At 40.9% G+C, this 72089-nt stretch overlaps 2 protein-coding genes across 4 annotated transcripts; one reads left to right on the plus strand and one right to left on the minus strand.

Moving 5' to 3' along the window:
* Positions 1-24235: 24235 nt before the first annotated feature.
* On the plus strand, positions 24236-48061 carry EMP2 (epithelial membrane protein 2). 3 transcript variants are annotated; one of them, XM_065683901.1, is made up of 6 exons: positions 24236-25017; positions 36896-37060; positions 40120-40231; positions 43095-43188; positions 44614-44760; positions 45338-48061. In XM_065683901.1, the coding sequence occupies exons 3-6, from the start codon at positions 40154-40156 to the stop codon at positions 45520-45522; spliced, it is 504 nt and encodes a 167-aa protein (XP_065539973.1). In that variant the 5' UTR covers positions 24236-25017; positions 36896-37060; positions 40120-40153; the 3' UTR covers positions 45523-48061. The 3 variants fall into 3 exon arrangements, with proteins under 3 accessions (XP_065539973.1, XP_065539972.1, XP_065539971.1); XM_065683900.1 differs by lacking the exon at positions 36896-37060 and having other exon boundaries at positions 24236-24569; XM_065683899.1 differs by lacking the exon at positions 36896-37060 and having other exon boundaries at positions 24237-25017.
* Positions 48062-49253: 1192 nt separating this feature from the next.
* ATF7IP2 (activating transcription factor 7 interacting protein 2) lies at positions 49254-55974 on the minus strand. Its single transcript, XM_065685817.1, has 6 exons — positions 55968-55974; positions 54577-54710; positions 53213-53359; positions 52854-52937; positions 50966-51070; positions 49254-49631 (listed from the first exon to the last, which is right to left on the minus strand). Exons 1-6 carry the CDS (start codon positions 55972-55974, stop codon positions 49482-49484), a joined length of 627 nt encoding a protein of 208 aa, XP_065541889.1. The 3' UTR covers positions 49254-49481.
* Positions 55975-72089: the final 16115 nt, after the last annotated feature.

Consider the following 72089-nt stretch of genomic DNA (forward strand, 5'->3'; position numbering starts at 1 on the left):
GAGAGTTATAAATTACAACAATCTGCAAAGAGACACAGCAAGTTTAAACCCATTTCTTTTCAGAATTCTCACACAGGGTAAACCATTTACTGTTTGAAGTCTGTAGTCTAATCTATTTCTATTCCTCCAGTTCTCACATAGAACTTTATGTAGTTTGGCAGGCAAAAATTCTATAAATGTTGGTCATAATAAATGCTACTTTATTCCATGAATTTTTTTATAAATATATTATTAAGCCTCAATGAATATCCACACTATCAAAGTGGTATTTCTTAAGCAAGAGTAGTGTCCAGTCACTGCTCCATCCTACCTGACCATTTCATTTTAAAACTAAACATGGCAAAAAGGAAATCATCTGTTATGCATGGATTACTTCAAAATATTTTGCCATTAATTCTTCAAAGAGTGAAACAAACCATCAGGTAAAAGCTTGTTTGATGTAAGATGATATTCTGGCCCAGATTTCAAGAGATTTCTACGAAGAGGTAATGTTTATTTTCCCAAACCATCACAGACTCAAGATACGACGGGTAAAATTCTGTTAACCCTGAAAACCACAGACTCACAGACTACACTAGGTGGCACTGCTACACATGGCTTAAGTTTCTTCATCGTGGGCTCAAATTGAGCTTAATCTTTGCACGAATATCAGTATTAAATTTGAGGCAAGAGTTTTGAGAGAGATTTGGCAAGCAGCACGGAAGCACTCTTTGTTCTGTAATTACAGGCAACGTTTTGCTATGCAGTTATTATCTACAAACCAGTCAGTAGAAGTCTTGATGTTAATGCTGTTCCCTCCGTCTGGAATTGCATACCTGGTGTTTAAGCCAGTCCTTCAGTCACACACACAATCAAAACCAACAGTTCCCTTTGTAGCACAGATGGAGCCCAGTCACTGACTTTGGCAAGATGGAGAACTTGACCTGAAAGAGCCAAAGACTACAGAAGGATGACAGTATTTCAGAAGCCAACTGGGTTGAAGAGATAGGCAATAAAATAGTTGTCTTTATATGATACTGCGTAAATAATGAATGTAGATGTCTACTTTTAACATTATTCCATTGTTATTGCTGCATATTGGTGCTCCACAGTTTGTATTTAGATATGCATTACTCTCTTGTCTACTGTTATCACTTGGCAGGACACTTAATTTCCAACAAATAGGACAGAATAGCTGGTAAAATGGATGGTTGCAGGCATAGAATCATAGAATAGTTTGGGTTGGAAAAGACCTTGAGATCATCTAGTTCCAGCCCCTGTCATGGGCATGGATGCCTCATACTAGACCAGGTTGCTCAAAGCCCCGTCCAAACTGGCCTTGAACACTGCCAGGGATGGAGCATTTACCACTTCTTTGGCTAACCTGTTCCAGTGCCTCACCACCCTCACAGCAAAGAACTTCCTCCTTGTACCTAACCTGATCTTCCCTTGTTCAGTTTAAACCCATTACCTCTTGTCAAATGGCACAAAAAATACAGGCATCCAAACGTTGTTCACATTAATCCATAGCCCTGTGCATTGCACTGCAGGATACTTAAGTGTCTAATTTTGTTTGTCTTTTAAATCTAATTCCTTTATAGTAGCAGCTGGAATCAACTGAAAGCCTCTTGTCATTGTGACTCTGGGGTGGGTGTGGAGTACATGGCCAGTGGGCTACCCACTGAACTAAATAAAACTGAATAAAACCTTTAATTTTTGTCTTCACAGTACTTAAATATGAGCAGCAATTCTAACATCCTTTTGTTCTTAGAAAATCCAGGGGTAGAAGAGTCTACCTGAACCACCTGCCCGACAAAAAGACTTGGAACTCAAACACTATCCTTTATTATTTCATCCCCCCCCCCCAATTCTTCATAGGTAGAAGACAGTGATACTAAAATTATCATAGCTGGAACTGGCAGGGCTTTCTTCTCAAACACATCAATTATTGAAACTAGGTTTTGTTTAAATACGTGAAGCAGTTTCCTCAATAGAAAAAAGCAGTGAAGGGGGGGGAAGTTGTTATCATTATGTCTTTTAGACAATAGATCACTGTCTTCACACTGGACTGCAGGAACCACATTCACATATTCTGTTTTACAATACCAGAAAGAAGCAGTGACAAATCTACAACATACTTAAGCTAAAGCTGAGGTTCCGGAAATTATGAAGTCTTTGTTATTGCAAAGTAACTACCAAGACACATATGACATCACAGAAAATTCAGACAAATGTCTAGAACCACAAAACCCATACAGGTAAACAGGAGAAGCAGAAATCCTGCTCCAAATAATTTTATTTTTGTGCTGCATCTGGCAAGAGCAGCACTTACTCCTCTGCTTCCATACCTGAATACCTGACAATGCTCGCTCTTTAAAGTGTTATTAAATCTCAAGAAAAACAGGGTGAAAAAGCTCACACTGCTCAGAAAACAACCCGTGATGCTGTATTCTAACTGAGAAAGTGCCATCAGCTATGCTCAAGCCTCATTAAATAGTGTATTTGGAGATCACTGTGTGAAAAGAAAGACATCAGCACTTTGCCGACTGCACACACTTACGTTTCAGCCCAGCTATAAGATGTCCCCTCTAAGAAAGCCACTTGGAATTTAAGCAGAAATTTTGGCAATCCTGCAACCCATCTAATTGCCTAACGTTTGTGGATGTGCTTCAGGAGTCAGCAGGCTGTGGCATGAACCATTTTTAAACATGGATCCACTTAGGAAGATTTACTCTGTAGTGTCACACAATGAAAAGGACCTGACTTGTGTTCTCCCCTTACACTTAAAAAAAACCTATAAAGACTTGGTGTTTCACTGTATGCATAAAGGCTTGATAAAGTTGGTGTGTTACCACTACAAAACTTTTCATTTGTAGCCAGTAAGTGCTCAAACACAAAAATTCAAGAGTGTGAATTAAACTCCTCCTAGTCATAGTGATTGGAGAGGGGCAGAACTGCAAGGATTTGTCCCAAAGCAAACAGGGCAGAATGATTTTTAAATAGAAGCATGAGTTTACTCTGCAGAAGTACAAAGTTCCTGAAAGTAGGATTTATCTTTCATTAATCTTTCATTCTAAAGTTCAGGGGTTTAAAACCCATTGTCAAAGAAAATACAGAAACAGAAGAATTAGTGAGACAAGTGTCTTCCCACAAACCTAGAGAGGATTGTATGTTGGGTTTAATTCTACTTACATGGCTTTAGACAGTTACACTGTTACCTTCTGGGCATCACACAACTCCAGGATTTACAACAACAACAACAACAACAACAAAAGGTGACTTTAAAAAAAGGATTCCTATGACTTAGGGAGATAGAAAACCTCAAACCAAACCATTTTGTAGCATTCATGCTCTTTTATGATAAATATCAACATTTCTTTAAAATCTCCTCCCAAGCCTTCTCTGATTACAAACGTTTTACAGTGCAGTAGAAGAATCTTGCTAAGCAATTCAGCTTTTAATACCAAATGATCATAAAAATCAGTCTTTTTATTTAAGGCTGGCTTTTTCAATATAATAAAAGTCAGTCTCAGTATGGCAGAATAGAACTCTTTTCTTTCAGACTAATCTCTTCACCTTCGTTTCCTCAGAAAAAGAAAACACAGCCACCAAATTCTAGTAGAACTTTTTCATTCATTTCATTGATTCAAAATAGAAAAAAAAAAAAAGTAGAAAAAAAGCTATAATCTTGGCAACCAAAATGTTTTCACTGTACTAAAAAGTCCTAAAAGACAGATTTTACAGTGGCCTTTCTTCAAAAGAAGTGTTAGCAGACATAATTACACCAAACAGCAATTTGTGGGATTTCTGTTATCTTTAAACCAAGTCTGAATCATATTTCATGATCAGAACAGGAAGCAACAAACCAAAGGCAGACATTCCTGGTCCAGTCAGCTTTTAATATTCCTTAGCTTTGATTTCATTTCAAGTGTGTGTCTTACGTATTCAAGAAAGGGGGGAGAAAAAAAATCAGCATCTTCTGGAAAAACTGAAAATTGGAATTGCTGAAATGTACAAAGCAGCTTGTTGGCAGGTCCTCCTGACAGCAAGTCAAACACTTCCAGCAGATTGCATCTTTCTTGGAAGCATCAGGCGGTCCTAAATTATTGAGCATACGCTACCACATGATTTCAGTTCAGAGAAAAACAATAACAGCTATTATCTTTGTGAACTTGAAAACTATCTCTGTAAGAAGTTTGCATGTTCAGGTCTCCGATCCCGTGATGGAGTCCAAAAGCACAGAATCAAACTCTGACAGCATCCTATTGAATTCATTAAGACTTGGGAGACTCTGGGGTAGTCATGCTCATTTCAGAGGGAGGAAGTTTTGCGTCCAAAATACCACATGATCTGAACACCTGTTCTCTGTGTAGATGAAACTGGTGTCACTAAGCTTTTGTTTATTACTTTTTTAGTGGAGGACAGGAGAGAAAACCATGTGTGCCCAGCAGTATAAACAGCCTCAGAGACAGGCTGCTCAGAGGAAGACTAAAATGGGAATTGGATTGATCAGAACAGGAACCTGATTCTCAGCCTGTCCCTATTCAACCATTGGATGACTGGCAAACACTCCTGGGGCAGATACCTGGCATATGCTAGGAACAGCAGCACAGGAATTGAACCAGGGGAGTTGCCTAAACAGACTACATGCAGTCTCAGTTCCGTCCTCAAGGATATTTAACAGATAAAAAGTGGAACAAGTGCTATAGGAGAGAATAAAAACCTACTACAAGTTACCAGGCAAGCCTGCCAGGAGCACTGTGAGCAGAGACTTAGGGACAGCCAAATTCAGCGGAGAGGGGAACACGCAGTGGAAGATCTCTTGTTCAACTGAGAAGCAGCTTTCCCTGTCAAAACCCCAAGAAAACTATTTGTTCCCACAAAATTATTTGAATTTTGACAAGGCAGTATTTTCCCCTTATGTATTTTATGTAAAGCAGTCATTTTAGGTAAAGCCATTAGGAAAATCCTCCAGATGAGCTCATATTAGTATTCTCCTGCAAGTTCAAGATCTGAAAGGCAATGCTGCATTCTGCAAGATTTCAAAAGAAACAGGCTCCTGCAGTTCTTAACATTGCATAAAGCCATTTATTCATAAGTGTTTCTATGTCTTTACCTACTGGATGAACCTATAAGGCTGGTTTCTTCATGTTTCCAAACAGCAAGACAAAATTGCTTTTCTTTCTTTTCTTAAAGCTTTGATTCTAATGGTTACCTATATTTCCATGAGAGAAGAAAGAAGAGACTGGGTGGGAGATGGGACACAAATAACCCAGAGATGACAAAGAGAGAAATGGTTTGCTGTCCTCAACCCCATTAACACAACAAAACATGGAAATCCAAATAAATTCAGTTTATACGACTGAATTTATGAAGCGAGAGTTTGTATTCCAATATCTGACACATGCTAATATTCCATTCAACAGTAATACTCCTGCAATACTTCAGTAGTACAGGGTTTAATACATCAAACTTTTTTATGGAATTGCTTTTCAGCAGGCTGTAGTACTGGTCATGGGCCTGGGAAGTGAGGCCTTCGAGGCAGACTCTCACTGTGGGATTATTTTATTATTTCACTATTTTTGAACAGCAGTGCAGCACGAGTTACTCTGAATATGCAGAAAACAGTAAGAATACAGGAAGTTCACAAAGTAACAATTCTGCTTTTGGAAGGGTGGAGGGTGTCGTTCCCTCAGATTCTAATGAAGCCTATAGTCTTTACACTTTTCTATTAGGAGGAAATAAAAAAAAGCAATATTCCAAAGGGTTTTTTTTTTTTTTTATTATAGGTTTAGTTATCCAGTATTAACTGATATACTTCCACTGCAGCAGACAGAGCTCCTTTCACCACCTGTGGTGGTCTTTGAACACAATGTCTAAGCTTAAAGCTCCCTACCCTGGGTTGGTAAAGGCAGGTTTCTTGGCAAAACCAAACAGCTCAGCACAAGGCAGTTGAGCTCCCATGGAGCCACACCTCACACCTGGCAGAGCTGCAGGCACTATCAAACCACACCAGAAAGCCTGTTCTTCACCTGTCAGGCTGGTTTTGGGTGCATAGAGGGAGGATGGTGAGGGAACTGCTCTCCAGGCCTGGCTCTTTAACAAGTTCAATCAGTCCCCTGTGTTTTGAACACAAATGATTCAACATTTTAAGAGTTGTTTCATTATGCTATGACTTAATTTAGAGCATATATTTGTGAATTCCCTGTTTGGGCAGAGCTACAAAGAGTTTGGAGTGCTCCATCTATCACAAACATGAAGCAAAGGAAGGAGATTACAACTGCTAGTCACAGAAAATTTCAACAACAGGCTTTATCTGAAAGCTGATGCTGCTATCACTTAAAAGTACAAAGAAAAAACAAAAGCCTGAAAACCCTATGAGGTTTGGATAAAATGGATGAGAACTTTTCATAGTTCTGGGTTAAATGTCAGGAGAAGTGAGAAGATCCATATCCATGTGGCTCCCTCAATCCTCACCAGACACCAACTGGGTCTGGTTCCAATTCCACCCTCCTAAGGAATCCAGCAAGCACTGCCAATCAGGCACAGCAATCTATAAACTACCGTGATATTTTGGAACAGCTGCCAACAGGTTTATTGTTGGTTGATTACTTTAAACTTTTGTTTTGATGCAAGTGAAAGCTTTAATCCCATTTGCCAAACACTGAAATGATAAGGCAGACGAGAAGGTCTTACAGCACAGGAAGAAGCTTTCATCTTCTACAAATGTGACTATCAACATTTTTAGGGGATTGAGAAGCTCTAATATGATCTTGTTGTGACTAAAATAACAAAACAAAAAGCACAAAACTAGAAAAACAGAGTCTACAATCTCAGAAATGAACACAATTTTAGGATCTAAGGCTAAGCACTCTGAAGTCAAACTATCGAAGTTAACAGTGATTTTCTGTGCCCTCATGGTAGCTATTACAGTAAGGTTTAATATAATCATTAGATCCCATATTGGGATTACAAAATAAAAGTATCAAAAAAACTTGCCTTTTCTCTCCTGAGGGGAACAGTGTAGAAGTAAGGATATTACAGGAATGGTTGAAAGACTCAGTGCGGTTTATATACACAAGGGACTGAAACACAGTGCAGTACTGGCTGACAATATACAACAGATTCCGCATGTGCAACATTGAAGTGGCTGGAAAAAGTGAATCATCTTGTACAGAACGTGATGAGCAGTTTATGTCATCTAAAATGCACACGAAACTGGGTGCAGAACTTTACAAGAGCCCTCACTCATTGCTGGACTCTTGGGGGAAAAAATGTTTTCATTAAAAATTCCCCCCTCCCCCATCCTAGCAAGTATAGTGCTTTTGTCTTCCCGGGGTAACTGAAGCCATGCTTGTTCTCAGGTGTAAGTAACTATTTGCAAGTGCACCTTGCTAACATACAAGAGCATGCTTTGAGCTGCAGAAGTTAAATTGACACTGTACAGTGTCTTGTGGTTTGAAAAATAAAGAGATAAGAGCTCTTTGCTGTGCATGTTTTGATTAAGTTAGTGCCTGAAGCAAGCAGTAAGGGCAACTAACTCCAAAGATTGAGATGATTTTTAAAATGCTGATAGCACTCCTAGTAAGTAGAAGATCCTTGTTTACAGTGAAGCCTCACTGGAGAACATGAGTAGTGCCATGTACCTCAGTGGACTCGCTGTCTCTTGTTCTTTCCCATCTGCCTCAGGGCTGCAGGTTCCTTTTCACCCCTTGTTTACCCCAAGGCTGCTGCCAGGGCCAGCTCAGCACCTGGCTGAACAAGCAAGGCAGGAAGATACTTGAGCTGTCCCCAGAGCCAGTTTCCAGTGTTCACTCATCTGGGCTGTCTCAGCAGCTGTGATCAGTGCTTTGCTCCTGGGCTGTAACAACTGGGACAAGCAGTCAGCAAACATGAGAGGAAGGGGAGCTTGACAGATGCGCCAGGTTAAACAAAAGGGGAACTGAATATATATTCTTGCAATTTAATGAGTATAACTTTGTAATATGGGAATGCACTGATAAATTGGGGCAGTATGTCACTATGGTTGCAGCAAGTCTGAGCATAATTAATGAAGGAATAATGATAAAAGATGCAGAAACATTTTTTTTTCAATTATAATTTAAGAGGCTATGAAATAGGCACCCAATGAAAGGAGAATAAACTGCCTGATATTGTTCATTCAGAAGACCTCAGTAACATAAAAGGCTCAAAGATGCCAAATTCTCCAGATGTTTTTGAACTTCAGTACTGTCTTCCTAACATGTGGACTAGAATAAATACTGCTCTTCTCACATAAGGGAAACAATCAGTTTCAAAAGAGAGCTAGAACATGTAGGGAAAGAGGACATATGAAGAAGAGACTTCATGCTGCTCTAGGATCTTTCATATTTGTGCCCTTTTGGGTCTTAAATAGGAATCTGCTTTCACTGGGTGCAGTCAAGCCTGCCATAGTGAAGGTAGAATAACATTTGCATTTCATTCCAAAAAACAAAAATCAGCAGAGTTTCCTTATTGAATGGGCAGCATTAGCTTCCTCCTAAACCACATCAACAGCGCTTGAGTAGAAGCTGGTCATGTGGCTAAGGAAACAGGACACACAGGTGAAGAAGGAGAGGAACTGATGCCCTTCAGGATGATGACTGGAGGTCCCTCTCTGCAACAGCAACCTCACAGGCAGAACAGGTACCACAGCATCAGACATATATAACCAGGAACAGATGTAAGCAACTTTGACCAGCAGCCCACTGGGAGGAACTGACACACAAAACTCCATCCTCCATTCAACTCATACTTCGCTCAAACCAGGCAAAGCTCCTTAAAACAGAACAGAGAAATGCACCTGCAAACAGAACTATGGAAACCAACAGCCAATATGACATTTTCTTAAGATGTGGTGAAAAGTTCCCCAGGAGCTTCTGCAACATCATCCTGAACTGAATGAAGAAACCCAAGACAAATAACATCAGTGTATGAGACTGATGGGGAAAGACAGATGAGAGCATGCTGGATAAGTGACTCAACCCAACAGACTTCACATGTTCTTTCAGAAACAATTCAGAAATCCCATCTAGCTTTTGATCTCAAGCAATTTCAATGCTGATGACAGAATGTTGCTACAACCCACCAAACCCACAACCATCTACACCTACAAAGCCTTGTTAGGTTCATATTTTCACAACTGAAGTCTGTTTTGATCTGCTAACTACAATAGCTTCCGCATACATAAAAGGCTGCTAAGGACAAGACCTTTACCTTCCAACACCTTTGCAAAGCAGCACTGCACTGAGACTACAGCAGTCCTGCAAGGCTGTGGGACATTAAGGGAGAAAACTGATTTGTCCTGTTTGGGAGGATGCAAAAACCAGAGGGTTTGAGAAAAATACAGAATGAGCTACCTTGCAACTACAAAGAAGGATAAGAAGCAAAGAATATTCCCAACCTTTGTTCAGTCAGAGAATTAACCAAGAACCCAATCCTGGGAAAAGCAGAATTTCAGGGACCACAGCCTTACAGAAGTTACAGGTAGACAGGAAAGATTCTATTCTCCTTTAAAAATAGCCCCAAGTACAAAATTTTTGGGAACTGCCTGTCACCAGCCTTCTGAATATCTGATACTTCCTAATGAAGCTATGCACTCTGGGCACATTTAGACATTGTTCTCTACTGCCTCAAATCAAACAACAAAGTTCTCCAGAAATATACAGCATTTGTCCAAGGTGCAGCTTTCTCCACCCTCTCACTCCTGTACAAGTGTGACTCTATGCATGTCTGCAACTGGTCTAGGAATAGGAAGATTTTATTGTAAGTATCATAATTCTGGTGTAAAGTGGGCTCTTCCAGGGGGAAGCTGGGGTACTTCCCAAACAGGTAAAACATGCTGTTTTCTCATAGCATTCTGCATCACCAATGTTGATATGAGAGATGCCAAACTTCCAACTTAACTTAGCTGAGTCACCTGATGAGTAGAACATGAACACAACAAATGGCCGTGCTATCACTAAACTGAAGATGACTGGCTTCATGGATGAAAAATCTTCTTTCATCACTTGTTTGGAAAGTATCTATCATGTTTGGGATGATCTTTTTCCTAATCAGAGAAAAGGAAGTATCTACTCTTGAATTCCACAAGCATGCAGACTTCACAGAAACTTCACATCTAATAGAACACCACTCAGCTCATCCTTCTTTATGGTTATTGGGCTTTTTGAAACTGAAAGACTATGCACAATCATTTGACTCCCGATTTCGTTACCTAGAAAAAGCTCTTAGAAAGAAGAAAGGTAGAAACAGGTGAAAGGGTCCAGCTGGGGAAAACCCCAGTGCCGGACCCTGTTTCAGTTCATGATCACAAGAGTGAAATTAAGATGCAAATGAGATCAAGTACTGTAATCAGTCAGTTTGTTAGTTACAAATTACAAAAAACCAGTTATTATAAAAAAGGGAAAGTGTTGTAATAAACGGGATAGTGATAGGATAGACTGGAAAAAAGGTAGAAAAAGAAGCAAGGAGTCGGGGCGCAGAGAGACAGAGAGATAGTCACCACCGTGGATCCAGCGGTGTCCCAGGGATCCATTGTCGTCATCGTCGGTTGGTGGGAGTTCTTCAGGGTTTGTAGTCGGTTTTGGAGCAGTGTCCCCCAGGAGTCCGTCAGAGGTGGGTGCTGTCATGGAGGCATCCTTCCGGAGTCCCCTTGAAGATACCCTGTGGAGTGTGTCTTGTGGAGTTGCCCTCATGGCAACGTCTCATGGAGGGTGTCCCTCAGGGTCCGTAGTAGTCACTGGTAGAGAGTGTCCTCACAGAGGTGTCCTCACAGAGATATCCTTCTGGAGTCATCCTCACGGCAATGGCTCCCTGGCAATGTGCCTCTTGGTGGTTACCTTCTATCACATCAGTCCTCAAGGTAATGGACTGAAGAGTCTTAGCTCTTTCCCACTCAGCCCTAGGCAATGGATGGTGGAGTTCCAGTTCAGATCCTCATACCCTTCTAATGTGTATTGGAGTCTTAACTTCTCCCACCCATCTCTGAGACAAAAGATAGGTGGGATTCCATCTCAGCTTCTCAGCTCAATCTTTGAGACAATGGACAGTGGAGTCTGATTTCAGATCAGTCTCTCGCAATCAGTTACAAAAATCAGGGTACAGGAAATATCTTGAATGAAGACACTTGAAAAGAATGAGTGTCTTTAGCTCACTGAAACATTAGTAAGATGGTACAGAATAAAAGTAAATGAACTAGTGAAGTACATAGTTAACATACTTCAGAAACATTTATTGCATTACAAGCTTTGAATATTCACTTTAGAAGAGGCAACACATTCAGAGCTGGAAAAAGTAACATCTTTCAGCAGTGCATAGCTGATTCACTGTCACAAACATCACTGAAGTTCATTGTTTCACTGGACTAAGAAATGGGTGAGATGATTCTATTAATAGCAATATTCACAGTTCCAAAATAAGTATTACAAAATAGCCAGACATTAGGAAGTGATACAACCTCTTCAGCTTTGGAATGGGAAGAACTTTTGACTTTTAAAGGCCTTTTGAAGGTTAAATGAAGTGTCATAGTAGTGACTGTAGCATGACTGGTAGTACATTAATAGCATTGCTAAAATCAGACATTTTACCGTACAGTACCTAAATATTTCATTTTTTTTACATTTGTTGCACTATTAATGACCAGACTGAATGTCAATACAGTCTAATTTTCCAGCAGCAACTTTCATTTCTGTGTATGCAGACCAGCCTTATCTCCTTGACTAGAATAAAAGGAGATAGATGATGTGAGATGTCTAAAACATTCTCTGTGTTCACAAGGGCATAAAGTGGAAATTACTGCAGAAAAAAAGGAGAAACTATTCCATGTCCCGCTTTATTATTTATTCCCTGTGTTGTCTAATCTCTTCCAAGTTCTGCTCAACAATGCAGTATGTCTGACAGCACTTGGCAGGCACAACAGCAGACTAGGCGTTATGCAGTCTTGCTATGTACAGAGAAATTCTGCTCTGTGATGTGATCTTGATGCACTTCTTCCCTTGCACTCCTCCAGCATGAAGAGAGGAAAAATCTATGAATATAGTAGATCCACCAGATAAATAATTAAAGAGCTTCTTGAACAGAGCTGTTTGTGGACAAAGGTTACCATGGAAGTGTACTGCAAGCAATTAAAAATGTAACATAATTTGTACATTTTACTTTACATAAGGCATTCTTACTTTAATACCGATCTAAAAGTCCTATTCTTAGAAGCCCTGCTTTTGAGTGGCTAGAGCTCTTGTGTATGCATTTAGGGACTTCATTAATATACTGAAATGTGTTTGTTAAGCAATCTATCTCCTCAACGAGAGATTACTGTTATCAGCCAAAGGTTGAATATGAGATCCTAAAGAAGTTCAGCACCCTTCCTGCAAATTTAAACCACACACATACTATACTGCAGACCGCTCCACTGTTTGCTCTTTAAATAAAATGGCAGATGGGTAGTTCTCAGCCAAAAATGATGGAGGCATAGGAAGCAAAACTCCTGAATGGTGTTTAAGACTATGCTCTCTGTAAATGAAAGCTTACTAGAGCATAGAGGAAAAGATTGCCAGTGTTTTCCAACAAAAACCAGCTGGTGCTTATGAGCTCTACTTATCCCATTGCACTTTTTCACACTGAATGTTGCAAGAGTCAAGGAGTAATAGTATGCATTTGGATATTGTTCCCTGGGGGAACAACAGATACTGGGGGTTCTAGTGATGCAGGAGCATTTATCTTCCAACAGTTGTTTCTTTCATTCCTGATTAGTTTTATTTTACTTCCTATTCACTCTACTTCTGGTGTTGAAATATAGGATGATTAATAGTCTAATCGAATAATCTAATAGTGATGACCCACTATCAGACCTGGCATTGTACCTGTAAAAAGCAGCACGTGGGTTTGTCCAATGGGTTTGTGTTAAGGAGTTTAGATGAGATGACCTAACAAACTCAATCTCTTTTCAGGCTGATTTTATATTACTAAATTTTTAGTAAGACACTTCCAGTTTTGCATCTGAATTAGAAGAATAAAAGTCTGAATATAATGGCTTTATTTAGTAAACTTAAACTTGCTTTTTTTCAGAACTAGCAGATGGTTTATATATTCCTCAAGATAAGAGGCGAGTTAAAGTCCAATTAGACAGTGAACTCTCACTAATCTATTCTTCTCCAATGAAAACCTGTTTGAAACTTATGGTATTTTCCTTTGGATATTTGTTCTGGCAACTGTCATGAATAGATGAGAGAATAACCCTTTGATTGCAGTTTGCCCATCATATGTTTTAAATGTACTTATCTAAAATGTAGATTGTATGTTGTTAGATTTCTCTTAGTGTCTGTCTTCCAGCAGGATGGATGTTGAACTATCCCTGTCATTGCTTCCTCTGCCTGAAAAAAGTCAGTCTTTGAGAGTGAACATACTCCTGTCTGAGCTATGTTTTTTCCATAGTAGTTTTTCACATGAAGAGGCAGTAGTTGCCAGATATTGAGGGAGGAGTAGAATGGGCTTCAAGGCATTCTTAAAAGAGCACTGATGGAAGAAACCTCATTCCTTTCTTCCAACAGTACCTACCAGGTCGAGTAGCATGGAGAAAATTAGCAAAGCAGCTTTAGGTAACTGAAAGATAAACTTCTAAATGTGTCTGTTTAAAAAAAACCCAGCTGTTTTTAATACTTTGTCGAACAGTTCCTGTGAACAGTAGAATGTCACCCACAACTCATAGAGGTTCCCATGCTGCTGCGTTTATGCTTCCATTGTTTGTCTGCTTTTCTTGACATAAGGTCTGACAAGCAAACAAGCTTTCAGAGATACTAAAGTGAGACTGATATTTTGTTTATTTGGAGTTAAAAATCTGTACAGGACATTCTGTAAAATAGGATCTGGAGAGTTAAAAGGTAACATGAAACATAGCACTAAATGCTCAGCATTGGAAATTTTGGAAATCTGGAGCTGAGATTTCTAAACTGCTTGCTTTGGAAGCATCCATGCCTTATGTAAGACACATAGTGTTGGGGATAGAGAGACAGGAATACCATTTGGTTTACCATAAATATGTATTATGTCTTTTGGACCAAAATCACACTCTGCTGATGCTCAAAATCCAGATGAATCTGAATTCTTCCCTCCTGCGGACCTTAGGAAGTATGATGTAGAATGATTCTACCATTGGCCAGCTCTGTGAGGGGAGGAATGGAGAAAGCAATGAGAAAAGTAAGGAGTGAAATGGACTTTTCCTCTTTTTTTTCTTTTAAAGTCCATACAAAGCGAGCTGCCATGCCCAATGTAGAACATAATTTCGTTAGTTTCATTTTCATTTCATTTCATTTTCATCATCATTTCATTTTCATTTCACCTTAAAAACCACTGAGGCACATTAAGAGTCTCACTGCCTTGTCACACTTCTTCCTCTCTGCAGGATCAGAGGGTTCTTTGCTTTCGTCCCTAAGAGACCTGATATACTCATAAAAAGTGTCTCAGATCTTTACAAGCCTTAGTGCGTCCCTGGTAAACAGTCTTACTCTCATGCCCCTTCCCACCCGAGCCCTGGGAACATTTCCTCCTCCCTTCAAAAGAACATGAGATTAAGTAAGAACAGCAGCTTCCCAACAATCCTTAACTCCTTGAGAACCAAAGTCCTTATTTTTACTTGATGAGCCTAGGATAAGGAGGTTGAAAGTAGTTCTGACAAACTTGGGAAATTTTGAGGGCTCTGAAGATATTTCCTTTTTCTTACTTCCTACTTCCACCTCAGTTAGTGTTCTTCTCCACAGCCTCTTACCCTGCTGTCATCCTCCAAGCCAAAAGATAGGGCATAAACAACACATGTCAGGGAGCTATGTTCCATGGCTTATACTACAAACATATGTAAGATATATTAACTCAATTTCTTGTTCACCATGCTGATCTGCAGGACCTGCAAAGCTGCAGAGATGACATCAAATGCAAAGGAAGAGCTTACCCTTCCTTTCTTTCCGACTCTTCTGTGTTGTCTTGGAAAATGCTCTTTCTGTATTTACATTGTAATTAAAAAAACCAATCAAAATTTCTGGCAAAAACTAGCCAAGAAAAACTGTAGTGCTGCCCCTGGAAATGTTATTACTGGATCAGAAAAAACTCTTTGTCAGTGCAGTGATCTCATTATAAGAACTTCTTTATAGCAGTATTTCAGAAAATGCTCATGGATTTTGGTAGCAAAAGCATTGAGTCCGTGGGCCTTTAAGTCAGCAGGGTATTTTGATGGTGTTGGCTAGTGGGTCATGTCTCTGTAGCCTATTTGCAGTTTATTTAGTCAAAAGTTGTGCAGACAGTTCAAAATCAGTGCTGTAACTGGATCTAGCTATTAAAATTATTTAATGTTAGGCTTTGACAACACTAGCTTTGTCTGGAAAAAGAAATTGGGAAGGACTAAAGGCAAACTGCAACAAAAAAATAAATTGTGGAGCCTCTGAAGTACAGAACAGTATGTGAAGGACTTAATACATTACAAATAAGCCTGTGTGTTGCTTACCATCCTGCCAAAACAATTGCAATATCAACCCAGCCCTCTAAAACATATAGCTTTACAAATCAAATTCCTAAGAAAACAACTTCTAACCAGTCACTCTAGTAGAGAGATGAATAGAGGAGACTAAATCTTGTTACCAAAGAAGTGTAGTAAGGACTTGGCCACAGAAAACATGCTATTGTTTGAAATCTGCAGGAGTGTGTGGTTAAAATGGCAGGACTAGGATTTCATTGTACAAACAAAATCCAAAACAAGGTCAAAGTGCCCTATGAGAAGACACTCTTTTGAAAAGTAACCACTTGTACTGCTTAGAGGAAGAATGTATTTTGTCACTTTGGTTACTAACCTTTTCACCCAAAAAAACACAATTCTTTAATCAGTCACAAATCATCAAGTGTTAATTAGAAAATATATGTTTATTCCCCTGAAAGAACTGCTCACTCTCCGCACATTCCAAATAACATGAAATATTTAAAATGTAAGAAATTAATAAATCACATTTACATCTTATCTGTAAAGTAAAATAATCTCCTTACCATTTCTGTTTCTTCCTAGTGTCAAAGTACACTAGGAAACTTAGTCATCTGCAGCAGAAAGTGAGTGACAAGCAGCTCCACCAGCAAGGACTATCTTTCTATATGAATCTGTTCTGCAAAATGCACATGTAAATCAACAACTCTAGACTCAGCCCCATTTCTAAGATGGTACTACTGCCCTCCCCATGGAGCAAACCACAGCATTCCTGCAGCCTTCTTATGTCAGCAGCAAGCCTCCTGTGCAGATACACTTATCTCCATGCAAATTAGTGCACACATATACTCTTCCAAGTATGTACACATAAAAATTCAAATCTGGGAACTGGATCATGTGAAAAATGTTTTTGGATTAGCATATTTTCTGAGGACTAACACACACTACAAAGGCTCTTGGTCTGTACACTGTTTGGAAATCCACCATCTTTGTTCATCATTATGTCTCCATGCACGTAAGAGCCGGCTCCTTCTAAGGCTATTAGAAGAACCCAATACTGTTATTCCTAGTGAATTCTTACATAAGTTTAAGTATTTTAATGATCACTTAACTAAGTCTTACAGGAAAAGCAGCATAGAAAAGGGAGAAAACAGCTTCTGCAAATGTTTACACTTGCTAAGTCAGTGGAATACACATTTAACTCTTCATGGGAGCACTGAGGTGCTTCATGAGACACAGACACAGCAATAAACCAGATTCAGCTTGCAAACAGGCATCTTTCAATCTCATTGACTTAAGTGGATGTTGCCATAGGCAGGATTTGGACCTGAGTACTCTTAAAATGGAAAGTGGCTTCATAGTGATTGCAGGTATTAATACTAAATGTGCACAGTGTTAACAGGCGAAGAGAGTTTGGCTCAGGCTGAGAGAATTGGTCTTGTGCAGCTTGGAGAAGAGAAGGCTCTGGGAAGACCTTAGAGCAGCTGCTAGTTTTTAAAGGGGCTACAAGACATTTGGAGAGGGGCTTTAGACAAGGGCCTATAGTGAAAGGACAAGGGGGAATGGCTTTAACCTGTCAGAGGGAAGATCGAGATGAAATCTTAGGAAGAATCATAGAATAATTAGGGTTGGAAAGGACCTTAAGATCATCTAGTTCCAACCCCCCTGCCATGGGCAGGGGCATCTTCCACTAGACCAGGCTGCTCCAAGCCCTATCCAACCTGGCCTTGAACACTGCCAGGGATGGGGCAGCCACAACTTCTTTGGGCAACCTGTGCTAGCACCTCACCACCCTCACAGGGAAGAACTTCTGTGAGTCTATGAATAAAAGCTGTTAGTAGATTACAGGCAATTTTAGTAAAACACATAAATTTGACATTTTAGCGATTCTGCATGTTTTACATTTCAACTTCCTACTATGTAAACAGTGCGTAATGGTATCAGTAGTGTGTTGTAATTCTTGCAACATTGTCAGCCGTCTTAAGGCATTTAGTGTTTTCTCAAAGACAGTCAGAGGAATATTAAAAGCCTTTTACCCTCATATTTAAAAATAAGGAAGAAAATGTTTTGTAATCTAAAAGAAGCCCCAAATTCATTTGTTTGAAATATATTATTTTTTTAAGCCAGTCATAAAATGTGTCATGACCTGACTCATGGTTTTTGAATGTAAGTACTTGACAATAATAAGGTGTTATCATATGGGTCTTTATCCAAATAAAAAACATATTAATAATTCCACAAAATAGTTGAAGCTGTATTGTAATAGCTGGGACCTTCATATGTGTGCCGATTTTAAGTATACTCTGGGATGGAAATAAAAGTTACAGCATTGCAGCAGACTAAAATCACGTTGATATGAAGGGAATGAATAAGAGATACTGATTGGTTCAAACAAAAAGACTGTTAAGGATTCTAAGAAGATTTAAAGCTGAGAAGAAAAATACCAACAATAGCGTTAGGTCTATCTGTGCAGGGCTTGCAGAGCTGGGTGCATACAGCCCTCCTCCCTCTGACCCACTTCCTCTTTCCACAGGAAAAAAATACATACGTGTAAACAAAAGGAAATCTAAGTGTGCTCCCCAGGCTGGCCAGTTGTCCAGCACTGAAGCTTGCCTGTCACTATAGGTAATGAATTAGTTGGGTAATCTGAACAGCATCACTAGGAGTAAACTGGACTGGTAGGGCTTAGACCAAGGAGCAGGACTTTGTTGAAGGTAGGAATAGCATTATAAATTATAAGTAGAAACTACTAAAGTTGTATTTTTGTTTTTAATTTAGAAGAGAGGGTATCCTTAGGATGTTCAGAAGTGAGAGGAGGCAGAGTATGGGATCTGTGCAAATAAGTGTCATATAACTGCAGGGGCATCAGGTACGTGCCTACAAAACATGTGGAGATCAACAGTTAATGGCATAATCTCATGTTTTGAGTAGAAGCAAGAAGATTTGAATGAGATTGATTTGATGACTTGTGCAGTAGCAGTGTTCAGGACTTGGCTTTTCAACCTGAGCTGCACATACTTGTGTTAAGAAAGAGGGAGATGTATTTGTCTAACAAAGAGGAAAGCAAACTTAGCTAAGCTCAGTTTCTCCACTATGGGAGGTGAACTCTCTGGAACCAAGCGCACTTCTGGGAAAATTGTTTCTTTCTCCCTCCCACCTTGTTCCAGGACTTGAACACTTGTAACTGTTCCCTTGCCAGGTAAATGTCATCCACCACACAGTTGGATCTGCTTCTTTGCTTCTTGCATTTATCCTGCGATCAGTCTAGACTTGTCTAGCATTGCTTTGCATTCCTGGCACATTTAGAGAAACATATGTCTTCCGGGCTGCATGTGGGCTGCTCAGCTTGAACGAGCGGTGGCTGGGGTGCCCAGGCTAACCTGGGTCTGGAAAAGCACAGCAGCTTCATCTCTCTTCCTTTTAAGAATTCCACTTAAACAGCCTTGTGTTCTTTTCTCCATGGTTAAAGAACTGTTTTGTAGGTGTGTATTCATAAAGATTCAGTGGCAGATAAAATGCAGAATACTTCAGAAGGAAAGGAGTAACAGGAGTTCACATGAGGTTTTGCAATTTCTGTCCACATGAATTATGCGAAACACTTAGTGTGTTTAGCCTATAGAGTGACCAAAGGGGACAAGTGCATTTCTTGAACGTGTCCTGAATGTAAAAAGCTCGGTAAAAGGGCATCTGCAGCAGTCATTAGAAGCCTCAAAATCAGATTATGATGACGATGATGGTGACGACGGTGTTTCTATTTGAGACTGGACAGGCAACCAGCTGTGCCTCTTCAGGAGCTCACTGAACACTGCAGAGGGCTTTGGAAATTATTTCTCTTCTGTGGTAAATTACTGTGTTAGCTAGAACACAGAGCCTTTGCTTGCTTTGCTCTTCTCGCAATGCTTAGCTGGTGATTTCTGACCTGTGAAATGGACCTTTACACTTCCCTGCCCTCCAGACTTGTCACGAATTGGCCTGGGAATGAAGATTTCCATGAACCTTTCAAGACTGTAGTTATGATTATTTCCATAGATGATACGTTTTTTACTGTAGTACCTTTGCATTACTTTTGTGGTGATCTGAGATTCTCTTCCATGTGAAGAATGATAGAGTCAGAAAAAGTTTGGTAGGAAGACTGAGAGAAGTTTTCCTACCAAAGTATTTAAATCCTCCAAGGACAGAAATCTCACCATGTCTGACAGCCTGTCTCAGTGCTGCCCTACCCTCTTGGTAAGAACAGTTTTCCTACCATCCAGTCTGCACCCTCAAAGCTGGAATTTGTGGTCATTGCCGTTGCTATATTCTTTAGCATTATGTAGGAGAGTTTGGCTCTTATGTCTTCACAGATCCTTTCACATAGGTGCAGGCAGTTGGTAGAATTCCTGTGAGTCTCTTTTTCACCAGCCTGAACAAATTCTCTCTTTGTAGGGCGTGTGCGAATTTTCCTGCACAGTACAGGATGAAAATAGCAGGAAAAGAATGAGCAGGAGAGACAGAGAAGAGCCTGGTGCCACAGAGCTGCACTGGTGAGTAGCACTGCACCACCTGCAAGGGAGAGGTGCAGGACACTTTGCTATGCACAGTTCACCAGTGGGTACCAGGTATTGAGCCAGCTGAGAAGTTTCTTAGCAATGACTTTTTTTGAATAATCTGTGTTTCGTCAGGTTTTAGACACGGGAAAGTGACTCATTGTACACATATCAGGACGCTGAGAATTCTAAAAATGACAGCTATTGATAAAATGTGAATAGCATGTGTCTAACCATTCCCTACTATTTCTACTTGAATGTGTTCACATGTGCACAGATTACTCTGGGAATAAAGATCTGTGAACCTTCAGGGCCCATGTTCTGGATGTGAAGAGAAGACATAAAATCTATCAGACAGGACACACGATAATTCATATTTTTGTACAACCTACAGTTTACGTTAGGAATGAAGGAACTATGGCCTTCAGTAGCACAACAGCAACAAGATTTATCTTGCTCCCAGTTATGTATAAGTTCATCTTTTAAAGCTCTGTGTTTCTTTGTATGAGTAACAGTATGCATTTGGATATTGTTCCCTGTGGCACAGGGCAATATGCCAGCATGAGCACACTAGAAGAAAGTTCCACGTCAGCTGTTGGGCTTGGTCTGTTTTTTATCTGAAGGTATGACTGCATCAGATAATATTTCCTTTTTAGTGAAGTTTACAGGTTTTAATTGCTCTTATTTTTTCCCTATGCTGGTATGGTTCACAGTACCTATAAGTCAGTAAATGAAAGTGTCTACCTTAATCTAAGAGGATAAATGCAAGAAGCAAAAGTATTTGTTTAAACATAACACAAAGCAAGGGGAAGTGAAGAATACAGGTAAGATAGTATACTGGGATTGACCTTATATCTATGGGTATATAAACTATATATGACATATTATACTATATAAATTAATATAAACTGTACAATAATATAAAATCAACTAATAAAAACTGTATATTTTTCAGTATATTCTAGTGATAAATTTACAGAAATAGAATTACATTTAATGATGATTTGACATGGAACTTTCTTCTAGTGTCTTTTCATGTGCTCATGCTAGCATATGGGGGCTCTAGATATTGTTTAATGATATTCTTAATGATATTATCACCACAGTGGTGAAATACAGACTGGAGAAGTGGACAACACAGTGCTTGGAAGATTGGCTGAATTGCCAGGATCAAAAGTTCGTGACTTGTGCTGCAGTGTCCAGCTAGCAGCTGGTGACCTGTGGCATCTTTCAGGGGACAATACTAAGACCAATGATGTTTAATGTCTTTATTAATGACCTGGATTATAGCATGGAGTATACACTCAAGAAGCTCACAGACTACAGCAATCTGAGAGGCATAGACGACAGTGAGGTGGCAGGGATGCTAACCAGAAGGACCTTGGCAGAATGCAGAAATGGACTTGCAGCAACTGCGTAAAGTTCAACAAAGTTAAAAGAGTGCAAAATCCTGCAATGTGGACAGAATAATCCCAAGAAACAAAACAGGCTGGGCATGAACTGACCAGGGAGCAGCATTGCAGAAAAGGACATGGGGGTTGTGATGGGCAAGTTGATCATGAGCCAGTAGCATGCCCTTGCAGCAAAGGTTTATCACATGATGGCCTGTTTAGCACCAGTTGCCAGCAGACTAAACGATGCAATTATGCCACTCTACTTTGCACTTTTTAGCCCACCTTAGGAAAACTGTGTCCAGTTTTGATCCCCCAAGTTGAAGAGAAACACTGAAAAATTGTAGAGGGTCAATCAGAGGGCCACTAAGATCTTTAGAGGGTCTGAAAGCTTCTCATGTATAAAAGGGAATTGCAACTACCAAAAAAAGGCATATCTCAAATACACAGTCAAATTGTGTCCACTGTGTAACAGCTGCTAGTGGGAAGTGGGAGAGATACATCTGTTCATTTATGAATTCTGCTTGGCTTCAGAAGTAGAATCTAGCATACAGCAAGAAATTCAGGAAGAATTAGCACGGAATGGCTGTCTTGTGTTTGCCTGCTATGAATTCTATCATCAGTAACTTTGCTTTCAAATAGCTTCTCTCTCAAGATAAACTGACGATGGCAGAAGGAGGTACCTGGATATGCCACCTTTTCCTTCATACTGTCATCCTTCATGCAAATGAGGGAAGGAGAAGGCAAGAAAAAGGTCAGCACTTTCAGATACTTAGCACTGCATTAATAAAAACCAATATCACTCAAAGCACATCAGTCCAACACAAGGCTGAAAAGCAGAACCTGCATCATTTGTTTCCAGGAAAAGCCTGAAGTCATCTGGCAGTGTGTTGATCTTGCTTTAAAAATATTTGTTCTTATCTTCTAGCTAAGATAAATGAATGACAACTATACAACAATTAAAAACACAAGTAAGAGAAACTGAGGGAGAAGAAAGGTTATTTTTACCAGTAAATGCTTTCTTATATGACAGTATTTTACACTTATTAGCAAGCAGTGCCTTTGATGCAGTACATGATGAAGTACAATAGTAATTTTTCTCTTTGTTGTCACTTAAATTGCAAGCAAAACTTCTTTTGTTTAAAAATCAAGTGTTCTGTTTCATACCACAATTCCACTGGCAAGCTCAGCTCTGTATGAGGGGAATGTTTCAAGTGACTTCAGCTCTAATGCTTCAGCCCAGTGGAAATCAGGCTGCTTATGCTTAAAGTGGTTGGCTCAGACCAAGGTTCCAGTTTCTTTTCTGAAATCCCTGGGAATCAACAGGCGGGGCTGCCTCCTCCCCTGATACTCTGAAGTTTCTCATTTTGCTCCTTCAGCCTCAAAGTTATGAGCATCTCCCCTAAGAGCCGCTTTGAATTTCTATTCCAGTCTAACCACAAGGCAATTACCAGAAAATAGGTGATGTACAAAGGAAGCAGCTATGAGGTCTGTGCCAGTCCCTCCTACCCAGAAACTTAGAATTTATGAGCCTTGGAACTAGATGATCTTAAGGTCTTTTCCAACCCTAATTATTCTATGATTCTATGATATAGAAACCAAAGGTTTCAGTGAACTGTGAGGACTGTTTATGGCACTGGATATTTTTGTGTATGATTCTGAAGTGATCTGTGAACACAAGATTTTTTTTTGGCATTTGGTAGCTGTAAGAGCTAAAGCTAATATCAGAGTGAAAATGCTACTGTAAAGGGGATTACCGTGGCACCAAATGTCATTTACTCTGGTTGAACTGCTTGTAGTGTTTGGTGGAGTTGGTGTCACTTTGGCTGCCAAAGTAGTTCTTTCACAGTGATTCTGTATTTTTGCTTTTTAGCAACAGATGAGATTCCTAACAGCTGCATATGGCCACCACTGCTGCACTTCAGAAGGGGTAAAGGTGCAATGAAGTAAGGTCATGTTACTAGCTTTTCACTAGTAACCAACACAGTGTTTTGTTCAACATAGTAGTTGCTATTTGTGTGAAGACTTTAGGAATATGGTGTTACTGGAATTCACCGCAGTTCTTACAGAACAGGTAATCTCTAGGATTAGGAAACACTGCCCATAAACTTGCACGTACAGTCTCAGTCCGGAGATCCATGGTCTTGTTGAGTTTTAGGCAACATCCAAAACAAACGTTAACAGCAACTTGTGCAGAACTGTAAAAGGAGGTAAGACCCAAAAAAAAACAAACATAAACCAGACGGTCTGACAGGCACACAGGAACAGCCACATTTCCTCTCCAACTTTACACAGTGCTAAGAGCTAATCCTGCACGGCAGGTGAGCCCTTTTGGCCCTCTGAGCAAGCCAAGAGGTTGTACAAACGCTATAACCTACAAGGAAGCCAAAACGCTGAATTACAGTCTTCGTTCTTCTTGAGAGTAGGAGTAAATCACATCACACAGCTGGCGATGGTCTGCTGTGTCACATAAATTGTGAAAACTAAGCTGAAAATGGACACCGTTTATTACTGACGCTTACTGGTGGCGATGGTTGTTAGCGAACCTCTTCAGGAGAGGGGAGGTTCGTGAGGTGCGAGCAGTTATCCCCGGGGCTCACCTGGGCTGCCCGGACACGTCTTTATACCTCAGCCCTCCACACACGCGCTTTATCTCTTCGACGGAGAAGGCGCGACCCTTGTGAGGGGAGCGCCCGCGGCGCTTCGCTTCCCGCCATGGAGGCTCGAGCACGGCGGGCTCGGGCTCGCCCCTCGGCGGCGGCGCTGGGGCCGGGAGCCGCTCCCGCCGCGCCCCCTGCGCTGAGGGGCAGAAGGGGGCGCCGCGAGAGCCGCGCTGCCGCCCGCCGCGGGCGGGGTTACGCAACACTTACGGGGCTGGCCCCGCCAGCGGGAAACGGCGCCTTTCCTCTGCTACCCGCTCGCCTGGCCTCCCCGGGACTCGGCCCCGGCCGCGTTGGGAACTTGGGTTCCCTTCCCCACAGACGGTTCCAGAGGGGGCTCCTCCCTGGGCCTTGTCCCTGTCCTCCTCCAGCAGAACCCTCGCCGTGCCGTCCGGGGGGCACCGTCCCCACTGCCCCGTCCCTCGCTGGCGGGAGGCTGGCAGGCAGCTGGCAGGGCAGCACCGTTCCTCGCCGTGCGCGACTCTGCAGGACCGGCGTGCTGAGGCGGGACGAGCCCCCGCCGCCTCACACATTCCGGGTACGGAGCGCTCGTTCTTCTGACGGGGACAGGGCCGGCCGCCGGCCCACTCCCGCCTCAGCTAAAGCCACCGAGACTAAGGGCGGGAGCAGCCAGGGGAGCGGGACAAGCGCCCGCCCTGTGGCAGCCCGTGCGGCCCGGACCCTGCTCGTCGGGGCAGCGCTGACGGGACCAGCCCTGGCCGCAGGGAGCGGCGGGCCCAGCGCCCCCGGGGAGGGTCGGGCGGCGGCGCGCCGGGGTGCCCGCCCGCCGCGGAGTGGAAACGGGCGGGGAAAAGCGTGCTCGCCGCGTCCCTCCCTCGCCTCACACGCACTCGCACCTCTGCCTCCGCGGGCGGCGAGGGGCGCTTCTGGGAATTACTCTCTCCACACCCAGCCCGTCTGACATCACTTCTGCAGCAGGCCGCGCGGGACCCGCTGCAGACGGACGATCGCTGCCCGCGGGCCCCGTGAGTAGCCGCGGCCGAGCAGGGGCTGAGCGGGCCGGGGCTGGGGTGGCCGGTGCTAGCGGGGGGAGGAGGAACCCTGGGAAAAAACGGGGTAAAAATGAAACCTGAGGAGTTTGTTTGCTGCGAAACAAACTTCACCTCGGCACGGCGGAGGGAGCGCGGCCGAGCCGTCTCTTGGGGACGGCGGGCGCTCGGACGGCGGCCGGGAGCGCTGCGCCAGCCGCGGACAGCCCGCTTGGCACCGGGGAGCGGGACAGGGCGGGACAACCGGGCTGCGCCCAGAGCAGGTGGCCCGGGGGGTGCGGGCGGCGGCGGGAAGTTTGCCGTGTGGGCGGGATGGTGCCGTGCGGGGCTCAAAGCGGGGCTCAGACGCCACAGCTGAGGTTGAGTGTTTTTGGCCGCTCACCCCCTCTAGTGGAAGGAGAATTACTTGGACATAATTCAGTGCAGATCCCGCTTTATGAAGTTTTTGCCAGCGTTTTTCCACTTGAGTCAAACTGCAGTTCTAATAAGCCAGGCGGTACCTCACTAGTGGGGGTTTTCTGTGTGTAATGTCCAATTCCCACTCGAGAGATTACATGCCAGGTACGAGGCAGGCTGCCTTCAGTAATTCTCCTGCAATACTGAGTGTTGGATTTTAGAGGGTAGCTCCTTGTTTGGACATCTCTAGGAGCAGCAGTGCAACACTGCCCTTGCCTTGGCAGACGTGCCCATGGCTTGCTCCGACTCCAAATGCTGCCTCCAAGAAACTTGCAGTTTGGCCTCTCCATTAATTTCTTGGCAGAAATACTTTGTTCACGTGGTGCAGAAACGTGGTGTTATTTTTCCCAGCGTCTGGGAGTAGTATGTAAATGATCAGTAGTTATTGCAGTTGAGCATGTTAGAAGAATCTTCTGACTTGATACAGAGCTGTGAAGAATTACACTGAATAGCTGTAAAATACATGCTAGATATAAGTAGTTTTCTTTAGGAACTTTGGAAGTAAACAGCCAACCAGGTTGGCTGATCTCCATCGGGAAAGAAAAAGTAGTACTTTCTTTTCACTTACTTTCAGACTCTGTACGTACAATGCTGGTGTGTTAACTATGTAAAACAAGCGCTCTTGCCTGCCTGAGCATATGTTTTTTTCCTGTCAGATAAAATAGTCTGTAATGGCTTTTCCATCCAGACCTGCTCTCTGTGCTGCTTTTGAAGGCTTTGCCATCCAGGCAGGCAGGGTGGTTCAGGAGAAGAACTGTGTGGCTGGGCTGCTGGAGTTGAGATAGCAGCTGCTGCATACATGGGCAGGCAGGAACCCACAGAAATGGTGGGGCAGTGCTGGGCTGAGGTGCAGTGAGGGGAGGAAAGTGAATTGCAGTTTACTGTGGAGCCCAGCTATGGTTTTTGTAAGTGTGTGACAAATTAGATCCTATGCTAAGGAATGCAGCTGGGGTTTAGGTACTTACCACAGTGGGTGAAATCAAAGTGGGAGTGGAAATAAAGGTACATGGAAAACGTGTTCATCAGAAGCTGATATGAATTTATGCAGTGTAAGACGTGAGGACTTGACCTTTGCTTCAGAGACACTGGAAGAAAGAAATCCTGCTATACTCTGTATCCCCTTGTGAGCTTGTAGAATGAAGTTGGAGAATAGACCATTGGGATACCTGGGGGAAGAGTCATCTTCCGTGCTGAATAAAGATGTGTACAGATTTTATCATGTCAGCTGCATGGCTGACATGGATGTTACCAAATCATCTGTCTGCCCAGCAAGGAAAGTAGGAATTTCTCTGCTGGTAGCCGTCAACATTAACTCCAGGTGAAACGCAGTAATACCGCAACTCTTAAGAGGTCATAAGTTTCTTGTTAGTGTGCTCATTTGTGAAGGAAAACGGTCTGTTAATAGAATTTGAAATAAAAACAACATACTGTCAGCAGACAAGACACTACTGGTGGTGTGTTCTTTATTTGTGGTCTCTGGAAACACTTCTGTCGTAAGTGCCCAGCTAGTGTTGATTATGCTGTGGATCTGCCAGCAAGGAAAACCAGTGTATTCCATTTGCTTGTACAGATTTAAAACCTTGCTAATAGAGAAGGTTGTTCAACAAACTGAGCAGTCAAGACTGAAGGCTGCTACAATGTCATTCTCTTAGACACAGGTTGTGTCTCAACTCTTGGATGCTGTAGTTACTGTTTCTGGCCAAAACTGATTAAAAGAAATTAACATCTTTTCCTTCATCTTGTACCAGCTTCAGTTACTGCACTCTTCACCCCTTGATTTGTTAGTATGTCTTGCTTCACAGTTGTCTCGTACATTTCTCGTTTCCATTGTGATGGCTTTTATTTTGTTGTTTGCCTCAAGGTTGTATTCCATCTTGATTTTGACATTCATAGAATAATTAGAAGAATGTTGTACTGATATGGATATTTAGACCTTCCTCCACTTTACTAAGTATATTATTTGTGGTCTGTCTCCTTTCAGAATGCTGTTTCCCTGTCTATTTGAAAATGAGTTGGATGGCAGCACAAGGAGACCCTTCCTTTTTCACCTCAGTGGTTTTTGTGTATTTTGGTATTTCACTTTCTCTTCGTGTTCCGTTTGTGTCTTGAGCATCATGTAAGACATGACACCACCACATAAATCAGTACAAGAATGTGTTTAATTACAGAGATAAGTAGGACTCTGGAGACAAGATCTTTTCTATTCCTAGCTGGCAGACGTACTTTCAAGGTCTTGCTGCCATTTTCCTGTTGGAAGAAGACCCAGCAGAATGAGGCACTATATTAAACAGGAACTAATAAGGTATTTACTCCAAAGTGTAACAAACACTCTATATAAAAACCATGAGATCGTCCGGCACAGCCAAATTTGAAAGTAGAAAAGAATGCACAGCTTTTATTGAAATCAGCTTGGTCTCAGAGGGAAAGCAGGGGAAGCATAAGCACAGCACTAAGGAATTCCATTCATGGAGCTGTTCAATGTTTGTTAGGATTTGTTTTCTGGATGCTCAAAGCAAACCAGTGATCTCTGTGGTGGGATCTCAGTCTTTGCTGGTTTTTGGAAAGCTTTACTATTTTAGAAGAAAATATTTTTGTAAGGCAGATCTCAGTATGTCAGGTGATGCACATGACTTCATTAGGAAGATAAGCATCTTCACTTCTAGAAAACAGATCTTGCTGGGTGGGATTCAAGAAAAACCTCATGGCCTGAATTTATCCATCAAAGGAATTATTATTTCTTCACTGAATGGGGAAAACTTAATTATGCCTTTTTATTTTACCTGTGAAGTTTCATGGGCAGGTTTGATGATGGTATGTGCATGCCAGGTGAAGCCTCACAATTTGGGTGTGACCTTAAAATACAACCCTCTGGCTGTGTAGAGATGTTCACAGAAGTCTGTAGGTGGGGCAGAAAATGGACTGACTCAAGCATCCCTCAGAGATGGCTATAGGATATATATTTATGGCTTACCTCACTGATCCTTAAATACTACGCTGAGTTTGGAATTGCAAGGCCACATACAGCCAAGGTGGGCAGTATGAACACTCCCTCAGGTGTTTGATGTAGGTGTTAAGTGTCCTGAAATACATCAAAATGATGGCCTTCTTCCAGGCAGAAAGTGACCTTCCAGAGTCCCCCAGTACCCATGCTGAGGTGCATGTGCTGATGGTGGTCTCTGCAGTCAGTCTGCAGACTTGTTTATTCTCAGGCTAACATTCTCAATTCACAGAAGCAACAAACCAGCCACATAACTCAGTCACAGAAACAAACTAACATCTGGAGATGACCAACGGAGTCTAATGTAGAGCTGAAGCTAGCTGGCTGAGCCTGCCCAGTTATCACAGGCCCTTTGCCTGGCACTGTGGCTTAGCTGGTTGACCCAAGCTATAGTGTGACTGTACAGGCAGCCAGAGTGGTCAAGGTGGAGCGGAGGTGAAGCAGAGTTGGTGCAGGGAGTAGCAGGAGGTATCTGGGTTCTGTATCTGTATAGCAGCCAGAGTGTACAAGAGCAGTGCAACTGGTGTGCTCAAGTGTGCAATGAAACAAGGGTTAGAAATCCTTCCACCTGAGCTAGTAATGTTCATGTCGTCACCTTTAAGTTTTACTTTGATTGCACCAGTTGCAGATTCAGATGACATTCTGAAGGTAGGCTGAGTATTAAATCTAATCATATGCTACAGTATTGCTGTGAAACAAAATAGTAGTAGTTGTGAAAGAGTTTTGCGCTTTTTATTTTAAAGCCAACTATTGTACTGTCAGTAGAGATGCATTTTCGCACTCCTGATAGATGATGTGTAAACTCTTAAATAACTAAAGCCAAAATTTTCTCAATTCAGAGCTAGTCAAAGCCAAAGCAAAACAAGCAGTTTGAAAATCTCACAACAGTGAATGTAACACATTTAATTGCTGGCAATTTCCATAGAGCATCTGCCAAAGTTAAAACAATATCAGCTTTTATTTCTGCTGAATTAAACGTGTTGCTTTAAATCTGGAGACACAGACCTTTTCTGTCTTTGTGTGTTGGTTAGTTAGGTGGAACAACATAAATCACTCAAGCTGTTCTGTTGTATCTGGAATAATCTCTGGATAAGCAGCTATCTGTCATCAGTAGAGCTCAGGGCCTGAGATTTGCTCTCAGAACTAAGTTAATGCCTAGAGTTAATGCTGCAGGTGTGCTTTTTGTTCTGGGTTGGGTTTTTTTGCTTTTCATTGGATCAGACTGAGGACACATTTGATCTGTCAACCTGATGGAAAGGTCTGGTATTCTGATATTACACTTGGTCTGTCCCTCCCTGCTCTGCTGAGGTGTTCAGCAGGGACAGCGTTGACACCAGAATATGGCCACACAGTGACAGAGCAGGGGTGAGTCCAGGCCACACCTCAGTTCAGTTATTTGCTTCTGAAGCAGGTTCCCAGGAGGCTTCTCATAGCTTGAATAGCTCATTGGTACAGCCCATGTCCCTGTCCCAGCGCCATGGTGCAGCTGGCTGATTGCCTGAATAGCAGGAGGGCTGTGCCTGCAGGCTGCTAAGAGCTCAGTGGCCCCTGACCCCTGCGCTTGAGCTCTTGGAGGCAACGGTGGCCCCTCAGTCACCCTCAGGAAAGTGGGACAGGTCTTGCTCACTCTTTGTAGCTCTGTTGCCCACTTGAGCAACGAATCCTCCCTTGAAGCTGGTTGTGTGTCATCAGTCCCATGGTCACCGCTTGCATTACTCCACTGTGCAGATCAACAGTCAGCATTGCTCCCAGCATTACCTGAAGTCTTTCAAAGACAGCAGAGTGCGAAGGGCTTGGGGTGTCATGCAAAAGCATGTTGCAAAGGCATGGAGACCTCAGAGAGACTGTGGGATAGCCTTCCCAGGAGTGCAGAGCTGGAGGGACCACTCAGGTCACCAGCTGCCCTGCCAGCATAGGATCACATAATCTCTTTGTGGAGGCAGGTCTTTTTTTCCCATGCTATCGTGATTGTAAGGTTGTTCCAGAACCTGGCAAGCTCTCTGAGTTATTATTTCCATCCTAAATGTGCTCACACCTGATTTATAGCCATTTATTTTCATCTTTAGGTTAAACAGCTCATTTTCCTTCCATGTGTTTGCCTTGACCTGCAAGCAAATATATCCCCAGTCTGTCTTGATCTTCAAAACTGAACAAGTCAGAACAAGAAGTTCTTGTCCTATTTAGCTTAGAAAAACAAGCTTTTAGTGCTTTTAGACCAGCTTCATTGGTAAGAGGGTTTTAATATATACCACAACTTTGTTCATACTGAAGTGGTATCTCGTGCGCAACTTAAAGCAGACTTGTTGAGAAGAGGATGCACTGAACAGCTGACGTGTGCTTTTTTTTCATTTCTAAGTATACAGTTAAGCTCTACCCATGTGTACTTCAAGTTACAAGCAATTTGTAGCATGTTTTGCAGATGCCTCTGTGAAAGCATTTATGTTTTGTAAGAAATGAGAAACTACAGTATACAAGCAGTTCCTTCTTTCAAATGACTGCTGGGTTTTCTCAGCCAATGTATGCCCTTTGAGAACTGACCTCTTGAACAGATTGCTTCCATGGCGTAGCTTTCATTAAAGACCAGGTTTTGGCAGAGTTTTCCCAAAGACATGTGAATTCATCATAAAGTGAAGGTGGATGAGCAGATGATGGAGGGCACAAGCAATGACTGTGATGGGAATTTGAGATGAAGTGTAACCATTTCAGGTGTTATTTAGTGATAAGGTGGCCCTCCTTACACCACTGTGAGTTGTGTTGGGGTTTAGAAGCAGACATAGAATAGGTTAAAGCTGAGATTATGATGATCTAATGTAAAAGTGCAGTTACAAGAAAAAGTGCTTTAGGGAAAAAAGAAGGATATAAAGAAAATTTACTTATGAGGAAGATGCTGTTTGTGCTGTTAGAGGAGGACAAACTTTCTGCTGTACACACAAACCCCTCTAAAGAGCAGTTTTGAAAGCAGAAGGCTTTATTCAAATGTGCCTGTAGTCAAGGGTCTGTCAGCATAGGCTTCTGTACCTGCTAAATTGTCTTCTTAGCAGATAGTGGCTGCTAGATTTCTCTTCCAGGTTTTGCTGGAGTATTTGAATACATCTCTCTTGAGTCTTTTAAGCTTGATTTTCAGGTAAGACGTCACAAGGCTTATTTTCGACAGGGCATTGTGTTTGTGTTTTCCCATGGGTCCTGCCTGTTCTCTGTTCTTCAGTCTGCCCACAAAGGCTTCATGGCAGAGTGACTTTCCTCTGCAGTGCACACAGAAGGGCCACAGTGAAAGGAGCGGTAGGGCAAGTCTAAACCCAGTCTGAACTTGTTTGCAAATAAATGTTTGTCAGGAGTTACAGAAGTGGCAGCAATGCTGGCATCCCTAGGTTAAAACCTTATTAAAAGCATTCCTAAGAAATTAGAACCATCAGCCTCCTTGGGTCTCAGTACTCTTGGCATTTTTGCTGCAGTTTTTTTCTTGGTTTTGTTTGCAAATGTATGGGAATAGCAAGGTTATAATTTCCCAAACCCTTGAACTTCTGGCTTAATAGCATAGATCTAATGAGGACAGGGTGAGAAGGAACAGCAGTCCAAGGAGCATCTGCCAGGCCCAACTGTAAGCATAGTCTGTTCTACTTTTGGTAACTGGGTAGGGTTTCTGAGGAGGAGCTAAAAGTTAGTGTTTATGAAACAGATTCAGAAGGAGATGGAAGGGTGCTTCAGAATCCTCTGACACATTGGTGATAGGCCAAGAACATCCATCAGAGACCACTGTGGTGCAGGCAGTCCCACTCAGGACCTGTAGAACGGAAAAACACCCAACTACCATCACAACAAAAGGCTTTGGTAACCTATAGGTGTACATTTAGCTTGATGCACACAAAAAGCAGACATCAGAGCTTTGGCTGCAAGGCAAGATTCTCTTGGATCTGGATAAAAACTAGGTCATACCTAGTTTTATTCAAGAGAATCTTGTCAGTTTGTTTCCAAGTCCCAGTCTTTCACTATCAAAATGCAGTAAGCCAAGTGGTTTAATTGTGCTGCTGGGTCTTCACACAGCCTGCTGCAAGGGCACCAGCAAATGTAGGTCTGGCAGAATGACCCTGCTTTCATTTTCTGCCATTGAGTTACAAAAGCGTAAACAGTGTAATTCAAATAGAGCTCCAGAAAATACTGTGAATTAATTTTTGCTGTGTTGATTATTTTCTTCTTTGCCTACACACAGTGATTGTGTGCAGGGAACATTGTTTCATTTCCTTCTTATTTCCTTGCTTTGTGGTGAAGGACTTTGAAAAGCAGCTGGAAATGTAAGTGACAAGCTCTGTTCCTTCCACATAAAATAGGTGGCACAAAGGGCTGTGGGCTTGAGTGTGCTCTCAGTTAACTGATTGCTTGTAAGCAGAAAGAGCTGATGGTGTCTGTGCCATCTAGGGGCTGACAGGACACTTAGCCCTCTTGATTCCAAGTCCAGCATCAAGCAGGGGCTTAAAATTTTATGTCTTGAAGAGGATACATTGTTCTTCATGCTCATCAGGTGGGAGCCTGTCTGCTGCATGGACTGTTGCACTTCCCTCATGGGTTCCATTAGGTATTGTAGAAATCTAGTCAGAGCCAACCAGCCCTTCTTGGAGGTTTGCTAGCTGGCCAAAGAGATCCCTGGTTGAAAGAGGACACACTGTTTCTGTATTGACTGTTAGCTCTGGAATACTTGAGCATGAAACCAAGCCAAAATTTGAATCTACACCTGAATACAGAGAATAGGTTGTTGAGGGTCCAGTTCTACAATACATTAGATCCCCTGAGAACAGAGAATATGTGAGCATAAATACACAAACTTCCACAACTGTTGGTAGACCTGTGTTATTAATTAACAAATTACACTTAGAAATAAGACTTTAATAAAAGAGAAAACTCATTTTCTGTGTAGTGTGCACACCTGAGAATTCCAACAGTAGCAGCTGACTTCATGCACCAGGGAACTATCAATTTCAGGGATTACTGCCAGCAAACCCTTCGCATGTTGTTTATCATTTTACATGTTAGCTTCAGGATTAGCACTCCTGTCCTATGAAATGTTTAAAGGCAGGTTCCTTAAAGTAATGTTCTCAAGTCATCATCTAAAATAGAACTAGATTGCTTTAGTTGTATTTTCTTTCCTTTTCCAATATGCATTGATGACACAGGGAGAAAATAAGAAAATAAGGTACAAAGATGCGCATATCCTCTCCAGACTTCCGCTTGTGTGATAGGATTCTTCTGTAGCTGACACAGAAAGGATCCAGATATGTGTCACAGCTGGGGTACATGCACAGCATCACACAGGGGTGTGCAGAAACACAGAGGACAGTGAGGGTGGGCTGCTGGGCTGGGCACCCGTGTGAGGCTGGCCCTGCAGCTTGGGCAACATGCCAAGGTTAACCCTGCAGCACAAAAAATGACAGACGGGTTAGCTGAAAATGAGTGGAAATCTTAAATGATGGATCACTGTGGATAGGGTCAGAGCAATAGTCACCTTGGACAACACTGACAGGGCCAAATGTAGAAAGAAAGTGTAAAAGTTTGGATGTTACCTGCCTCATTCTAAGGAACAGCACTCAGTAAAATGTACCTTGTGATGATGGTGTTCCCAACTGTTCGATTAACTCATGCAGAAGGAATAATGAAATTGGAGTAAGTTGTTTCAACTGGTATAATTATTTCCTTGGTGTTAAATTTTCTGATTTTCTTGTCCTTTATGTTGTTTGATATTTAGGCATTAAAGGATTGTTGGAATCCTCAAAGCTTTTGTTAGTTTGGAAGAAACTCCAGTGGCTGAACTTAGTTCACTTTTGGTTCCAGTTCTGAGAATCACAAATAAAAGCCAGAGCCCTTCATATCTGGTAAAGGGAAAAAAGAAAAAGTTAACAGTATCACTCTGTTCCTTATAAGCCAGGGAATTTGGAATTTTATGCAAGTTTAGAGATGTTGGTACAGGCAAAACATGGGCAAACTCCTGAGTTCTCTATCATGAGACACTGTGAGATGTGGCACACGAAAGCTGTGCAAAACAAAGTGGTTATCATGTAGATCCAAACATCTTATGATGCATCACAAGATCACAGACTTCTCATGCCACCAGTATACAAGCTTTTTCTTCTAACTTCATGTATAGAGTCTTAATTGCAGCACTGAGGGGCAGAGGAATTGATTCAGAAGGCTGTGCTTTGATTCAGTTTTACACCAGTGACTTCAAGAAAGCTCAGCTGAATGGAATTATTACGGATGGCCCAAAGACCTGCTGGTCTAGTTGCAAGGAAGAGTCTCAGTGCAGAGAGCTGCAGGTATGGTAACTTGTTCAGCAGGATCATCTACCCTTCTGTTGGGTGTGTCTTCAGCACACAAGGTGTGGGTGAGAGCAGCCTGCACAGCTCCAGCCCTGGTCTGCACAGAGCAGGAGCTGCCCTGTATGTTTGCACCCTGTTTCTGGAGCATAAACCATGATTGTTTGCACTGAGATGTTTTTCACACATGGGCTCGGCTGAAGATGATATAAAACCTGACTTGATCATAGGAGGGGAATGCAGCAGATGATGTAGGATAGGCTTTAGCCTTCTCAATGCAAATGAGCACAGGATAAACACGCTGCACTACATACAAGTTTCTCTGGTTGCAAAACCAAACATGAGAAATAGCCTGGCAGCAGAACATAACTGCATGGGAAGAAATGAAAGCCTGGGCTGTGGAGCTGGACTGGAAAGTAGTGATGAACCTTCTGCTAAGAACTGTCAAAGAGTTTTCCTCTTTGCTTGCTTGCTTGCTTGCTGTACTAAACAGCAGAAAAAGATCAGTTTGGCATGTCTCTTCATACTGGTGGACATTAAAGATAAACTTTATCTTAGAGTAAGTTCAGGCTTTTTTTGCAGAGGGGTGTGGAGTTTGGCATACGGAGGCAGTCCAGATTTGTGACATGTTTTGCTTACTACAGTTGAGGAATGTTGGGACCCTGGACTGGATACTGTTTGTACTGTGCAGTTTTGCCATTGTCATACTGATTTATCTTGCCAAGAGGCAGTTGCCTTTGCATGTCTAGAAGATCATAGCAAAGGCCCTTCATAGCCACCCCTTGTACAGCACATCAGGCTCTCATAATCAGCTTGTAAATTACTACTTCCAGTAGCTTGCATTACTGAAACTGTTAAAGATAAGTGTGACTGCTGCATTTCATTTATGCTCTCTGTGCAAAATAAGTTAGCACTGGAGTATTACCCAGAAACAATTCTTCTGCACTAACTGAAAAAAATCTTTGTTGTTAATATAATTGGCCCTTCTGTTTTCAATGTGTTTTGTTTAAGTATTCTCCAGCGTAATGGTATTTGTGGGAAACCTTATTACCACAGCAAATCTGGATATGTTCAGTAGGATTCTCATAACTTACTCTTCCTGGTTTCAGTGGCAGTCTGCACTTCTAACTCAGCTGTACCTGCACATTTCTGCCTCACAACATACTTTGTGAAGTGGTATTAAAATGCTGAGGCTTGCAAATGAAGCATCATGTTGACATCCAATGTCATTCATACTTTAACCACAAATCTGTTTTTGATGTCACATGTGATGAGCTGAGTCAAATTTTTTGTTCTCTTTTGTCAGAGTTTTGCTGGATATTACTACAGGGAGCTTCCTGAAACAATTACAGATTGATAGGAGGGCAGAGATGAAAGGGGCCTCAGGAGGTCCCTCATCTGGGCTCCTGCCCAAGTGTTCCTTGAGAATGCTCCGGACCTTGCTTCAGTCAAGTTATAAAGATGTCCAAGAATGGAGATCCCACAACCTAAAGGCAGTGAACTTAAAAATCATAAATCCCTTGGCTTGAGAGCATGGTGCCTATCAGTGAATATTACTGCAAATGATAGAAAGTAGAAAATTACTTTGCCCAGGAAGCTTGTTTTGATCCATACAAATACTCTTACCAGATAAAAAGACTAAAAGAGAAGAAGTGAATAATGGTTCATTTAAGAGCAAGAGTCCTGTAAGAGCAAGAAGCCTTTTCATAGCAGCGTGTATTAGCACTGATAACAGGGCTGTGCTTCCAAGGGCTGCAAAACAGCAATGGAAAAGTACTACAGCATCCCTGAGCATATCACATGTTGATACCAAAGTTTTGCTTGAAGAGTCTGACCATACCTGTGCATCTTCTTCATATGGTTGTTTGCAGATTCTTGTTCAGTGCAGTAGTACAAAGTACTAGATTCCTTGATGTGACTTTAAAATGCATCTTCTCTTCTTATGAACAACCCCTTTTAAGCAATATTTTCTTGTGGCTGCACAAATTAAATGTAAGAGATGATAGGATTTTAATCAAACACAAATTGCTGGTTGCTCCACTGAGCAGGATTAGTTCAGCGAGGTTAGACGGCTGTGCTGGCTTCTTTGTTCTTACAGGTACTCTTGTTTTGAAAGCATGAGTCAAAGCCACTGCCTGGTGCTGTGCTGTTGGTGTGCCAACCCCTGCTTCTGCTGAGGTGCTGTAAAAGAACTAGGAACATTCATGAACCTGAAGAGAGGCCTTGAGAAGCAGCTCATGGTGAATAAGAAATAGAGCCCACAGTGAGTATGCATAATAGGATGTTACCAAAGCATTTGGTTAGTAATAAATTCTCAAAATAAGAATTCTGAACGTTAATGCAAAGAGTGTTCTCAGAAATTCTCAATGTGAAGATTGTCTTCACATTGTCCTCAGAGGATCTGGGAAGGAATTGCTTCTTGCTGGAGGAGTAGAAGGATCTTGAGTCTCCAAAACAAACTTTTAAATTCCAGCATTGTCTGCAGTGGAGGAGGACTGGTTGCTAACAGTCTCCCCTCAGAGATTAAGTCCAGAATTTCTGCCTCGAGAGGGAAGCAGATACTGTGGCAGTAGCTTCTGTGCTGTTGCTGGCTGCATCTTAGAAGTAGGGTGCTGTTTTTTGCGTCCTGGGCACAAACTACACAGAGTTTGGCTGGAAGACCCTGCTTCACTCATTACTCCATTCGCAGGCTGTGAAAAGCCACAGTCTGTCTCTTGGTCTCCATGGGAAAAGGAAACTGCTAGTAGTGATTATAGCCCAAAGATCTTTCTGTGCACCTCTGGGATCCCTGCTCAGGCCTGACAGATTGGGTGACAAGTTCTTGTCTTTTCCTGGTATTAATTACTTGGAATTGATCTGTCTCCTTCCGTTCCCCCAGTGTCCTTAATTCTCATGACTGTGCATACCTGTTGTAGCACTGTGTGCACAGAAGTTGTAGCAGCTCATGAAGGGAGCCATTGACAGTGGGTCAGGAGGAAGTACCTAACAACAGCTGTTATGGAGGTTCTTCAGAACAGAAACATCAAACTATTCTTATTGTCCTTGATCTTGAAAAGACAAAACAGAAAGCTCTTTCATTCAATCTTGGCTTTATTTGGGTAAAGCATAAATGTCCTCTCCTCATCATTCATGCATATTTATCTATACTGTCAGAAACACTTCTGTTTATGGCTGAAAGCAGTAAAACAAAAGCATCCACTTGACTGAAGAGAAAGTGAATATTTCTGTGCTGGCAAGTCTTGATTTCCATGATTGGTTTTCATTAGGTTACATTTTTCTGTCTCTCTACTTTATGATGCTTCGTGTTATAAGATGAAATTGTATTGTTATTCTTAAAATAACACTGAATACAGTTTGATTCTCTCTCCCTACATGGCAGATGCTTGTTGCAGTATTGTCTGCTTAGATACCATCAGTGCAGCAAATGGAGCTCAGAAAAATCCCAACCGCAAGACCACAGCATGCTGGGTGAAGATGGGTACATTTCACTATGAAAACACTTTGATGTGGTGTTACACAAAACCACAAAATATCTTCTTTTCCTTCTTCCTTCCTTTCATTCAAGAAAGGCTTGATAAAGAGTCATGAATGACATTTCTAGAAGCAGAACTAGATTCAGAGCATCTTGAGTCATCCCATGGAACTGGCTCATTGGAGGAAGTTGTGTTGGAGAAGGCGAAGTTTAACAGTGAGAAAAAATATAGGAAAGAATAAAAATTTGAGTAGCTCCTTTCCTTATTTTCAGATCTGACTTAGCTGTCCCATGCAGTCATTCCAATCAGGTATGGATAGAAGGTTATCTATCTGGTCAATTCTCGTTTGCCCAAAAGCACTTTAATGCTGTTTGGCTCTGTGCTTGTTGTGATGTTGTGCTGCAGTGAAAGGCCATATAAAGGATTAGTCTCGAACTTCTAGTCCCTATTCAGCATGTGCTTATGTGCTGTCTGTCATCTTTTTGTTTAAGTTTTGCAGAGTGGTTGTATTTTGGCCTGGTGAGAATGCCAGTGGAGCTGCTTTGAAAGTGCTGTCAACGTAGTCCTTTTATTTGGTTCATTTCTCCACGTGGTTCATGATTCTAGTAAATGGCAGTAGGGAAGAGAGGGTTAGACATGAGAAAAATCATCGAAGTCCTAAAAACATCATAACTGCCTTTTCTTCTGGGTATTTGCTGTATGAATGGGATTGTTTGACATAAGAGAATGTGTCCAAAGGAAGTGAAGAAATGTGTTGATGAGTGATAACATGCAGAATGCTATAGAAGAGTGCACATTAAATGCAGAAAATATATTTGCAGGACTTACCAATTCCTTACAGAACATAGCATACATTAATAAGCATTTTTATACAACAAGGAAAAGAGAATAGATATACCAAGCAATTTACATTTCTATGTATGAGTAATAGTAGTTTTCCCTACTGTATTTGTTACGTGCCCACACATTTCCTGGGGATTCCAGTCCAAATAAAGCTGTGGTTCCTTTTATACATAAGAATTCTTATTTTATTTTTTATTTGAGATGTGAAATGGCAATAAATGAGTTAGGTAAGGTATGAAAATAATAGACTGGAGAGAGTATCAAATGACTGAACATAAAATCACTAACTGGATGATTACATGACTAATGGATTTATCCAGCCCTAACAATCAGAGGGGTATATTGGAGAAAATGGTAGCCCTCAGTCATTCATCAGTGGATAAAACTTTTAACTAGATCAACAAACGACAACCTGTATGAAACCTAAGGTAGGGCATAGCTGCTACTAAATCCAGGAGGTTAATTCTTGATGCACTGAATTTTATTCTGAAAGCATTCTTTTAGAAATCCACTTTTCTTCTTACTTTGAAAGTATGGTTGAAATGAGACCTTACTATACCCAGTGGAAATTCTACCATCACATGCAAACAAGGCTGTAATTTGAAGAGTACTTCTGAAAGTCAACATGAAGGAGTTCTGTTCTTGCTGGAGAAACATGTAGAAACTTCTCCATGTGTTTACTCACTGCACCCATCCCCCTGGCAGGTTGCAAAATGCACCTCTTGGCTTCATTTCAAGTTGTGGTTCACTTTAACGCCAGGGATGCTAGTTACATATCACACACAACAAACAGAACACTGTTACACTGCTGGAAAGTCTGATTAAGTGAAATCTTTTCTCTCTAGAGACAGGATGTGTGCTGTGGGCTCAGACTGTATATGATGCTCCTGGTGAGCAGCACCTTACTCTGAAATCCCCTCACGCTGGCCTTGTCTACTCACAGCCACGGGGAAACAGCATAGTGACTGGTCAATCTGATGTTCATATATGCTCTTATTTTTAATAGATTTATCTCAGACTAAAGCCTCCACAGATCAAGGATGCTGATTCTTCTGGCATTCATTATTGTGTTTCACATAACCTCAGCAGCACTGCTGTTCATCTCAACTATTGACAATGTAAGTATCGTTTTTTCTCTTTTCCTCCCAGACACATTGGTGCTTCTTTGCTTCATAAAAATGAAGTTTTCTCTAGTTGTCTGCAGATTACCTATTGGAAGCATGTAACTTTGTTGGGCACACTGGTCTCCTTGCATCTTTTTGTAGAAGAAATGCCTGGAGTATGCATGTTTCTGATGTACAGGGATAGGACTATACATGTACCTGCTGTGCATTTGTGTGGTGTCATGTTCTAAGCCCATGTCATGCAGCTCATCTTCTCCCCTTTAAGATACTTGGCCAGGGACTATCTTTAGAAATACTACCATGCTTGCAGGGTGGAGCTGCTATGGGACTTGCGTCAGCTAGGGGGGGATCTGTCATCCTTTTGATCAAGTACATGCAGTCAAATAGCTCATGATCAGTGCATGGAGATCTCAGTCAGGCTGTGCTTTCCCTCAGAAGCAGTTGTCCAGGATGCTCAGTTAATTCATGAAAGAGACACCATGAATTTTTCTGTTTCCATTCAGTTGAACATTTTCAGCACAAAGTTTCAGAATCATTTATGTTACAGTCTTTGCAAATTTTATTTTTGCACCCAGAAAGAATTTACTTTCCAGTATTTACATCCAGCTCTTAATTGAATTTTCCTCTTTCCAAAGTAGTCCGCCAGCCTGATTGGTACTTGTAACTGTGCACTGGAGTCTGGCTTTCTCTAAAAGGTCTGATATATGTACAGGCTTATGGGATTAAAAATATTGTCTGCTGAAAATACTGTGCTCAGTGATGCTGGTTTGCATCCCAGAGTCTTTTCCAGGACTGTGCTCCAAGAGAAATGATGAATTGCCCACAGCTTTTTATGGCAGAATGGCACAAACTCACGTGTTATAGAATCATAGAATCATAGAATAGTTAGGGTTGGAAAGGACCTCAAGATCATCTAGTTCCAACTCCCCTGCCATGGGCAGGGACACCTCACACTAAACTGTCCCACACAAGGCTTCATCCAACCTGGCCTTGAACACCGCCAGGGATGGAGCACTCACAACCTCCCTGGGCAACCGATTCCAGTGTCTCACCACCCTAACAGGAAAGAATTTCCTCCTTATATCCAATCTAAACTTCCCCTGTTTAGGTTTTAACCCGTTACCCCTTGTCCTGTCACTACAGTCCCTGACGAAGTGTCCCTCCCCAGCATCCCTATAGGCCCCCTTCAGATACTGGAAGGCTGCTATTAGGTTATCTTTCAGCCAGCTGGTTGATTTGTCTAGTGAAGTGGGTCATGAATTGAGAACCAAAGCAGATTGTCTTACCCTGCTCTTTTAAGCATGTACAAAGCTGGGATGGTGGACAAAGCAGCTTACTCTGAGTTCAGATCTGCTATATCCAAATCAAATTATTATAGAAATAGAACCACATGCACTCTGCTTTGTGCCATTAGCTACTTTCAAACAATTACAAACTTAAACTGTGTAAGCAACTTCTATTAGATTTTATTATCTTCCAGAGGCTTTTTATAGTCATGAAAATAACTCTGAAAGGATTATATAGTGCTCAGAGCTGAAAACAATATATTGAGCTTGGCCTGCAAAATCCAAATGAATGTCATCCTGAGAAAGCAATGTTCTTTCTTAAAACACAGTGTTATTTCTGCACATCTGCCTGTGACCATAATACATTGTAGTTTTTACTGCAGTATTGTTTTCAAATCTGCACAGTAAGCTGTGAGGTTTCTGGAGTGTCTGTTTAAGCAGCAGATGCCACGAGGAGTCATAGTTGTATTTTTTCAGCTGTATTGAAAGCAAAGGCCTGGGTAGCTGTTGGAAGGGGAATGGGTTTCCTGGGGAAATGCCAGTCATGTGGAGTGCTTGGCATTTCCCAGGCTTCCATAGAAATCCCTTCAGTCACTGCAGCACCATTTTGTGTTGTTAAAACAACAAAGTACAAATACCACAGGAGGATCTTAAGTTGTCACCAGCCACTTCCGGTCAAATGCCACAGTGTACATCCTGCGCTTTCATACCGACAGCACAGCTATGCTGAGCTGAGATTAATTCAATCCAGTGTCAAGAACCAGAGAATGTATAAAGGGCCTCTGTTTCATAAGTGCTATAAATTCCGTTTCATTCCATGCTATTGCCTGTGAATTAAAATGTGCTGGGCCTTCAAAGAGTTGTGCGTTCTAAATAGAGTCTGGAGGGACAAAGCAGATCTTAAATAGGTACCTTAAAGAATGAGCAGCCACTGACTATCCAAAATTTCTTCTCGAACAGTGGAAAACCCCTTGTGCTTTGGGATGCTAAAGACTGCCATTTGTTCGGGTCTCAGTGAAAATGACTTGATTAATGATACACCCTTTCTTCCAAAATGCCATTAGATGTCAAATTTAGTTTGAGCAGTTAAGTATCAAAACAACAGAAATTTGTTGCAGTTGATTATAGGGAGGGAGCTGGGCTTGTTCAGCCTGGAGAAGGCTCCAGGGATTCCTTAGAGCAGCTTCCAGTGCCTAAAGGGGCTGACAGGAAAGCTGGAGAGGGCCAAGGGGGAATAGCTTTAACCTGACAGAGGGGAGATTTATGTGAGCTCTTAGGCAGAAGTGCTCAAGGCCAGGTTGGATGGGGCTTGGAGCAACCTGGTCTAGTGAAAGGTGTCCCTGCCTGTGGCAGGGGGTTGGAACTGGATGAGCTTTAAGGTCCCTTCCAATGCAAACAGGTCTGTGATTCTATTCTATGATTCTGTCTGCTCAGAAGACACTTGGAGAACTAAAGAGTTTGGGGTGGGTAGGTGGTTGTTGAGTTTTGTAGGTTTTGGTTGTGGGTGGTGGTGTTTGTTTGGTTTTGTGGGGTTTTTCCCCCTGTAAGAGCCCTTTACTTTTATTTTGCAGGCCTGGTGGGTAGGAGATAATTTTTCTACAGATGTCTGGAGTATGTGTGACACAAATACTAGCACCTGTATGGCCATTACCGATCAGTTCACAGGTGAGTGTCTCACTGTGCCTGTCTCAGTTACTTTAGCAGGAGATCTGGTGAAATCACTACAAAGTATGTAAGAGCAATCATCTATTTGTTCAAAAATCTGTATGCTCTAACTACTTGGGTTTTCTAAAAGCTTTAGTACTGGCTTTTCATTTTGGAAAAAACAGTTGTTTCTGTGAGAGGAAAACTGACGGAACTGTCAGGTGCACTTGAGAGCCCAGGGCAGGAGAGATAAGCAGATGACAATGAGCACTAAAGGGTTCTGTAAATAAGGGGATCAGTGAAGCCATCTGAAAGTGTGGCTGAAGTGACAGAATTTGCCTCAGAATTTGAACTTTAACTTTCACAGTGGAACTTAAAAATACTGGTAGTGTACAGGAATGAGGGAAAAAGTGAAAGAAGATCAGAGCACAGGGTACAGTTGTAACAGAGAGAACTTAATGTACAGTACAGCCTAATACCCTGCTTTACCAAACATAGAAAAATTCTCGGATGTTACATTACTTTATTTCTACACTTTTGATCTTTGTCTCTATTGAAGAGGTAGATGATTTGAAAAGCCATGTACCCATAACCTTCCAAGTATCAAGTTGGCTTATAGCATATGTATCCCTGCCCAAGGCAGGGTGGTTGGACTTGATGACCTTGAAGGTCCCTTCCAGCCCAAACTATTCCATGATCCTGTGATACTATGCTGCAGGTGGTCTGTTACACACAGGCATTCTTGAGCTAACACAAATGTAACACATTTGCATTTGATGTCTATATTACTATGCATTCATTGCTACTGGGTAGCCAAACTAGGTAGGTTGTAAGTAGCTCAGGTACATCTGCTGTTCCAGAGCTACTGTTAGTGTAACTTTGCTAAAGGAGAGGTGCTGTGAGGAGCTCATCTGTGTAGCTGATCTTGTCTGCATCGCTCCAGCAAAGGTACACAAAGAAGCTATGGGTAGTTACATATTTTTGGTTACTTTAGCTCTTAGTTATAGGGAAGTAATAGACAGGGTCAAAAACCTGAATCAAAGGAATCTTTTGTGCAGAGTGTGGATATCCTCTCTGGTTAACATCTCACTGGACAAAGCTGTCTCCAGGCTGGTGAGAGCCCCAGGTCTGTGTTTGTAAGCCATTTGGGACCCCTGGCAGTTTTGCCGTGCCTTTAGTACACTGATGGTATTAAAGGATATGGTGGGAGAAACAGTCTCTCCAGTATTTTTATGCAGTTTTATGAAAAGCTTTTAGAAGTCCTTAACCCCCTGGCTGTTTTAATACCACGGAAGCAGAGAAGAACCTTTCTGAGCAATGCATGCACAACTGGTTTGCTGTAGCTGCTGAACTGCTTCTAGAGCATAGCTCTGCCTTTCTGCTAATTGCAGGAGTAGGTGAAGAAAGAAACTGTATTTTTAACTGTGACTGCTTTTGTCTTTGCAGAATATCAATCAGTTCAAGCTGTTCAGGCCACCATGATCCTATCTACTATTTTCTGTTGTGTGGCATTTCTGGTTTTCATTCTTCAACTCTTTCGTCTGAAGCAAGGAGAAAGATTTGTGTTAACCTCTGTTATCCAGCTCCTGTCATGTGAGTAATTTTTCAACACTTGTGACTTTAATAATGTTTACACAAAAGTAGGAAAGGAAAGGGGAAAAAGGTTCCAAAAAGAATGAGATGCATGAGGACTCTTGAGGCCATAGCTTATACTTTGTACTTGTTTAAACAGTGAACTGCCCTGTTCTGTACTTTTTAGGCAGTTAAAACATGGATGACATGACTGTTCAGAATAAAGTCATTTAAACACTGAAGGGAAAAAATCTGAGATTCCGATCTTCATGGACAAATTAAATAACTCCATAGTTGTTACAGGCAGGTACTCCCTTCATTTTTTGCTAGCCTTTAAAACTACACAGATGTTTAGAATCATTTTGTGTGCACTGCAAAGAACATAAACATAGAACAGCACTTCAAATTTAACCCATGCCAAAGAAACTGAAAATGTGTCCTGAAACACTCTGGGTTTAGTCTGCAGATGGAAAATGAGTGTCTGCAAAATGGGCATTGCTGGAAGCAGCTGACAGAAGAGTAACAGTGATTAAATAGTTGTTATGCATATTGATAGTATCTTAAGATGCTAAACTTTATTATTTTCTTCCTCCCCCAGGTCTGTGTGTTATGATTGCAGCTTCCATTTATACAGATAGGCATGAAGAGCTACACAAGAGCAATGAGTATAGGATTGAAGTTTCTAAAGGCCAGTATGGCTATTCCTTCGTCTTAGCTTGGATTGCATTTGCCTTTACTCTGATCAGTGGTGTTATGTACCTAGTATTAAGGAAGCGTAAGTAAATGTCAAGCAGCTAGTGATCTGTCACTGCAGTACAAAACCAAATTCCAGTAACCATTTTGTATATAATCATTTACATGGTTTTGTAGTAAAGGTATTGTTTCTCTACAAATGTACTGTGTTCTTGATATGAAACAGAATTAAACAAAATGGCAGGTTTAACAGGTGCCTGGCACCTCTAGGTCAGGGGCTGAGCAGGACAGAGCCACCCTGGTTCTTTTACCTATTTCATCATCACAAACGGTTTTGCCTTAACTAGATGTTAGCAGTTTATTCCTGGCCTCTACAAGATTACAAATAAAGCCCATGTAAATTAATTTGCAGGCAGTATGCTACCTGCATTCCTGGACCAGATATTTCCCTTCGGAATAGGTTAAATATAGGGGGAGTAAAAAAATGAGGCCCAGTTCACACTGAAAGCAAAGAACTGCAGAAGGCCAAAGCTGCACTCGCTGCGCCTGGTAGAGGACTTATGTTCTGCTCTTTACAATGTGCAGTAAGTGTCATCAAGCTTTTATTAAAACCACTTGCTTTGCAAAAGTAAACAACCCTTTTTTGTACTCCAGCAAATTATTCTCTTGATTCTTTTTCACATTTAATTGAAACACACAGAGCCTTTGGCAGGAGAGTTTACCAGCAAATCCACTGAACAACTTGGGACTGGAATAGTCTGGGCAGTAAGAAACACCCCACTCAAGTCCCATACCTCTTTATTTTTGTATTGTGCATAGTCTCTCCGGAAGGAAAGAAAAAAAAACCCAAACAACAGTACCTTGCCTGCATCTGCAAATTTCCAAGCGAACTGGTGATCAGTTAAAGCCAAATGGATGTTTCTATAGCCAAACTCAACATGGTTATTACACCAGGCTTTGATTATATAGCAGTTTCATGGCTAATGTGTCATTTACAAAAGCATTCCCTGAGTCTGCCAATTAGGAAATTGGCCTTTAAAAATCCATTCTAGATCCCATTGTGGATTTTACTTGAACCAAACACACCTACTAAATAAATCAGAGTGTGATTACTTTGCTTATGAATTCCAGGCCAGTTTTGCAAGATAAAATGACTTGGTGGTTTTTATTTTGCAGGCATTTTGCAAGATAAATCTATATTGTAATAGCAGGCTCAACTGCTCAGCAGTGTAATACTGGCTTTGGCTGTTGGTGACTTTGGAGTTGGGAGGTCAGTGTGGAGAATGAATGAAGTGGCTTTTTCTGGTTAGTCACCGCTTTGATGCTTAAATATAGATTTGATTTTGTAAAAGCACTAACCAGTTACTTCAGTATGTTCACTAGAGCTGGCCCAATATACAGGCAATAAAAAAGTAAGTAGGTTTTGAATGAGGTCTTACATTTAATGTAGAAAAAAATAGTTACTACAAAGTAGTATAGCTCTACTGAAGTCTATACTTAACTGCAGAATACATCAGCTGATGGTCTGACCCACGCCTTCAGATAACTGATCCTTGGTTTCTCAGAAAATTACAGTTCAGGTGCATAACTCTATAGGAACTGTCACCAACATGAGTAACAGTCATACAATTCCATCTCCATTCCTTGAACATCCTAAAATACTTTGGCTCGTACTACTTGTGTTTTGGGAGCAAAGAAAGCCCAACAGATTGTTAAAAAACTAGATTGAGGACAACAGATTAGAAGATAATAGTAAAAACCCCCACATTGTCTGAGCAAGACTCCCCAGTCTAGCATGATGCTAGTGTTTTGTCAGGGCTTTTTTCTCACAGTGGGAACACTCTGAATTTCCAGAATTACTACCCTACTTTTTAAAAAAGTGTTTCTGCAGTTTGCTGAATACATTTCAGATTCAAAACCTGAATTCTGCTAGCAAGCAGAATTTGTCTTAAAACAAGCAGGTGCAGGTTTAAGGTTGAAAGTAGACAGACTATTAGCAGGTGTTTTGCTAGTTGTATTCAGACATGAAACAGTAAGGGAAATTCCTAAGCAACTATGGATTCAAACTACCTTATATCTAGAAGAGTCCTGTAAAATTCTGAGTTAAGCTGTTACACCACTTGCTTGAAGAGATGCTTCTTCAGTTTCTCGCCTCAATAATGTTCAGGTCATTTATAGAGCAGATATTTAAAATAAGGATGTATATATACATGAACACACAGCTTAATTCTGCGGTGAGAGCACTGACCCTTAACTAAAGTGAAAAGTATGCACACCACGGTGTACAAGCAGCAGCATGCTCATGATGCCACATAGAGAAAATGGGAAATGTTATGCACACCAAGAAAAATGCCAGACCAGTGTGAACTAGAGTTTTAGCAGGACAAATATACTTTAGGATATTCTTTCTACCTGATAATGCCTTTAAAATGGTTACCATTTTCTATGTTCTATACGTTCTGAAACTGTACGTGAAAATAAAAGAAATTCTTGTACTGTAATAGCAAGCTCAATACATTTAGCAATCTGACTGTCTTTAAGCTTGGGATATATTTACACAATGTTGGATGAGAAACAGTTGAGTATTCGTGTGAAAAGGTAAGATTAAATTCTTCCTGCCTGTACTAGACCCACAAACTTATTATTTTTGTCCTTTGTCGAAGATCTTCCAGGGCAAGCAGAGAAAATACTAGTGGGTTGCACATTTAAGTGCATCACGTCAAAAGAATACCTACTAAGTAATGCAAGACCCACAGGTGCTCTGAGTTTACTTGAGAGAGTTGTTTTTGATAAATTGCAGAAACAACTGTGTATTTAACATCATGTTGAGTGCCTGGACCCTTTGAGAATGTAATGCTAGAAACAGGCCAGTCACTTCTATATCCAAGTGTCAGGTTTGCATTGAGATGGTAACACCACAGATGGACTTGTACAGATTGATTCAAAACACCCCTCCCAAATCCCCAGAAATTATTTCCCACACCCCTTCTAATCATAGTGAACAAAAGGGAAAAATCCAAACTATGAAAAGATTCACTAGCAGCTGTGACTACCCTGACCTCTTTTACCCAGCATCTGAAAGGAAGCACAGGAAACAATCTTGGAAAACATATCTGAAATATTTATGTCAATATATGTATCACTTTTTAAAAAATAAGTATTTTTTTAAATGTGTATCATCCAGGAGAAGAAGTTCTGAATGAAGTTCTGTACTACCTTTCCATGAGATACCACCTTTAAAAACAAAAAAAGCACTGTAGGTGCTAGAACTGTGCTGCTTTAGCATGAACTATTTTATTAGCCCAGCTACATCAATAGCTAATTTTTTATGGTTCTTAATGGCTTGAAAATAATGGATGGTCTACAGCAGTGTTGGCTTATCTTCAGCATTGTGGAGGCTGGTGCCATTTACCTAAGGAGACAGAAGAGTCCTTCCTACAGTTTCTACAGATAGGAGTAAGAGAAGCCACTACCTTTCCAAACACTAAATAGAGCTAAGATCCCCGAAAACTTGGTTCATCAATGCCACAGAAAAATAATTAAGCTGGAAATCTTACTTTTTTATTTCTTTCGTATGTGCAATAATCCCCTATAACATAGTAAGATGAAAGTGAAAAGTGGAAGTAAATCAGTTTTAAAAACAAGCTTACAGAATTAATGCAATAAAGTTCGTAGGAGACCATAAGTAGGAAACATAAGGAAATTAGTACTATCTGCAATAATGCTTTGACTTGGAACTCACTGCAAGTAACAATATAGTACTTAATAGTGGAATAGCAGACCACTTGCTAGGGTAGTCTGGGTCTCCTAAAGAGATTTTTAAGCAGTTGAAGTAAGCTTGTATATGACACAATGGTCTATAACATCCACATATATCTTTGCATTGAATGACAAAGCAGTGTTCTTGGGGAGTGATAACCTGTGATAAACAAGTCACTGACAGTGGCAAAGCCCTTATTTTGCCTGCTCCCGTGTGATGCAGAACTGTTACTAAGGTTTTCATGGAACAAATCCAAGTAGTAACTGTGGGGAAGGAAGCACACTGCAGCTCAATTCCTGTAAGCACTGTAGCTGTTGGGTTTGGCAAATAAGCCACTTCTAGTTTCAAGATTCCGAGGAGGGTCTTGGAATTCTTCAATAACCTCTGGACAAAGAGGAATCCTTGGCAGTGGAGCAGGATGTGTAAACTGCTTGGAAGTCTAGGCACCAAGACAAAGCCAGTTGTTATTTGAACAACAACAACAACAAATAAGCCAGTTACACTACTTCTTACTAGCTTAGCTTCATGTAAATCCATTCACTTCTGAATTGTTACTGTCTGTGTAGTTCCCAAACCATCAGAAGTGCCACAGATTACATGGTGTTCGTCTTACTATCTGGCATGTCGCTGGCATAGAAAATACTTCTTAGTCCACAGTAATAACTGCTTTGCACAACAACTTGTATGTTATCAGTAGGAGTGCTATAAAGTTTACCATTATGTCTAGAGGGGTATTTACTTTTGATCATGACTGCACTGAATTTATACAGGGAACAGAGTGGTGGTTGTGGTTTTTTTTCCCCCATCAATAAATTAACCAAAAAGCCACAACCCCGTGCATGTATTTAGTTTGAAACCAGGTGTACATTGCACAGCTGAGTAAAGTTGCAGGTGCCATCATGAAACTCAACTGCTACAATAAATTTCAAAAGATGTGAACCAATCCTCATGATGACTGAACTACACCACATGGTGCAGATTTTGGCCTATTTTACTGCTGCTTCTTGAAGAAAGCCTGTGTTCTATTTCTCTTCACAAAACAAACAAACAAACAAAAAACCAAAGTGAAACTATTTCTAAAAAAACCCCAGTTGTGTTGCTGTCACAAATGCTAAAGTTCAGAAAACTTCAGTTTAGCCAAAACCCAACTATGTACGCATTGCTACAAAGGAGGTGGTAGGAGTATAACACGTGCACTGCTTCACAGACTTAACCTTCTTAATATGTTATCATCGAGAAGTAAAAAAGGTGCCATTTTTTCTTGAGAGGCTTGGGTTGTTTTTTTTAATACTACTTCAAATATTTTCATTTATAGTAAGATACTTTCAGTAGAAAAAATCTTACTTAAAGTATCTGTATTGAAGAATTAAAACTGGTTTGGATCCTAAAAGCTCATAGGGTGAAAGCTTGTTTTCACATGTTTTCAGGCATGGCAAATTTGGAAGAGGAGGGAAAGAAAGGAAGGAAAAAAAGGAAAAAGAAGATAAAGGGGGAAGGACGACTGGAACAGGTTTTGGGGTTAGGGGTTCTGGGTGTTTAGTGAAGACACCTCTGTCATCACTTCTATGATGTTTCACTCTTCCAATACTGTTACAACAGAGCCTCCCTGTGGCAAGAGAAGCCTACTCGCTCAAAGCCCAGCTTTAAACACTCCTTTTCCATTTGGAAAGGTCTTGAAAAAGTCTAACTTCTCACCAAATTCTAAACTATCCTGCAACAGGCAAATCCACAATTGAAAAATCAATATAATATGAAAGTTGAATAAAAGAATACCTCATTTGATGTTTCTTCTCTCAGCTTTAGGAGCCCTTGATTGATGCACACTGGTTTTGAATTCTGGTAGTTTGATAGGTATTTGTAAGCTCCTATTTGTTCTGCCTGCAAACAAGATGCAAGCTTTAACTATTATTTTTCTACCTATCAAAAGACAGCTTTGTTAGAATCCTTATTTCACAGATTAAGTTTTCTCTGTATGCTGTGGTTTCCCCCTTATTGTGAGATGTGTTAATTTCAAACTAACACTCTTTGCAAAAACATCCACCAAGAGAAAATTTCTTGCAACTGGAAGATTGCTTCAGACTGCATAACTTGTTTTTAAAAACCCCAAACACTTATTTAAATTTTGAGGCTTGTAAGCATCTTCCTTGTCCTTATCCTGTTTCATGCTTTGTTTAAAGTTTCTGGGAAAAGGCCAAGAAAATATGAAACTAATTTTGTAAAACATGTGAAAGTCTTTAACAAAAAGACAAGATTCATGTTTGTCACATGCAATTCCTTTATACTTTTAGATGTGAAAGAACAAAAATATTTACACTTTGAAGACTCTAAAAAAGCATATTTCTGTAAAAAGAGATTCTTTCATGAAATATACAGTCAGCACAAAACTGGAGGCTGACAGTTCACAGAACTACTTCTTGCATAATACTAGCTACAAGAACTTCAGCACAATAAAATACAATCATGATAAGGACGTGAGAAATTCCTGTTCTTCATGAGAATCAAATGTTCCACACAAAAAAAAAAAAGAAAAAAAGATTCTTTTTAATCTTATATGTTCAGTATTAATGTTCTAGTACCTCCCATGAAAAATGCTCATATATTAATAGCTATGTTATTAACATTTTCATTTACTCTATCAAATTCACTGCCTGAGGAAGTGGTTTTCAACTGGCAGTTCATGGCCCCTATACAACTGGTGGCCTACGGCTGAATGGCTGAGAAAAGGTAACTCAAAGAGGCAAGTATACTTAAAAACCTTTAACTTGTAATAAAGAGGGCTGACCATTCACTACAAAAATTCCAAGGTGTCCTGGGTTTACCAGGAGCCGTTTTGCTCCTTCATAGTAACTGGTGCAAGCTCTGTGTTTTGACTTCCAGCCTGGGCAGAGAGCTGATAACACTGATTGTTTTTAGTTGTTGTTAAGTAATGTTTATTCTGGCCAAGGACTTTGTGAGTCTCATGCTCTGCTGGGGATGAGGGGAGGCCGCGAGGAAGCAGAGACAGGACACCTGACCCAAGCTAGCCAAAGAGGTATTCCATACCACAGCACATCATGCCCAGGGAGGTAACTGGGAGTTACCCAGAAGGGCACTCTCTCTCTTCGGGGGGCGTTGAACTTGTTCGGTGGTGGTATCGTATTCTCTTGTTATTTTCTCTTATCAATATTATCATTGGTGGTAGCAGCAGTGATCTGTGTTATACCTTAGTTACTGGGCTGTTCTTATCTCAACACGAGGGAGTTACATTCTCCTGATTCTCCTCCCCATCCCTCCAGGAGTGGGGAGGGTCGGGGCGGGGGGGGGGGGGGGAGTGGACGAGCTGTGTGGGTCAGTTTAAACCACAACACAATGGCTCTCCAATAGGACACCATCAAAGCAAAAGCTGTCAACACATGTAGTGTCTGCACCCAGTGTTGAGTTTATTTAATTCTGACTGAAAAGAACTATGTTGTAGTCCAAAATGGAAAACAAAGTCTCAAAAGATCAACCAATTTAAGAGCTCCACATGGATTTTTCTTTATTTTTTTTTTTTTTTTATCTCTGTTCTGGTGGTAAGCAACAGCAATGTAGCTGTCAAAGTCATCAGTTTCAGTGTAACATCCACAGTCATCTGTTAGTTTACAGTGGGGCATTAATACCTGTATTAGCATCTGCATCATACCTGGTGAACAGCCATTTTTGAGAACACTTCCTCCTGAAATGCTTTTGCAGCTTCAATCCGTCTCTCAAGTTTGGATAGTTTCTTCTGCAACAGAAAAAAAACACGGCATGACTTAAGAAACACTTAAGAGTTCACCTTAAATAAGGAAGCTAGGTATCATTATCATATAAAGAGCAGATAGTGAAACAACTGCCATGAACACAGACTTAAAATAGAACTGTTATTAACTTACCTTTCTGTCACACAAGATGAAAAGATTGCATACTTTTGGGGTCCTTCTCAGGGAGTATACGAGGTACTATAATAGTCTTACGTGGTACACATGCAAAATCTTCATACAGCTATGCAAAGACACTTACTAGGAATGATATGGCTGTTTCTTCATGGGTTTCTTTGCATTGGATTTCTTTGCATTGGATTTCTTCAGCTCTTTTGTTTAAACTTTCTAGTTTTTGATAAAAGAAGTTATTTAAAATATCTATCCGCTCAGCAATCACAAGATTAATCTATAATAAAGAAAATCCATATATCAAATCTAAAAGTCTAAAAACATTGAAACAACTACACAAAACCAGTACTGCTAAAATGTTGAGACTTTTAAAATACTCTTAATGCCTTGAACAAAGCATTGTCTTGGTCCTAGTTTGAAAGAGAAATAAATCTGTCTCCAAGACAGATATTGATATGCTATAATACAGATAGATATCACAGGCACTTATGTTGGGGACAGTCACAGGACCAGATTTTTCTGGTCATTCACTACAGCCATAAGTTGAGAAATAACTACTGCTTTCTAATTCAGCTGTTCCTTCTCACCCTTTTCACTCCTTCACATATCCTTCTCTATTTGTCAGTCTTTCTTCTCCAATTCCAATGCAGACAGGAGGGAGCTTTGTACTAGCAGAAATTGCTGTCAAATGAAGAACTAAGTATCATTTAAATTCCCTTTCCACAAGGACTTCTGGCATCCAGTGCTTCAGTAGCATACAGCAGATATAACATGGCTAATTACTGGAGTTTAAGTCACATAATTTTTCTCCTGGTGACAATACATTTCAGAAAATCCCCAGAAAATGGTAAAATCATGCTTCCCACAGAAGACAGTGGGAGTATTACAGCAGTTTCTAGACAGCTGATCAGCGTTAAGGTGCTCATCCTCTGACTTTCTCCCTTCACTGAAGCTGCATAAAGAGTTCAGAGTTCTCCAATCCATCTTGAACACTATGGTCCTTATTCTAGGTCTCAAACAGTAGCAGCTGATAAAGAAATATTCCGTTAAAATGGAAAGGTACTAAAGGAGAGTTTTCAGATATTCCCCACAAATGGAAATCATTATCTCTCTGAGTAATTCCTCCTGTCTCTATCTTCTGGAAGGAGCAGTCTGACGCGCTTTCAAAAAGTGGTAGTCAGATCCAACTCACAAAGCAAATGTTACTTTACCTAAACTATGCAAGAAGTGGGTGCATTCATAGTATATTTTGTCTTATGTAGCAATCAAAATATTTAAAATTTTGGGTAAGCAGAGAATTCAAACTAACTTCAGTATTTTCTCCTCTCCAAACACCCATTTATAGTCTCCCTAAGAAGATGTAGTTACCAACATCATTAATCTAAATCATTGGTACTCCCCACAAATATACCTTAAGTCATAAACAGGGTGATCTGATCTATCTTAAAACACATATAAATCAACAATTCAAACGTTCAAATCACTGTACATTACCTTTCCCAAAAGACTTTTTTCATTTTTTGAGACTGTGCAAATAGGCTTTTGCTTGATTTCATCAGCAATCTTCATACATTTGCATGGAGTATTTTCTTCAGTTACTGAGCTTAACCTCTTTCTTTCAGTGCTCCCTGAGGAACAAAGAAGCCACCCTTAACCTTTCAAACTTCTGTCTATATTACAATATACTTAATTACAGCTGAGGGCAATGGAGGGAGGAATTGTATCGTTCAAATTAGTGATGTACTTCCTTAAATATACTGCAGCAGTTTGATCTTGAGAGTTGAGATGCAGTATTTTGTGAAAAAAAAAAACCAAAACAACAAACACCAAACAAACACAACTAAACAACCAGAAATCAAATACTCGGGCATCAAGCAGAGAGAGAGGGAAGAGGGGGACAGAAACAGGATCAAGGTGCTGCTATGAATTTTCTTACTACTAGATTTTGCTAGAGTTACTTATTGAGACCTACTTTACTCTCCTCCTTTTTTTTCAGTGATAACATGCTCCCTACCTTGAGATAAGCAAATACAAGACAATGTCCTTTTCTGCTGAAATACCACTGAGATGCCTAAAGGCTTTCCCTATCCTGTTGTGGGCCAGTGCCTCTCATCTCTCTTTCACAAAGAGGTTTTTGACATACCCTGCATTTTGAAAGCCCCTTCCTGAGATTAGGGATTCCTTCTGCTTTATGAGCTGAGAAGATAGCCTGAGAGGCATGTCAGAATCATCATCATTTTAGATACACTCTTACTACCAGCAAATGAAATGCCTCTTCTCCTAGCCCTCTTTTTATTAAAATGAAAAGTGACAGAGGAAATTATTCTCTAGGGGATGTGATGAGGAAGTAAGAAGGAAGAATCTTGCACCTGCAACTGAAAGATTGTGCTTACCTTGCCAAAAAGAACAGTATTCCTGACTCACTACTTGATTGTGATGCTATGCAAATTTAACAAGTATTTCATGACTGTACAACAGGTGTTTTGCACTACAACCAAGGAGAAAAGGGTATTTCTGGTTCCCTACACTGATAACCACTCAAGCAACAGCACCAGCAGTAGATGCAGTTATTGAAATAACTGGTAGGGCTGGGACCAACTCCCCGTTCCTGGACAATGTAAAATCCAATATGCTGAGGAAGAATAGGCTGGTAAGGACATTGGCCTCCAAGAAAGGCTGTATTTTGACTCATTTAAAAATGTAACTGGGCTACCAATACCATGTGAAAGTTAAACAAAGCAATTATTACGAATATTTTTATGCTCTAGGCCATCAGTGGTTTGAAACCACTTCCCTTTTCCCCACTCCAAAAAGACCGAGAAAACCTTGCCTGTCCCACCTCTAAGAGCTAGGCTTGTATGACTGCCTTTTACACTGATACTTACTTTTCATTGTCACTTATTTTAAGCAGTGTGCTGAAAAATGTTCTTGTCTAGACAAGACAGGAGAGAGTCTCTCTACTTGTAACTCTGAACAAGAAAAAGGAACACTCTTCTTCCTAACTGAAAGCATTCACCAACTTCAGAATTAAGGATGCTTCCACACGTTCAGCAAATACATCATTATTTCAGCTAGTAATTTTTTCGATCCTAGAACAACAATTCCCCTGCTAAGCTACTTGGTTCATAGCTAAGCATAAATCATGGTTAATTTTTAAGCATTTACCCTAGTTAGGAGCTAGAGATGTGCATAAGCCAGAACATCTGCAGGAATCAGTTTTAACAAAATCTATTTTTTTTTCTTTTTTTTTTTTTTTTCTTGCAGGGATAGGGAAATGAATGGAGGAGTATTTAGGCATTTAGTCTTCAACACCTGCCCTTCCTCCCTCTTTCCCCCAGTAGTTGGCTTTTATTCTGACGGTGAATGAAGTAACTCTCCACTTGTAATTTCCTAATAATACGCATTTTAATGCTGTCATTCACATTCAAGGAACTAGTATCAATTCGAAATTTAAAGTTACTATCAGAGCTTTTTTAAAGCTTTTAAGCTTTTTGAACGAGACCAAACTCATCACTGGCATATTTGAAAAGAGGTGTTTTACTTATTCGCTCATGCATAAACACAGTATTACTGAAACAAAAATTGGAAACAAAGCTTACATCCAGTTGCAATATAAAACAAAGTTGAGAAAAATGCTTTGGTTTTACCTCAAACCTCCAAACTAAGATGTAACCACCTTATTCAGTAGTCTCTTGTTTCAGATTTGAAGTATTTTACCTAAAGGCTTTAACAATTGAAGATACGAAATACGTGTTAAGCCCTCTTAGGGTTAATGCCCTATCACAGAGAAGAATAAATGTATCAATTCAATTACAGTCCGAAATCCAACAACTCCTTCTGCCCAGGAAACCCTAAGCCTGACTTCGTAAGTTACTTGCTGATGCTTGAACACAATTTATGCTGACCTATGAATTCAGAACAGGTCAAGATAATTCATAACATTAGGTAAAATTATTATTAACAAAATGTTACAAATATTCCCATAGCAAAGGCTAGTTAAAGGGCAAAGAATTTCAAATAATAAATTACAATAATTTGTTCAGTAGTGAAAGTCTCTCCTTAAAGGGCATATTTCTGGAAAAGCAGACTTTCTAATCTCATATTTCTCTGGAGGTTGGGGGGGAAACCAACATGAGATAATAATTCTGGAAAGAGTTTATAACTGTATTTTTCTTGATTAGTCTTAGACTCGCACATTGTATCCAGCAGCATAATTTCATAATTTTCCAAAATATCTGACCTCTCACTTCCACCCAACACTTTTAACATCCCACCTCCCCCTTTCTGTATCTTGTAGTATTTCTAGGAGCAACTAAGCCAGCAAAGTTTTCCTCAGACTTGAGCAAAACTACACTGCAGCTGGTGCTGCTGGTGGTGTGTTTATGTCATTGCATCTTTTATGAAGTATAAATTTTAAATATCTGGCATTTAAAGGTTGTATTGCATCTGAAATTTTGTTGCAAATTATCTCAGGCTGAGGGTTTTGACACTCATGTTGAGTAATATTTTGATCAACATTTACACCAAAAGAACGTACTGTGTTAGCCACTGTTTTGTTGGTCAGAACTTCAGTTAGCACTGGAAGCACATTTGATTCAGAAAACATTTTTCTGTTAACATTATCCTTACTTTTGCAGATTATATCTAAGGTACCTGTCTGAAGAGAATGATCTTTAGTTTGCAAGCCATATAAAGTCTCCTCCTCTACTGAAGTATTTACTGTATTCAGCTTTTCTATTTGCTTTTGATTGTTTAGAGCCATGGATTTTTTTGCTCTAAAAAATTTATGCGAATACTCCATCTTCAAAGCCCTACAACAAAGAACTGGATTTTAAAACCAAATACATGGAGTAACAATATCTGAAGTCTTTTTACAGTTTTGAAAATGCACAGTACCTTATAAAATACTTACTATGGCAGTTTACTAAATCCTATTTTAAATATCTCTTCCTGTTTCAGAGCAGGAAAGCACTGCCATCAAGTTGTCATCTCTAACAAAGTAAGTGCTTACCCCTCATTAGAACTAAGCCAAATGCAACAAGTGCCCAATGCTGGTTTTCCAGACTTCTCAGTCATACTCAGGTCAGCATAAAACACTCTCTAGTTGTGCAGGAAAACCTTTGTTGTTCATAGTAAAGATAGATACATGATTCATAGAAACTTACAGCTCTATTGGTTCCACTGGTTCCACTAAACTTCAGCCAGCTAAAAATACTCTTAACAGGGTTTATCTATGATCTCACTTTCAGAGGTAAGATGACACCCGATTCTCATCTTCTGAAGCCCCTATTTCTGTGGTCCAGCTAGATTCAATCCTATTTTTCGTAAGATTCAACACAAAATGACTGAGAAGTTAGAAAGACAAAGATAAGCATTCAGAGCTGCTTAGTGTTTACTAAGTCACCTTTTCATTACCCACCCCACAGTATGATAAACAATACCTGCGTTATACCTGGCAAGCATTTCTCAGAAGTCTCAACACCAGCGGAAATCCCACAACCTCCCTAGCACACGTTTCAGTCTTCACAAGTAACAGGCAATTTAAGCCTGTTACTTCTCGTCCTATCATCCAGACCATTAGGTCATTCCCTCCATCTGCAAAGAAGCCCCCTTATATAACTGGAGATTAATATTTCATCCAGTCTTCCATTTTCCAGTGTATTTGGTATTTTCTTATAGATCACATTTTCCAGACACTTCTAAATAATCTGATTTTTCTCTTCTGGATGTGTGCCACTTGGAGCGCATCCTTTTGAGATGCAGTGTACACAGTGTGAAAGGTATCATCTTAGCACGCTGAAAAAAGATTGAAGAATTCCTCTGTTTTTTTCTACAGTTTTCGGATGTTTCATTACATCCTATACCCACACTGCTTTTGCAAATTGCACAAAAGTAGAGATCCCAGCCTCCTCAGACAACTAAAATGGGTTGGCATTTGGCCTCAGAGCTAGCACGTTCTGAACCAGACCATACCTACACTGCAAAACAAGTTGATTGAGCTCTTTACTAGACCCCATGGAGTGCATCACTGTTCCATGTCAAGGGGTTATAAGGATGTTGGACTAGGTGACCTCCTGTGGCCATTCCAGTCTGAATTATTCTCTGTTCCTATTCTATGCAGTCTACGTCCATACTGCTACAACCAGGCCTGTGAAGAAACCATTATGTGTTCAATGTGAACAACACAAAGTAAGTTAGGGTTTGGGAATGGGAGTGAACCAAACTGATCATGTTAACACGCTTTTTCTGCAACTGCAACTAACATTACAGCATTTCAGCCAATTCCCTAGCAGCGCTCTCCCTGCACGCCTTCATTTGTTTCCTTTCTGCTCTGTAGCCAGGAAGATTTTGCTAAAATAACCTAAGCAGTGCTTGTTCAGTCTTTGATGCAAATACCATAGCTTCTGACAAAAAAAAAAAAAAAAAAAGGCAAAATAAGTGGATTACACACTTTTTCCCTTGGATGTTTTCCCCACCATGCTGCCACCATTTGAACAGTTTTCCAGTGGTCAGAGACTCTTGTCCTCTCAATCTGTATCTGAAATCCACATTTAAAGATACCTATTTCAGCTACATGTTTTGTTGTTTATGAAGATCACAGATAACCCTCACATACATTATTCACTTTCCCTGCAGAAACAGCTCATGTCAATGGGACCACATCAGTTTTGGAGTTTGTCCTGGTTTTGCCTGGGATAAAGTTATTTTTTGTTACACATCAGTTATAACAAAACTCCTGGACGTTCACAGGAGCTTACTGATATAGATTAGATCCCATGCTATAATGTTTTGTGACAGGATGGCACATAGGTGACCATAAAGTGCTTCTGCTCTCCTCTCTGCCCTCAGAGTTCCCTGCCCCCCTGTCCTCACAGGACCCTAAAGCTGACAAACCCCTTCCTTTGCCCAGCCGAGGTGGCCGGCCCGGGACACGCTCCTCATCTTCCCCTTAGCCCCGCGGGCACACAGGAGACAGTGCTCTGCAAGCGCTGCCCCAGGCCCTGGGGACGTGACAGAAAACCGAGCGCTCGCTGTCCTCCCGCCGTTGGCCGCCTGCAGAAACCGCTGGGGCCGGGTCGGGCCGCGCTGCACCGACCACCCACCAGCGGGAGAAACGGAGCTGCCCCGGCCTGCTCCCTCAGCCCCTCGCCGCCCTGGCCGCCGCCCGCAGGGGAGTCGGCGCTCACGAGCACCTCGCGCAGGACAGGAGGAGTGGAACAGCGGAGAGAACCCCGACTCCCCCTCGCCAGCCAGAGGGCTCTGTCTGCCCAGGCCCCTCCCTTTCCCTTCGGGGAGCGGTCCCGCGGGAAGCAGTGCGGCGACCTACCGGCCCCGAGCAGCCGTTACAGCTGGAGCTGCGCCCGCCCGCCGCCTGAGGGAGCTGGCGGCGCCCTGGCCGTTGCGGCCGGCGGTTCGCGGGGCAGCGCTGCGGTGGCCCGGCAGCCTCGCGAGCGGCCGGTTCCCAGGGCGAGCTTTAGCTCGCTCTCTGTCACCTGTGGTCAGCCGCGCGGGCCGTGGAGGCTCACCCCGAGCCAGGCAGCGCCTCGCCGTCCGCGGTGAGGGAGAGGGAACGCGGGCGGGGTTCACCCGGCTCAGCGTCCATCGCAGCCCAGCCCCATGGCTTCTGCCCCTGCTGCGTGATCCGGGAGAAGGGACACAGCTCTTGGAAGGGAGTTTTCCAAGGTGCTTAGGCATTTGAGGAGGAGGAGTTAGGGGAACATCAGTTCTTTATGACAAATCGCAGGGGTAGGAACGATTTTTTTCCTCTCACCAATTGTACTACTAGAAATGAGTTGGCACTAGAAGGCTGAAGTGGAAATGAAAGATTGTGCTTTTCTTGCTGCTCATAACAAGTCAGACTACACTTCAGATACTTTCTGTGTTTGTCAAATAATGTTCATTGCTCCTTGGAAATAACGATATGCAATTATTATATACTGATTTTAAATTCAAGTTGGGCATTTCTTTAGTGCAGTAGATTGGTGTATCCTATCCCGTGAACAAGCTCCTATAGCAAGTGCAGGCTTAGTGTTTGTCCTGTGCAACTCACGACAGTAAGCATAGCTCTCCACTTGTGTGCAGGAGAGTCTTGTTTTTAAGACACCCACCCGCTGCCCTTACCTGAAAAACGATGACTGCCCGATCTTCTCATTGCTTCAGCCTTGCCCTCGATATTCAGTCATTTCGTGTTAGTTTTGATTTATCTGCTGTTCTTCTGAGTGACAGTTGCATTAGCTTTCAAGGTTTGGACTTCAAGTAGCAATTTGTGTGTTTAGCACTGTGAGGCAGAGTCAAGTCGTATGAAGATGTGATAACTACCAAGGCTTGGAAAATTTGCAGAAAAAGACCTTGGGGTCATGGTGGCTAAGTCGAACATGAGTCAGAAGCAAAAGAAGACTTATCTAATGTTGGGCTGGGTTATCAAGAATGTGAGTCTTGTTTTCTGTTTGACACTTCTATGCTGCATCTGGAGTACTATGGCCAGTTTGGACTTGCCAATGCAAGTAAGAAATTGACGTAATGGAGTCTTATAAAGAGCTACCAACATGATTATGGGGCTGGAGCACAAGATATGCGGACAGAGGCTGAGGAAAATGGGTTTGATGCAGCCTTAAGCAACTTGATGTAGTTGGATCACTGAGTGGGCATTCCCACTCAAGCAGGGTTTCCTCCCAGTTTAAGTAATTTTATGCCTCTGTGGTTCTGCCTTTCCACCTCTCAACACATTGCAAGCCAGACCATGTTTAAAAGGGTACAGAGGAGGGAATTTTGGGGCAGATTTGTTCAGGGATTTGGAAGATACTTGGAAGTCCCCATGGGTACAGGATGAAAGCATTTGCCAGTTTGCTTCAGGGAAGACAAAGTCCTGGAACTTTTCACAAATGTGGCTCCTTGCTGTCTGCTTGAGTGGGTGCAAGCTTTGGGTTCTCAGAGCCAGAGTGCCTCTTTCAGAAGGTGAATAGCAGTGGCAAAGTTCCAGCTGACCTGAGCTGGTTCTGGACGTGGAACATTCCTGAGTGTGAAATTCCAAAGTAAGGTAGCCCATCTCCGTAAGGTACTACTACCATCATTACAGGAAGGTGTATTCAACAAGCAGCAAATACTATGAGTATAGTTAAAATAGGAAAAGACAAAAATTCATTTCTTCATAAAATCTGCATTGTCAGTGTTTATAAATATAAACCAATTTTTTTCTTCCTAGTATTGTCAATATTTGTTTCCATGGACGATGGGACATACAGAACTGTTTCTTCCATCAGCAGTGCTAGTGTATGCTGGTTAGGTATTGCTCACAGTATAGCCTCAGGCTTTTGGAACACAGGAAAAATCAGAGACCTCCTGGTAAAGGACACAAAGACCATCTCTGAAAAAGTGATTTAGAACTTGGGGGTTTTTCCTTTTTTGACTGAGGTAAAATTTAGTGACCGAAAGAATTATGATTAATACAGTAGGCTAGCTTTGGAGAAAAAGTAGGAGTCTCTTTCCTGTATTAGCCATTTTCCATAAAATACAAAACCCGTCAGTGAAGTTCAATTTTAGAACAGCTTTCTTGTGTCAAGGACAACAAATGTTTGAGATTGACCAAAGGCTTCTTCAGCCTTTCCTTTGGGCTCTTTTTCACCGAAGGTAATCAGTCTCATCTGCTTCAAATCTGATTAGGCTATAATATATCATCCTCTGCCACCTTTTTCTAGAACAGTCATTTTAGGTTTTCTACTCTCAGTTAGATCTAGCATTATCAGTACATGAAATGCTGGTTAAATGTTACTCTGTCACTGCAATATAAATCGTATGCATTTAACATAATGAATTAGGGCAATAATGGTGCTACTTTTCACAAGAATTTCACTGCTTAATTAAATCAAGTGAACATTTTATGATTTATTGCTTATGTTGAAGTGTTTGATATTGCTGTAAGAAAACAGGATCTTGAGATGCCTAGATTTAGTGTATTTACTCATATATGTGTTACTCATATAACACAGTAGTCTAAAACTGTGAACACTGACATGTTTTATTAATGGTGTAGTACTGCATTAATGCTTATAATGCACTAATGTGTTAGTCCAGTAATTGCTTTGAAAATATTTGAGTGCATTTGTTATCTCTGTGGCATTTTTTCAGATGGTACTCTCTGTGTAGTCTGAGTCTTCTTAATAAATGAGGATGTTGGGCATGTTTCAAATCTGCATTAAGAAAGGGGACTATTGTTTTTGTCCATGTATGAGAAAAGATTCTGCCCTGACTTTGTTCAGGTTTCAGAGGATGTCCCTTTGCATAACTGCGTGAGAAGCTGAGAGTAAGAGCATTAGCACTAACCTCTCTAAAATGCTGCTTAAAGACGAAAGGCCTACCCAGTAATAGAAAAGATCTAGAAGAACAGCATTTTAACCCTAATTTAATCTTTTTATGGCTGACAGTAGATTTCATAGAATCATAGAATAGTTAGGGTTGGAAAGGACCTCAAGATCATATAGTTCCAATCCTCCACCCATGGGCAGGGACATCTCACACTAAACCATTCCACCCAAGGCTTCATCCAACCTGGCCTTGAACACTGCCAGGGATGGAGCACTCACAACCTCCCTGGGCAACCCATTCCAGTGCCTCACCACCCTAACAGGAAAGAATTTCCTCCTTATATCCAATCTAAACTTCCCCTGTTTAAGTTTTAACCCGTTACCCCTTGTCCTGTCACTACAGTCCCTGACGAAGAGTCCCTCCCCAGCATCGCTATAGGCCCCCTTCAGGTACTGGAAGGCTGCTATGAGGTCTCCAAGCAGCCTTCTCTTCTCCAGGCTGAACAGCCCCAACTTTCTCAGCCTGTCTTCATACGGGAGGTGCTCCGGTCCCCTGATCATCCTCGTGGCCCTCCTCTGGACTTGTTCCAACAGTTCCATGGCCTTTTTATGTTGAGGACACCAGAACTGCACACAATACTCCAGGTGAGGTCTCACAAGAGCAGAGTAGAGGGGCAGGATCACCTCCTTTGACCTGCTGGTCACGCTCCTTTTGATGCAGCCCAGGATACGGTTGGCTTTCTGGGCTGCGAGCACACACTGAAGACGGCTCATGTTCATTTTCTCATCGACCAACACCCCCAAGTCCTTCTCTGCAGGGACGCTCTGAATCTCTTCTTTGCCCAATTTCTTTTTGATTGTGATAATCTTTAACGGTGCAGACAAGCAAAAACTGAACACACTGAAATTCTGATTGCTAACCTGAGCATTGGTTTGTTAAAGTTGTTCATACTCATCATGCTGGTTCCAAAGATGAGGAAGAGCATGACTGAATTTAGAGGAGTTACTGCTAGCGTCAAGCCCTTTTGATGTTAGTGCATTGTCATGTTTAGTATGAATGGTTTTGTTGATGGTATTGTAGAGGAATTGGAGAGCCAAGCTCAGGAGGTCTGGCTTATTTTCCTTAGAGCTCCATGAGAAGCAGGACTTTGAGAAACTTACAAGCCAATCTTTGCTATTGCGGGTTTTCACAGGGAGGGGGAGGAGCAGGGGTCAAGTTTCAGAGCTACATAATGTCACTTGATGCTGCCTTTTGAATGTCAAACAGTTTGTTGTTAGTTTAAAATTTTAAGCATGTTTAATTTTCTAAAATGATGCTATTCATTTTCAATAGCAACATTAATTGTATACATCTTTTCATATATACGTATAAAGCTATTAATGAACAGTAGAATGATAATTTACAGGCTGTGTAAGTCTGAGGACATATTTGTCTTCCATTCATAATTATGCATAATATTTTATTAGCTCACAAGCAGCTTGTAAAGCGTTTTTGGAAGGAAAATGATTCGAGATTCTCCAGTGCAGTCTGCTGTGAGTAGCATTGAAGAATACAGCTGGGGTAAAAGGCTGTTAAAAAATGTTATATTTTGCATTCAGATTTTTTTTGTTGTTTTAACATTAGATGAAAAGTAGCAGCACATAGGAATGATGGATGACCTTTGTTAAGTTATAATCTTTAATCTTGCTGGGTTTAGTCACAAACAGAAATACAGAGGAGGTTTATTTCTGTGTTTTCTCTGAAGTCTATAACATGCATGATTTCCATTAATCAAAATGATTTATTATGTTTCCAGTTTCTCTAGTTGCTCCATCATTGCTCAGACTACAGTTTTACATGGCAATTCTTATTTCCCAGGGAAATGTATTTAGAGCATAAAATGTCATACATTTTTCCTCAGTGACTATTACAAAACCCCCACATACAAAGAAACCCATGTGATTTCAGCTTGGGTATTCCTTTGTAAAAAAATAACTACAAAACAAAAATAACTACTATGCATTGTTTCTGCTCTGCTAGGTACAGTAGAGGTTTAGAAATTCCTTAGACAAATAGGTTATTGGTAGAATGGCTGAGCAAATTGCTAGAGAGCCACATATATCTGGGATGCCTGATATCTCCAGGTAATAAAAGAAATTATTTTAAGGTTGTCTGGATTTTAGCTTAAAATACATTTAACACCCATCCCACAGTTCCTTTCTATTCCTGTAATCCCTCCCTTTTTCATCAAGTTGCTTGAATTTAGACACTGGTTTTTACTTTCAGGCTAAATGTAAGAGAAATAAAATCATTAAATAGGTCAGAGACTGTTTCTCACTAGGATTACATAGCAGACAGTTAACATCAGCATTGTCATATATGGTCTTGAGCCTTATCAGGCCCAGATACCAAAGTGTATTTTTGGGGATCAAGGCCATCTAGGTCTACTTGATGCTTTTGCAGCATATAACTTTCATTAGAAGCAAATCTGTTTATAGAAAAATTGCTCAACAGTTCCATTGCTGTGTGATTAACACTGCTGGAACCTACAAATAAAAAGAAAAAAGTCCTATCAGTGAAACCTAAACCAATTCAGCCTAATAATTCTTAATGTGATTCACAGCTTTGCTCTAGGCAGGGAAGCAGAGAGGTTGGCATTTTTAGCAAACAGGGAATGAATACTGGAATAGACCAGATAGAGGTGTTTTAGCTCTGCCTAAGAAGAAAATGTCTTTAGAAAGGATTTGTAAGCAGCAGAAGAGTAACTCTGCTTACTAAGCTGATGAGCCAGTATTTGGACTTGTTCAATTTAGGTATATGATAGACTGACCAGGGAATCAGTCTCAAAGAACCAGGCTGGGCTTTGAACCCCTGCCAGTTTACAATATTTCTGCTGGCCTTGCAAGATAAACTTTGACTTGCTAAAATCTGTTTTGCAAGGCACAGTCTATGCTCTTTATTTCTTTTTTCTCCTGGATTGAACAATACCCTTTTACTTGCTACTTTAATTTACATATTTAAATAGAATAGGGAAGAATGTTCAAGTTGCTGCTTTCACAATTTGTTTCAAGTATGCAGGCTTATATACTAGCAACCTCATATGCTATATTATATTCGTGTTGTACCCAATGCACAGTAAACTTGTGTGATTCACTGTATTATACTGAATTTATTATTTGGGTGGCTGGTTTAAAGATTTTTATAAAATCAAAAGTTTTATAAAGAGAAAACAGTTGAAGTTGGGTTGGCTTCTCTGTCCTCTGGATGGAGGTAAAAGCACTTGTGTCTCCTCAGTGTAGCTACTTCAGTTCTGCCTTTGGCTTCTGTCTGCATTAGCAATTAAGTTCAGAGCAGTAGTACAGTTTTGAAGGGGATGCCCTGATTATTTCAATTTAGTTTGTGTTGGTACACTTCTTAAAGCAGTGTTTGCATATGTAATTAGATTCCTTTCAAAGGAAAGGGAATCGGAAGCTAAGCTCCAAATGAATTTTGAAGCCTGATGGGACCGTTAGGTTTTGAGTCTGTCCACAGTACAAGTAGTTGGAGCTCTCAATGGAGATGCTTCATTATCCTCTGGGAAGGATCATATCCCTGCACCTAGGCAGCGTTTGTTGGAGCAGATGTAGGAAGAATAAGAAAAGAAGTTCGGCAGAGTGCTGTGCCACAGGTTGGCTGGAAGGACAAGGGGTGACAACAGGCTTGCCTGGCCCTCCTCTTTTGTCCAGCACCTCAAGGTGTTTGGTTTGTCTCATAGGCCATATTCACTCCAGCAGAAGTGAAACAGGAAAAGATCAGTGGGGTAATGTTTGTTATACTTTCTGAAGTTCACTTGTTTTTTGGTTTGTAATATTTTACCATGATGCTCCATCTTCTGGGGAAAAGGTGACATTTAATAGGCTTAGAATGTGTCACTGGCTTCTCCTCTCTGTTCATCTAAAAATTATGAATCCTATGGAACATGTTCTTAACGGGTTTCTCTTGAGAAATGTGTTCACCAATCACCCCATTGCCTTGGCCCCATTCCTACCACGTGTGTTTTTTTATTTTTGTTTGCTTGTGTTTGTTTTTTTTTTTTTTTAGAGAGGTCTTTAAAAATAGCAGTGCTTAGTTTGGTTTTTTTTTTTTCCTTTGTATGACCTTTCTAGCTGAGTGTTTTAGTGATAGCAAGGTTTTTAAAAAGTAAGAAAGCAGATGTTTGCCAGTTTCCAGGCAGTTCAACCAGTCACAAAATGTGAAAGAGGAAGAATGATACAAATAAAAAAAAGCATAACTAAAACCATATGCATAGTCTATCAATGAATGAGTCAGCATTTATGCTCTTTCCAGCTTTGGGGACCAAATACAGAGTTTTTGTAGTGAAAATCTCTAGTCTGATCACGTATCAAACCCATGTCCTAAAGTTGGGGTTTAAAGGCACTTTTTTTTTAAGTTAAGCTGATCTGTAGAGGCCCCAGGGCATGCAGCTCATTCCAGAATTCTGACACATCTACAATGGTCTGCCCTGCTCTATAGGGAAAAACGTAAACAATCACAAGGTCAATTCTTAGTACACAAACCTGATGGAAAGAACATTTTGAATGAAATCAGATGCAGTTCCTGAATGCACCATAATGCACCTACACAGAACCAAAAAAAAAAAAAAAAATCCTGAGGCAAAGAATACTAATTTTGCAACAGTAATCACAGGTAGTTCTTAATAATTTCCAAATCAGTATTAAAAATATGAAGTGGTGCTTAAGGTCATATTCAATTCCTTTTCCTCCAGAAAGGCACTTGCTGATTGCCAGCAGAACAAACAGATTTAGGTAGAAGGAATGAATTGGCTCCTTGCTCCCAGTCTTTGACAGCTGCAGTATCTGACAGTGGGCGAATCTGAATGGCTCCTAAGTTACTTGGGCCAAGAAAAGTTTCTGATGTAAATAAATCTTCTTTTTATTGATTCTTTCCATTTTGGCTGTCCTGTCATGCTGTCTAGTTCTGGCTGTGGTACGGTTGTTTTTGGATTAAGGTCTTTGCTCTTGTAGAAAGAGGAATTTTTATCCTCCTCCCTCCTCACTCTATGGTTTTGACGGAAGTTGCTTCAGATTCAGGAGGTTGCTTGCAGTACTGCTGACATTGTGTAGTTGATTTAATTCTTAGTTTGTGGTAAAGTTGCAGTCTGAGGACCTTGTTAAATATTTCTGAATTTATTGTGGGAATAGGTAAGCAAGCTATGCTTAGGTCCATAGTACTTCAAAATGCTAATGCTTTTTGAACAGCAGTAACCAGCTAGCCATGAGTATTGTCTGCTGTGGCTTCAGTTATATGGCTTTTCAGTCTTTGTGCAGACTGAACCAGACTTGGTTTGCACCAGGGAAAAGCAAATAAATGCTGTATGGATATATGGAGTGGTGCTGTGATGTGGTATTTACACACAGATATGGAAAAAATGGCTTAAAATCACATGAACCATATAATAACAAAACAGGATATAGAATGTGCGGTCTTGACTTTTACGTTTTAAATGCAAGTTGAGGTATTGTGTTGTATTTGGTGTGCCTTAGTACACAGAGCTTCCATACTGCTTCATTTCATTTGGCAGAACAAATGTGCTGTACTTCAAATTCATGTTGATTAATTACCAACTGTCATGACAAGCAGGACATCAAGAATATAAGCAGTATTAACTACATGCTATTCTGCACATACATTTCTGTTCTTAAATTAAGGTTAGCTCAAAAATGTTCTGAAGCCATATTTAGCCAGGCTAATAATTGGAGGTAAATTCTGACCTGCTGCTGGGAAAAAATCAGCAGGATAATTGGGATTCCACTGATCGCTCCATCAGGTGGTGCAATTGCTGCATGGGCTTGATAGAGGATTTTTCTTCAAAGGCTGGGAGGAGGGAGTAAAAGTAGTCATCCTCTTATTTTACTGAAAAACAGCTCAAAAGAAATGCCTCCTTGCAATGAATAAAGAAAATTCAATCTCTCATATAGGGAGCACTAGCTCTGAAACAGTATTTACAGCAAATGATAATCTCAGCAGTCAAGAATGAACTAGCTGAATTGTCCAAAGATTGAAGGTACTAGTAAGTACTCCTTATATCAGGACTGAAGACAGCATTCAGCATCCTGAAAGAACTACAGTCATTCTGGTGAACCTTTATATCTTACTTTTCTCAATTCTTGTGCTGAAATTAAAAGTACTGAGGTACATTCTTGTGTGGGAGGAAAAGGATAAAATGGTAATGGAATAGTTTTGTATAGAAGTAGTAATTTTCTGTAGCTATTATTTAAAAAAGAGGCCTAGTATCATGTGAGACTTTTTTCAAAATTATCCTTAAGGCATTCTCAGAGGCACATTATGCTGATGTTTGTCATTGTCCAATAGATTTAAATAACCCAGGGAGCTAAGTAAAATATTTCTAAGAGCTAGAAGAGAGCTTGTTTCCCTACAGCACAGGGCAATAAACAACGAGGGGAAAATAAAAGCCTTTCCTGCAGCAAATATGCAAGCCCTTCTTCCCCTCAACTCCACATCCCCAAGAAAGGGTGTGATATGCACTCCTGATTTTAACTATCGTGAAGTGAAGACTTTGGTATAGTAGTAGGGGGGTGATCAGCCATTCATTCTGAGCACTACCTCAGGAGCTGCACAAGAGTGGAGAAGACAAATCAGATTGACCATATCCAGATGGACCATATCCATACGCATGGTATGGTGTGTATTTGTTAGCACTTTACTATGTAGTGTCTGTAGGAAGAGTCTTTATGGCTGCCAGCATCTATATGTAAGGGCAAAAGTGGATGCTTACATATGAGTAATAATTTAAATATGAATAATAATCTACCCAAACTGTAAAAATATACTTTCCAGATAAAGAGCTGGCGGATGTAAGACAAATGTACAAAGATGTATTTGGGAATATAGTTTTGTTGTAAAATCAGAAAACATATGAAGTATTACTGAAAAGAAAATACCCATCTGTTCTCCTTAACTGTGACGAATTATACTAACTGCAAAAGTCCAGTTCAGTGTATTGTGAATCTTTGATAAGAAAATGTGTTTGATTTTTAGTCCTTACTTTTTAAGGGGAGGAAGAGGAGAAAGAAAGTCAACTTTGACTGCTAATTAAAAAAGTAGAACTTGAATTGTGCAGTAGGCAAGTACAGATCTTTACACAATGCTTTCACCTATCCATTGTCTCATTTAGAATGAGTGCTGTTGGTTTTTAACAAGCAGTTAAGTGTCATACAGTAAGATGAGAGATGGGAAAGGAAAGGGAAATAAGTCAAAGGTGCAGATGATAAATATTTTAACTGTTAGCTACCAACTCTTGACTTTTTTGTCTAAGTTCTTAATACGGGTCTGGAATAGCACAAGAGATCTAAGGGAGAACTAGCTGAAAACCACCTATATTGAATAGCCGTTGTCAAAAGTGAAAGTCATGCTAAATAAATACATAAATTTCTAGGGTATGGATATTTGTTTCAGAACTTTGGAAAACTTCTTGCATCAATCAATTAGCGGTGCTATTAAATAACCTGCCTTAGAATTGTGGCAAATAACATAATTTAGCTAAATTGTTTTATTTTTGTGGGTTTTTTATTACCTTCAATCATTTCATGACTTGCTTTAACAGCACTTCCAGGCCAAATGACTTGTGATTTCCTAGGTGGTCCCATTTATTGCCTTTCATAAAAACAAAACATTAAGCTTCCCTCCACTTTCCTTATGGAAATAATCCGGAGCTTCCATAGTTTTTTCATGATTTCAAAATGAATATAAGTTATTCCTGGAGCTTTCTCGCATTTCCTATAGATGTTCTGTGGTGCGTGTTATCTGGTTTGGCACATTTAAGTCCTTAATGACTTGGTATTTGTCATCCTCCCTGTCATGAATATTAAGTGTGATATTACCATGCTAAAATACGAACTTCTTACATGAAATGACTTCAAGAAGTAATCAGATCTCATGTGCAAACTTGAAGTTACTCTGGAACTGCTGTATTAATATGCTGCTTTTTCTACTGCGGTAGCTGCAGACAGCAGTCAGACCTAACTAAATGTGCATCAGTAGTTATTACAGTAGATTTGCATTGTAATTTTAAATGCAAAGTGACTCTTTGCATTTAAAGACCAGTTCACTGATGAAGCAAAAATACCCAAACTTCCTTCATACAGGAAATCCCAAACTTGAAGAAGTTACAGCTCATGTATATGTACAAGGAAGGAAAGAAGTTCAGCAAAACTTAACCCAGATTGTAACTGTTCATCTTAGTTTACACTTAAATGCACACAGGATGGCACACAGAACATTCACATCATCCGTAAAGATCAGTATTTTCTTGTGAAGTCAGTAACATCATTATACCTTTACAATCAGATTAATTGCCCACATTTTCTTGAAGGAAAGGCATTGCACTGGATTCCTGCATCACAACATACTGCAGGCAGCTTTCATTCTTTTGTCCTTAGGAAAGAGAAACAAAAATACCTTTTCTGACCTATTCCAGTCAAAGTGCATGCATGTTTGTTTTAAACAGGAGGAAAAATGTTACAGAAGGTAGAATTTGGAGCTGCACTGTTGCATAGCCAGAATTAACTGTGCCTTGGAATCAGCACTGTCTGGACCACAAACTTGGAATCCTGGTATAAAAATAACTGAGAGTTCATTGTGTTGGTTTTGTTGACACTGTGGCTTTCCTTGAACTGCATTGTGCTGAGACTGAATGTCTACAGAGA

The sequence above is a fragment of the Lathamus discolor genome, chromosome 6, assembly GCF_037157495.1.
Source record: "Lathamus discolor isolate bLatDis1 chromosome 6, bLatDis1.hap1, whole genome shotgun sequence".
In the NCBI taxonomy this organism is placed as follows: Eukaryota; Metazoa; Chordata; class Aves; order Psittaciformes; family Psittacidae; genus Lathamus; species Lathamus discolor.

Coding starts and splice junctions, on each gene's coding strand:
- ATF7IP2 (XM_065685817.1), bottom strand. Junction 52,938..53,212: donor AAACAGCCATATCATTCCTA/GTAAGTGTCTTT, acceptor TTTCTGTTGCAG/AAGAAACTATCCAAACTTGA. Junction 51,071..52,853: donor CAAAAATGGCTGTTCACCAG/GTATGATGCAGA, acceptor TCTTGTTTGCAG/GCAGAACAAATAGGAGCTTA.
- EMP2 (XM_065683901.1), top strand. CDS start 40,154: ATGCTGATTCTTCTGGCATTCATTATTGTGTTTCACATAACCTCAGCA. Junction 40,232..43,094: donor TCATCTCAACTATTGACAAT/GTAAGTATCGTT, acceptor TTTATTTTGCAG/GCCTGGTGGGTAGGAGATAA. Junction 44,761..45,337: donor TGTTATCCAGCTCCTGTCAT/GTGAGTAATTTT, acceptor TTCCTCCCCCAG/GTCTGTGTGTTATGATTGCA.